Source organism: Labeo rohita, unplaced genomic scaffold (assembly GCF_022985175.1).
Source record: "Labeo rohita strain BAU-BD-2019 unplaced genomic scaffold, IGBB_LRoh.1.0 scaffold_66, whole genome shotgun sequence".
NCBI lineage: Eukaryota > Metazoa > Chordata > Actinopteri > Cypriniformes > Cyprinidae > Labeo > Labeo rohita.
The window spans coordinates 201597-273685 of record NW_026129590.1 but is presented as its reverse complement, the minus strand read 5'-3'; the positions used below and the strand labels follow the sequence as shown (position 1 = coordinate 273685).

At 40.6% G+C, this 72089-nt stretch overlaps 1 protein-coding gene across 1 annotated transcript; it reads left to right on the top strand.

Annotated features, from left to right (window-relative positions):
• The first annotated feature begins 17486 nt into the window (after positions 1-17486).
• LOC127161502 (tenascin) lies at positions 17487-62213 on the top strand. Its single transcript, XM_051104249.1, has 19 exons — positions 17487-17505; positions 29620-29707; positions 31852-32360; positions 33896-34894; positions 36255-36370; positions 44261-44414; positions 44519-44794; positions 46775-49123; positions 51256-51378; positions 57381-57524; positions 58820-58939; positions 59153-59308; positions 59588-59724; positions 59872-60004; positions 60196-60347; positions 60727-60823; positions 61099-61260; positions 61342-61505; positions 61619-62213. The coding sequence occupies exons 3-19, from the start codon at positions 31997-31999 to the stop codon at positions 61703-61705; spliced, it is 5733 nt and encodes a 1910-aa protein (XP_050960206.1). The 5' UTR covers positions 17487-17505; positions 29620-29707; positions 31852-31996; the 3' UTR covers positions 61706-62213.
• The last annotated feature ends 9876 nt before the right edge of the window (positions 62214-72089 follow it).

Below are 72089 nucleotides of genomic sequence, written 5' to 3'. Positions count from 1 at the left end.
GAGGAAGTAAAAATGCAGAAAGTTTTCTGTAAGGGTTAGGTTTAGGGGTAGGGTTAGGGTAAGGGGATAGAAAATACAGTGTGGACAGTATAAAAACCATTGCGCCTATGGAGAGTCCCCACAAAGATAATAAACCAGACGTGTGTGTGTGTGTGTGTGTGTGTGTACTTGTTCTGGCTACATTTGGTCCCCACAAGGATAGTAAAACCTGAAATTTTTGACATTGTATGTAAAAAAAAAAAAAAAAGAACAATAGTAAATGATGTTTATCTGAAAATGTAACGATGCAAACATGTTTTCTGTAAGGGTTAGGGTTGGGTTAGGGGATAAACATTATCGTTTGGTCAGTATAAAAACTATACCCACAATTCACAAAAACAAACATACATGTGTGCGTGTTTTGGCTCTTCTGGCTCTTCTGGCTCTTCACCTATGAGAGTGTGTTTCTGGAGTTTGAACAATGCTTTTGTGTGTGTAATCAGTGGATATGAAGACAGATGCTGAGCGCCTGTACAGTGATTAATGCTCGGCCTTTCATGTGACTCAGGAACTGAGATCACACACCTGCATCAGCTGCTGACATACAATAAGGATCTAATATGTGAACATTCAGATTCTATACCACAACTATTCCACATCTTTATCCGTATCTATCACGCAACGAACATTTCCAAAAGCTTCGAAAAGTCCAGAAGCTCAACCGTACTGACCCGACACAAGAACAGACCTCACTGGTCAAGCAGCACGGCTGAGCTTCTGCTGACCGTATCTGATGAGCTCTGTGTTTGCGTGTTTATCAGTGTTTATATGTGAATGAAACGCATTTAGAAAAGACTAAAATAAATGTTCATCATATAAACATCTGCATCTCTTCAGAAAACTTGACCAGAACTGTATTTGTTTTTCTTTGTGATGATGAGAATGTTAATAATACCTTCATTTGTGTTGAAGATGAATGAAAGTCTTGTATGTTTGGATCGAGTAAATGATGACGGGATTGTCATTGTCGGGAGAGTCCGTGTGCTGCTCGGAGTTTCATCACCTGTAGGAAAAGCGGAAGACTGATGTCCGATTGGCAGAGTTTACACAGGAACACAGACCGGAGTTTTTCTTTGGTCGCAGTGTGTGTTTGATCATATAACGTCTGCACAGGCGAGTACGAAGGGTCACGCTCACGGCGCTCTAGCGCGGTCTGGAGGTTAGTGGGTCGCTCCTGGAGGAACAGAAAGCTGCTTGGTTTGAAAGTTCATTTAGTGTGAGCTGTGCTTCATACCTCTACTCCACTGACTAAACAGTGAACCTCTTTTTGCCCATAATATTTATGTCACCGCTGTTTCAGATCTTATAGGTGTCCTTGGAGGAAATGTGGGAGAGAATGAGACATGAAGTCAGAAAAAAATGCTCATTCTTGCTGGTCCGTCCTTCACTCATTGCAGCCATCTGAAAGACATAGAGACGGGCTTCCACATCATCCAGCTCTTGGGAGTTTGTTTGTAAATTGTGAGGAAATTGGGCATTGATGATCCGTGTCAGGTGTGACTGATTTCCTGGCTCTGCTCTGCCACAGCAGCATGTTGTTTTCATTAACCGGTGAGACGCTGAAACACGTGCGGAGAGCTGACCATCAGAACAGCTAGCAGTACTGTGTGTGTGTGTGTGTGTGTGTGTGACCAAATGTCCCCACAAGGATGGTAAAACCTGAAATTGCGGTCCCCACAATGTTAAAAAATGTTTAAAAGTAGTAAATGATGTTTATCTGAAAGTGTAACGATACAAACATGTTTTCTGTGAGGGCTAGGTTTAGGGTTAGGGTTGGGTTAGGGGATACACAATATCGTTTGGTCAGTATAAAATCCATAGAAGTCTATGGAAAGTCCCCACATTCACAAAAACAAACGTGTGTGTGTTCATTGATGGGACGGGCAAAAAGAAATTTGCTCATCTAAAAAAAAAATAATGTCTTAAGCATAGTGACTTACAGTTTTTAAAACACTAAACCCCATTCTCTAAACCAAATTCTCAATAGCCTAAACCAATCTGTCAAAAAAATCACTCTTTCTGCAAAACCTTAAACAAGTTTGGGCAGTTTAGACACTCACATGATCTCATGCAATCTTTTTGCAAAACTCAGTCTAAACACATTCTCACTCACTAAGACACAGTTTGCTCTGTGATGAACTTGTGATGCAAAACCCTAAACACAACTGCAACACGGTCGTCATCGTTTACATACAATGATTCAAAATTCCTCACACTTGTTTCTAAATATTGAAATATACAAAATATAAGCTAGTTGAAAGTGCACAGAAGGCAGGCTGCATCTGTCAATCTGAGAGGTACGAAAGAGTGTGAATATGAGTATATATATATGTATGTATGTATGTGTATGTGTATGTTTTTGGTACATTCACCAAACTTGGATGTGATTTCTTTTGAGTGTGTGTATGTTTATCTTTTTTTATTGCTAAATAATTACTATATACAGTAAACATTATTATTCTTTTTTTTTTGTTTTTGTAGCTACATGCACTGGACACTGTGTTTTTTCCATTTTGATGTAGTGTCTAATGAATGATCTGCAGTGTGTATTGACGAATGTGTCTATGATTTGAAAGCTTTGTTTGATTTTGAGTACAGGTGAAATGGTTTTGAAGCAATGGTTTGAAGAGCCAGAAGAGTCAGGGGTTCTGTGAATTTAGTTTGAACATTTGGATTTGTGTTTAAGGTTTTGAGCAATGGTTTCAAAAAATGTGTTTTAGCATTTCAGAAAAACTGTAAAAGTTGTATTTCTTTCTTTTCCTTTTGTTTATGCAATGCTGCATAGAGTTTTCAGTAAAAGAAGAACACTTGAGCATACTTTCAAACAGATTTCTTATTACAGAAATAATAAATACATTAGAGCAAACTAAATGTAATGTTATAGGGTGCTTAACTACATGTTAAATAGCGTACATTTAGCGTAATTAGCTGAATTTAAGACTACGTTTTTGACACAATCCAGACTTAAGTACATGTGTAATGTAGTTTCTGAATTAATTCTGTTGTCATAAGAACTATATTGAAATATAAAGTGTACTGCTAAATGTACTGACAAGCATTTCTACTGAGAATACACACACACACATAAACAGTGTTAAGATTTGGAGTACATGACTGTATTGAATGTGCACTTGTAGTGTACTCCAAATCTTAACCGTTTTTCTCGAGGGTAGCTGTATTTTAGCATGTGTTGAACTTTCACACATGTGTTGAAAGTGCACCCGTGTGAGCGATTTACATGTGTGGAAGAGTAAGTGTAGTTTATGTAGCGTGTGCTGTGTGTGTGTGTGTGTGTGTGTGTGTGTGTGTGTGTGTGTGTGTGTGTGTGTGTGTGTGTGTGTGTGTGTGTGTGTGTGTGTGTGTGTGTGTGGGTCAGTTCGTATGCGTGTGTTGTACATCCAGTGTTTACAGCTGAAGGAAACATGACCTGGCAATCACATGCAGCATGTCTAAGAGTGTGAAAGGCCTGCTGTGTTCGTCTGTGTGTGTGTGTGTGTTCATGTCATAAAGAAAGGAATTACGTGAGCGAGCGGTGCTGTGCATGTGCAGGCAGTCTGAGCGCTAATGTCTGTTAAGGACTGCGCCTCCCTCACGCTCTTCCTCTTCAATTAGAGCAGTTTGAGACAGAAGCCCTCTAAAACAGACACTAAACATCTCCACATGTGCTCTCGGCCTGTGGAAAAACCTTGTGCACCTCACTGTTTCTGCGCTTTTAAACAAACATTTCAGCCACTTTTTTTCTCATATTGAAGTATGTAAAGTCAAACGAGTCAGTTGTGGTTTTGTGAGATAATTGAGAGCGCTGAATGGCCGTCAGCAGTCTAATCACGTCATGATTAAAAACCACAAACGAGCGGCTAATTCTTCTATTAAACCCAGGAGTCCTGTAATCACGCGCGTGGGAAACGCGTTAATGGAAAGTCGTATATTTTATCGTCGTCATTATCAGCGCTTACGGACAGCGAGAGAACGGAGCTTTTGTGTTCGCTGCTCTCAGTGATATCATTGTTTCTGCGTGAATTCTGTCGAGCTCGTGTGTGTCGTTTTCATCTGGAGTGAAACTCTTTCTCCAGGCTCAGGCTGATGATGGATGTCAGGTGTGTGTGTGTGTGTGTGTGTGTTTGCGCGCTGTTCTTCACTGTCAGATGAGAGGAGTGAATAAAGAACCATTGTCTCACATCTGACCATTTTAAAAGATCTGGCCTTTCTGACTGTCTTGCAGCGGTATATGGACTCCTTTCTCTGTCCAGATGCACTCAAACCGTCTGTCGGTCCGTTTCCGTATCCTCTTAATGGCGACGACAGCACATGTAACCATGGCAGTGCTGAGGAAAACAATCAGGGTTTTTCTCCCTTCCTTTTTTTTGGTTCATTTTTGGAACAGTTAGCAGTTACACTTTATTTGAGTGGTCCACTTTAGATATTCCACTAACTAATTAACAGTACATGTGTTTCAGTTACAGTTTCGCGCAAAACTTTTGCAATATTTCATAAATGCTGATAAAAAACTGTTTTGAAATGATGGCATTTCCGATGTTATGCGACTAAAACTTTCGCAATGGGTCATGACGATGGATGTTGGTAGGGTGTACGTATATCACTAGCCGTTAATTTTAAGCGAAGGAGGCGTAGGCATCTATCTTTACAGAAGCAGCGCGTGGAGAGGTGCTTCTGAACATAAACACGAGCGTTGACTGGAGTGGCCCCGATCAGTTCCGGTGGCCGTGTTGGAGCCATACTCACGTTGTACTCGTGTGCAGTGTAAATAAGGGGTAATGCAAGCTTTAATGGCAAGGAAACCCCCTTATTCAAGCATTGTGTAATCAATGCTTGTGTAAGCGGCCACATGAGGCGATTATTTATGAGGTGTTATAGTACGTAAAAGAATGATCATGTGACTTTTATGTACACACGGTGACGAAAAGCCCTTTCCATTGCAGCTTTGAGAGATATTACTTTTTTCAAATTGACTGAAAAACCACCTCATACGAGTGTAATAACTTTTTTTTGTGAAATATGGAAGTTTTCGCGAAAATTGCCGTTTCCATATTTTCAATTCACAATTTCGATTTACGCAATTTGAAGGGTCACGGAAACGCAGCTAGTGCTGGAGTAAAGCGTTACAAGTAATGCAAGTTATGTAATCAGATTACTTTTTTTTTAATAAGATTACATTGCAAATAACCCATGATTCACTCACCCTCAAAGCATCCTGGGTGTATTTTAGTTACTTTAAAAATGTTCTGGCTCTTCCAAGCTTTATAATGGCAATGGGCAGGTGTTTCTGCTCATCAGTCCAAAAGAAGTCCAATAAAGCACATCCATCCATTATAAAAAGTGCCTCACACGGCTCCGTGGGGGTGAATAAAGGCATCCTGTAGTGAATCGATGCGTTTTTGTAAGAGAATTTCCATATTTAAAACATTACTAACAGTTTTCTCTGGCTTGTGCTAACTGCTGTACACAGAAGCCGTTTTGGCCGGATAACATAGGATGTATGCGTACGGGACGTATTCGCGATTCCTTCTGAAAATGGTCTGGATTATCCTTCCAAACAGCCCAGATGAGAAAAAGTTATGCAAAAGTAATATAAGGCATTATTCTTCATAAAAGTAACGTAATTAGTTACTTTTCTAGTGAGTAATGCAGTATTGTAATGCATTACGTTTAAAAGTATCTTTCCCCAACACTGCTAATTAATATCTGCTAACACTTCTTTCATACATTCTGCTAAATGTAATTAACTTTACACGTGAACTAACTCTCATTAGAATATTAGTAGACTGTTAGGGAAATGGTTAGTAGAAGTTAACATGTACTGTAGTTGCAAAGTTACTTATAGTCAGTAGAATGTCTAAAGTGGACCACTGAAATAAAATTTAACACAATTAGCTTAAGTAGTTTTTCTAAAGGTAAGGTGAGTAGTGTTTGTCTGTGCTAAACTCACGGCTATGAAGCTAGCATGTGGATGCAGTTGCTAAGGTAATCAGTCGCCATTTCTCAGTATGTGTTTTCTGTTGTCATTAATGTCATCATCACCTGTCAAAGTTGAATTCCAGTACTCAGGTATTGGACACATGAAGTACCTGGATGTGTTCTTGATATAAAGGATGTACTGAACGTAGACTTAAACCATTAGAATTCCCAGAAGTCATTGTGAGTCGATAAAGTATGTGTATGTGTGTATATATATATATATATATATATATATATATATATATATATATATATATATATATATATATATATACATATATATTATATTATATTATTATTATTTTTTTTTTTTTTTTGTTGCATTTTCTACATAGGACAGTGAAGATACGACAGGAAGTGAATGGTCTACGAGGTGGGATTCGAACTCGGGACACCCTAAGTGCTACTGCGCCATATGACGGTGCTCTGTCCGCAAGGCTATCGGCACCAACAAGAATCCTGTAATCTTTAAAACTTTTCTCTCACGGCGTGATAATATGTGACAGCTCGTGAAAGTAAAGTCAAGTCAAGTCACCATTATTTATATACTGCTTTTAACAATACACAGTTGTGACAAAGAGGCTGTACAGTGTTAAATAGGAAATAGTGCATCAATAATGTAAAAGGGCAACAGTAAACACTCAATTTTCAGTTAAAGGCAGTTCATCATTGGATTCAACGATGCCATCATTCAACTCAGTTCAGTTCAAATAGTATACAATATTGTTTGAAGAAAAAGTGTCCCCAACTAAGCAAGCCAGAGGCGACAGCAGCAAGGAACCAAAACTCCATCGGTGACAGAATGGCCGTCTAGCTGACGAGGTCTTCACTGGGGATCCGTCTCTGGGGCTCATCTAGTCGACGTGGTCTCCGCTGACATTCAGGGCTGTAGAGGTCGTCTCTAGGTGCTGATCCTTTGCTCTCTGATCATTGAGAAACAGCACTAGATGAGCTGATCTGAACGCTTGCCAGGAGTGTTTGCTGGGGGTTCGGAGTGACGTTCTGTGGCTCGGCAATAGAAAACGCATGCGTCTTCGCTGCTGCAGTTTGCTTCTGTCTCTTTTTCTTGGCTTGGAGCGTCGCTTTCACCTCGAGTCTGACAGGGACGTGCTTCATCTGAGAGCCACAAAAACATCTCACGGCTACAAACCTGTCATAAACGGAACATCATGTCCACAGATCCTGACTTTTAGTCACCATGATTTCTGTGTGATGGAAAAGAGCTACGGGCACAAGAAGCCCAATAAACACTTTTACCATCAGAGATCGGAGAGACGAAAACAAAGCAACCTGAGCGTATGAGAGAAGACCGGTACTGGACCAGCGAAGACCAGTAGTGACGAAAAACACAAGTGGAACTGCATGTTCTCTGTTTGATTTATGATCGCTAAATGTTTGGCAGAAATGGATTGTGGGTGTCATCCTTGCTGGAAAAAATAGGGATTTCCAGGCTGGTTCATGCAGCTGGTCTGGTTGGTAGAGCAGTTCTTTTCGGTAGGCCCGGTCTTTCTGATGAAGTCGGCTGACCGGCACAAACCATCAGACGTAGAGTACCGGTGAAGCCGTGGGTTTTCACTGTTATGCCAGTGTTGTGCAAGGAAACCCATCCTGAGCAGCCAAACGTTACGCTCTCTTCCTCTGATGCTCATTAATGTGGACTGCAGAACGCATTAGAGGTGAGACCCCGGCTGGCTCTCAAACACTGATCCGTGAGCAGGCCCGTTTAACCAGACCTCGATCTCTGCCGCGCTGAAGACGTGGAAACTGATCCCAGATCTGGTCCTGAGTGGTTTGTCCAGATCATGTGAGCTTTAATGCTTCCATAACTCCGAGTCCCGGAAAGAGAGCTGATCTTTCCTCACCTCTTCGGACCGGGAGAGCTGAACTTCAGTCAGATGATCTGTGCGGCGCTGCTGCAAAGCATTAACGGCACCTCGCAACCACGGCTTGGTGTCTCACCCCGTGACCTCTGAGACCTCTTGAAGACCTGTAAAATAATGCGGTCCAGTCCCTGCACACACCAAGTTCAGCCTGATCTCGTGTTAATCATTTGTACAATCTTTGGCTAAATCCTTAGATATGGCCTCATATGAGATGTGTACAAACCGACACACGTATTCTCAGATCAGTGCAAACTGGCTCTCATATGGTCAGTGCATTACTACAAATAAAGAAGTCAAGGTCAAAGGTCAAAAGGGTAACAGGTAATAGAGGTCAAATGACCCTCTGAGGAATTCAAGTTCCTATTGTAGGTTGAAAATGCAAACACAGGAACAGTTCCCACCGTCTCCTCTGAATAAATCAATGCACTGTGTGAAAGATGAGTATGGATGTTGTGATGGATGAGTTGATCTAGTGCAGTTTGACTGCACCTGTCTTGACAACTACTTACAGTAGTTTGTATTTCATTTATATTTATATTTCCATTCATATTCCAGCTCTAGAGTTTGTTTGGGTTTGAATAAGAAAGTTGAAATTACAATTTCAATAGGTACGCTTGTCATTCTTCTTTGCTTTCTAACATTAAACCGTATAGCTTTTCTTCCGGTGTAAGACTGCAGAGGAACTTCTTTTTTGAAATGATTCTCTTTTGTTGCCAAAAGATTTATAAACAACGCTCTATATAAAATTTGAAAGATGTTTGGTGCATGTTGCATGTCGAATATGATTGGCTGACAGGAGTGCGATATTCTAGTGATATCAGAACTCCAAACGTTTCACAGTTTGTATCACTGAGTGTCATGGCTGATGCCCAAATCCAATATAATTTTATAAATAATACTGTTTTTGTGTCACAAAATGTAGTTTTAAGAGTTTTTAGGCAATAATGTCTTTGTTTAGGCTTCAAATGTGCGGTTTGTTAATAAAGATAAAGTCTGTTTGAAAATTTGCTTCGACGTATTCAGAGATGTGAGCTTCAGGGCGTCCCGCCCAAGAGCAGCCTCACTGTGGACAGATCTTCTGGAATTTACCGCTAGCTCTGACGTCTCTATAGTGGTTAAACATGCGATATAATTTGTTTTAGGTAAATCTGATGGGTAGTCTTTGGTCTCATTAGTCTATTATTTGTTTTGGCAAAATTTCATCAGGTTGTATTTTATGTATATTGAATGCTGTATAACCACCGGGTCGCGACCCGCTACCGGGCCACGGAAGAATCTCTACCGGGTCGCGAGAACGTTCTGGGGAAAATTTGTATAGATATGATGCTCTGTTAGGCCCTGTATAATTTATTAGGGCTTCAGCGGATCACGGTTGATCCGTGATAGTACGACCCAGGTCCAGACCCCACCGTTCGGCATGTGATTTGCAGATTAATTTGCCAATTTACACATTCAAGCTATTTAAAACCACAGAAAAAAAGCAAAACAGAACTCAATTCGTTACTCGCGCTCTGTTCTTCACAAACATAGAGACCTGTTTCAGACAGCGCGGCATACAGTACAGAGTCGATTCCTCTTTCACGTCTCCCCGCATTTAAGATACATACGCACGGGGGTTCGCGGTTACGTCGCAGTATTGGAAATATTTCTGTTTTAATCCACGAAGGCGAGTCAATGGATATCACACAAGAAACGTGAAAACTTTGCGCATTAGTTATGCCGGTGAACATCTTAACTTCAGTCAGTTCACTATACAGAAAGAAAAAGTAAAAAATACTTCTTCTTTTTTATACTGAAAGAGACTGAAACAAGGCTGTAAACAAGGAAGTTACTTTTACTGTAAACAACACCTTGTAAGATGCAGCCAACAAAAGCACTGAGCAGCGCTGTCATCCGAAATCATCCTTAACAGATGAAAGGATATTAACGGTACGACTATAGCCCTATTCGGTCGATAACTGTTTCTCATATGGACGTCTGTAAAAATAAATTAACATTTCACCTCAGTGATAAAATTCATGGATTCGGATGGTGATTTATTCCCAGTGGAGAAGTGAGTTCTACGTGCCCTTACGAACCCGGGAATGTGCTGCTCACGTGGCCAGTCGCATGTTTGTCTGCCATAAATAAAATTAATTTTACTTACAAATGTATTCTTATTATTATGTATTAAAAATACTTTTATTATGTAAGATGTATTGTTATTATTCCAAGCATGTTTTATAACATATAATCACACATATTATTAGATTTAAATCTCCTGTTTAAAAATAGGAAATAGATGTGTTACAGTGTAGTGCAGGGTGTACCCGCATACGGCGTATACCCACGTCTTTATCGGTCGGCTTTGCGTGTACCCCCTTCTAAATCCCCTCTGATGCGTATCATTCACTAGTGTCTTGCATTAGCCAAAATCATGACAGTCCACCACATGAGTAGCTTATCCAATTGCACGTGAATAAATGCAAGTATTCCCGAAAAACACCCAGTAAAGACACTGAGGCGGTAAGGACCGTGACGCCGGATTCCTTTGAAATATGCCTGCGCCCGCACCCGCTTCGTGCCGTGCCCCAGTCAGAGAGGATGCTGACAGTGAACGAAATGCCACCTATTCATGCGCAAGAGCATGTCAGGGGTGGTAAAATAATAATTACTTATTGATTAATAATTTGAATCAGTACATTATATAACCAGAACAATACCTTAAATAAATGAAGAGTATACCCACTTCTCCAGGCACCACTACACCACTGGATATAGTTATATAATACACATTTTATAATTGCATTGCATACCTGCTGCTGCCGTAATAAAGACCCATTTCCAGTGTTTACGTGCTTTTCTCTTCTTTCTCCTTCCACTCGCTGTGGTGGAGCAGTTTCTTTTAAACACACTGTAGCATTTCAGTAATAAATATGCACACAGTACGGTGTTGGCCAGTAGTCAGAAAGGTATTAAAAATTGAATTTTGAATCGATTTCATCTCATAAACTCAGAGATATGGATTCGAACTGCAATTAAATTACCCCACGACCTTGGTGTTTTTAGCTGTTAAAAAGGTTTTGAAGACTGTTGGTAATGATAAACAATATACAATTTGTAATGTGTATACTTTCTCATTTAACACAAAAATGGGTTTAAATAATCTTCACTGTACTGACAGCCCTAATATATATATATATATATATATATACATACAGCTGTCAGAAATTAGTAGGAGGTGTAGAAGCCCTTGCGTCACCGGTTTCTCACACTGCGCTGGTGTGATCTTAGTCCGCTGCTCTTCTACTCTCTTCCGTAGTTTAGTGACTGTAGTGGGTTTCTGAGCCATAACTTTGTCGCCAAGGATTTTCCAAAGATTTTCAGTTGGGTTTAGATCAGGACTCTGGACTGTCCATTTCATTATTTCGTATTTGTTTATATACAGTGTATGTATATGTGTATATGTATGCAACAAGCGCCAAACATTTCTGCTTCCTATGTTATGAACATATGCAGTTACCTAATGATAAAGTATTCTAAACTAATTTTACTGGCAGACGTTGTGGTTGTGAAGCACTGCTGGATCATGTCCACTGTTAATGTGTTGATGTACAGTCTCTATTTTTTAACTGAGGTGCATGAGAAGCATGATTTGATAGCAGACGACACTTGTTTTGAAACGCTGTATCTAATCTAATGCAACGACTTTCAGATATTGTCCATGTTGCGTGCCTCTGAGGTCTCATTGAAGCTTGGAGGACTCGCTTGACTCTTTGCCGCTCGGTTACCGTTGCTAGGTCTGACAAGCAACAGTGTGTTACAGAGCGTCCCAAAAGACTGAAATGGAGATTTCTGCGAACTCTATGATTTTTGCTAGACTGTGATCCAGAATTGAGGCAAATGCTGTACAGTCAACAGGGAAAACCTGTCATTTTATGAGGATTATGACTATAACAGAGAAAGTGAAGTGAGTTCTGTCCCACATATTCTTACAACTTACTTATGATACAGCAAACGCCTTCCTTACTGTCGCCTCTTCGGTAAGCTGAATCAGTATGTTAATGAATCATTAGCGTTCATTTACCCTTGTGCCTTTGTTTGGCCGCCCAGCGGAGGTAAAAGGTGCCGTCGAGTGTGAATGAGACGGCTGATGCCACTGCGCTGACAGGACGGAGCCAGAACGAGCGGCAGACGCCGTCCGTCCTCAGACAGAAGCACAGAGGAACACGATCGCCTGGAATCGGTTAACCTGACAGCTGTGTTTCAACGGGACGGGTCTGGGCTCGGTGTGCCGGCATGTGTCCCCTATAAAAGGGTTTCCCTCCAGGGCCAGATGTTGTGCAGTGATGGGTTTTACAGCTGCTGTGAAATATGCATTGCTAATCGAAGACAGGCAGACACCCACATCAGAGAGAAGTTAAACACACAACACGGAGCAAAACACACTCGAAGAACAACTTTGCCGTTCCATCGTTGTCCTGAAGCTGTCCGAGTATTATGGCGGCAACGCTGCTAGAGGTGTCCGGCAGAGGAATCGCTCGTTTTCAGATAAATAAAATGCACCCTTGTCTTTCTGTTGGATTCTCGTTATTTTCGAGAACTGCTCTGACTCCCCACCTGACATAGTTGTTTTGTTTTTTTGCCTCATAAATAAAAAAGGGTAACAAATTCGATCCCAGTCATTACTGTGGCGTTTGTGAGGGCAGTAACCTAGCAAAGCTTTTTTTGCAATATAATAAATAGGCGCATAGTGACGTTGCTTACAAAACACAACATCACAAATAAATCACGAATTGGCTTTTTACCGAAACAACGTATGTCTGACCACGTCTATTCTGTCCACACTCTAATCAACAAAAATCTAAAGTGCACGCAAGGAAAAATAATTAAATGGTTTTTGTCTAAAAAAAAAAAAAGCTTTCAACTCATAATGGTTCACTATAAAAATTATTCTAAATTGGCATTGGTGGAAAAACACTCCATGTTATACAATCGGTGTATAAAAGCAGTAAATGTGCGGTCAGACTGGGGAATCTCAGAGCTGTGTTCTTCCGGCAGGGTCGTGGAGTGAGGCAAGGATGCAGTCTGAGCCCAACCCTGTTTAACATCTATGAATGAGCTGACAGAAGTTCTGGATCGTCCCAGGCCTCACTCCACATGACTCTGAAGTAAAACGCCTGCCGTACGCAGACGAACTGGTTCTGCTGTCTGCCACAGCTGAGGGTCTTCAGCACGGCCGGGCCCCGCCGGAACAGTACAGTGAGGAATGGGCGCTGACAGTAAACCTGCACAAAACCAGAGTCATGGGAAACACTTACGGAGGAGAACTCCCAGAGCACAGCACTAGCTACACTCGCAAGGGCTTTGAGATCTCGGCATCAGTCTGGCTGTGAAGGTCTTGATTGAGAGGCCCTTTTATGTCATTAAATCACGGTTTGGCTAATCAAAACTACCAGTTTAAACATGGATGAAATTGTATCATGCAGTCATCAGTGAAATTGGTAGTGAAATTTGGGGACCAGTATCACAGTTTGAAAACTGGGATAAAAGAAAAAAAGAATAAATCAAAATTAAGTGTAAACAGAGGCACTTCTGACAATGGCTGTAGGGCTGAACTGGGCTTGTACTTCTTAAACACTGAAACTCCACAGAGTCTGATCCTCTAAATACACTCACACAGGGGCGCTTTCTTCATTAGAGCGACGCACCACCAAATTTTTTTTTTTTTTTCCTATCACATTCTACCACAGTGTCACTGTAACTTTCAATGTTCTAGTTTGTTCTGCCTCTGGAAATATATATTCCATATTTTAAAATTGTATTGTCCAATAATCGTCAAGTCACTAACGTGCTTTCGTCATCATGCGTAACCTTAACTTATGCAGCGATTGGTGGGAAAAAACATATCTCATAATAAGAATAATAAAGTCAGGACTAGTCTTTTTGGGCTGAATAAAGCAAACCAGTATCTTAGTGAAGGATTGATGGATGATGATTTTAATGGAGGTAAAGACGATTACAGTGACATACAGGAATTGTACATTATTAGACACGTGTGAGTCCGTTTTTTAGGGCTCTGCAAAAAATTGGATGCGACTGTCGTGCGCATCTCGTCAGTCATGCCGGTTCTGTGATTAGTCGTGAATCTCCATCACGTGCTGTCAGATGGAGCGGCATTTACACAGAACCGAATAATTGCAATTGCAATATCACGTTCATTAGAGGCAATACGTATCCGGCGATGAACTCAATATAGTGTAGCTTGTCCGTGAGCAACGGTGTAGTAAATGTGTAGTTCCTCCGTTTAATAATTCTGAATACAGATCTGTATATATTTATATAGAGTCAGGTTAAGGTTGGTATAGTGGTCTGTTGGCGTCTTCGTGTGAACATTCTTGGTATAGCAGGTTGTAGTTATTCATATATGAATAGAATTTTTTTGTTTTTGCCTTTGCACTGTATACATCAATTGTGAATTATTAATAAAATTTAAAAAAAAAATGTTTTCATTTTTCTTGAAAAAAGCTTGCAGAAAATTTAGTTTGTGGGAATCGTGAACTTGGTAAAACAATCATCTTTATTCAAAATATTTAAAATCCTAATACTTTTCTTTTTGTTATTCTGCTATAAATCATACTGGGATGTATGCTAAAACTGTGGGATGTGATCTGACTCCAACCACAACCCTAACATTCATAAAGAAATCAACAAAAACGGAGATAGTGTCTTTTAAATTTAAGGCAGGTTAATGCCTACAAAAACGGCTCGTAGGGACTGCAACAAGCTACTTTTTGGGTTGGTGACATCGTAAACCCAGATATTTACATAAACCCCGCCCCCGGGAACATGCAACAAAGAGGGCAAGAAGAGGAAGAGTTGTTGCCACTAGCGGTGCGCGAAATAAATTGTTCATATATAAATCACAATTCTGTCTTCTAACGATTCTAATGGATTCACAAGTTTCAAAATCAATGTTGTAAAGCAGGAGTTCTTAATGCACACGCTCTGCTCTGCATCTCTCTGTGTCTCTCTCTCCCTCTCTCTCTCGTACACCCCCGCTCGAGCCCTCCTGCCCCCTTGAGCTCTGACTAAACTGCCCTTTCGGTTTGGTCTAGGTGCCCCAGGTTCACGATTTCTGCCAAGGGGGATCCACGATTTTTCCCTCGTATTATACGCTTTATGTGTACAGACAGACAGATATTTTTCACACAGCTAAGTGAAGCGTTACACATGAACACACGCTGTTGCCGTGGTAGCGAGCGAAGGCGTGACGTTTCTGAACGCGCTCTAGCGGTTTAGCGAATCACAACACTCTGGGCCGGCTAACCATTGCGTATTTCTGAGGGAGGGGCTTCACAAAACCAGGAAATCATCAGCGTTGAATTCTTTACTCCAAATGACTCTAAATTTCGCTTTATATATGGGGAAGATGACGTGGCTGCAAAATATATGTACATTATACGCACCATATGAGATGGTTAATCTATTGTATTCATTTGCTTTATTGTACATATTGATCATTGTATATAAGTGTAATTGCTATAATTAATATCTGGATGGAGATACTGTCTGCTGTTCGCTTGATTGTTACTTTGGTGAGGAAAAAAATAAACTAGACCACATAAAAAATTAGATAAGTACGATTTTATTTTATATATTTTTTTTCTTTTGTGCACCGTGTTCAGTGTGTCTTCTACTCTACATGTGAATGTGTGTGTGTGTGTGTGTGTGTGTGTGTGTTCTCCTTAATTTAAGTGTACTGAACTAATTGTTTTTGAGTGTGAATTTGTGTAAGCGTACTAGACGTCATCATAAACTAATTTTAACTACACACAAAATAATTGAGTTGAAATTCCTCTGAAGTAAGTAGCAGCATGAACCTTAAAAAAATGCCTAAATGCAGATGATTTCAGTTTCAGTAAATGCAGGTGTGCATATGTTCACAGTCTCTTCCAAGTTCACCAGAAATATTGATGGCTCATCTTGCACTGCACAGATGTTTGTCTGTAGAATGAGAACATCCCTTTGTAATTCACAGCTGTGACGTAACTAATGCCTATTGCCTATTTCTATAAAGTGCAGTCCCTTCAACGTGTGTCTAAAGATCAGTAGGACATTTGCTAACACGGGAAGGAAAAATGTACTAATCAAGCAGTTCAAAAGTGTAGCTTGTTGCATATTAGGCCAGTGTCTGATATGGGCTAGGTTTAGAAAAAAATGAAATGGCCTGATTGACGTATGATGTGAATGAATGCAATCTCTGATACTGTGAGAAATCTCAGAATAAGGTCAGTTCTCTCTCAGAACGAATGGTTCCCCTCTGATGCAGATCTCAGGACAGGGTCTGGGTGGGTTTGGGGTTATTGGGTTTGAGCATCTTTACTAGAGCAATTGGAAGAAACTGCCCTGAACAACAGGCACTGTTTTTGACTCTGACTGGTTCATGTACAGTAGTACCCATCTTTCTGAAATGAGACAAGCATATTGTGCTTACCTTCAATAATTTCATTACTTATCATGATTATTGAGTTATTGTCTGGAATACTTGATTCCTTATTGGCCAGCGAACACATGGGCAGTTACATTTTTTAATGTAATGTTGCTAAACTGTGTTTGTGTTGCTTGTCCCTGAATCATAAAATCATCAGACTCAAATCAACGTCGTCCATGTGTTTTTGGTAATTGCGCATGTTCTAAACTTCTGTGTTCCTGATCACCCCACCAGAGTTTGTTTCGCAATAAAATCACATCATCCACTTACATATTTAACTTCGCTCCCATACAAAGAGCCCAAAGTATCATAAACTTCACACTTTTGAGGTTTCTGCATCTGCGGAGGTCCATTCTCTCACTCCCTCTATCAGCGTTGCTGGGATTTTTCCGTCTGTGTGTTATTTTCCTGAATGGTCAGCTTTGACGCATTTCTCAGACACAATGGTGGCCTTTTAGGTTCTGAATATTTCTCTGTGCTCGTATCTGACCGCACACAGCCCTACGCCAGTGTTTCTGACACGCTGTAGAGACAGAATATCCCCTCAGCCGTGTCAGCACGGTTTATTCTCAGCAAACCACATTTGTTTTCCTGTGACTCGGTTCCAATATGATACTATGAATCTACTGAGACACATTATACGATTAGCTTTTTGGTTTCAAATAAACAAGGTTACAGTGCAGAATGCTTATCTGCATGTTCTGACTCACTGTAACATCTCTTGCTTTTGATGAAATTAAAGGGGTGATATTATGCTTTTTCACTTTTTGAATTTGTCAGTGTGTGGTGTGTATCTTTGGGCATAAAAAAGATCTACAAATTACAAATCTCAAAGTCCGCTCCAAAAGGAGATATTTCGTTTCGATATTACGGCTCCTTTGGACTACAGCGTTTGTTTTCTGCATGCAATGATGTCACAACGCGGTCCATTAGAATATCATTAAATTAAATCCCGCCCACGGAAATATGAATTGTTGTAGGGAGGGTAGAGATGAGGTGGGGGAATAGCCTAACTTTAGCGATGCAGCGTGGAGAACCGCTTCAACGAGCCGCAGCACGGCGGGTATAAACGCAAGCATTGACTAGCGTGGCCGCTTCAGAGCAGTAACGCGCCGCAGACGTGTGCAGTGTGTGGTAAGAGATTTATTCATCATACAGTGTAGATAGCTTCACACATCACTTTTAAATAGGAGAATGAGATAATGAGATAAACAAGAGCTGTCATGGGTTATTGAAATATTTTCAAATGAAATGATCGATCCAGTGATTGACACACTAAACGATCGTGCAGAAGTTGCTTTGTAGCTTTTGTTGTTAATTCTGAGACACTGAATGATATGAGAACATCCGCTCTCCTCTCCGTTCAGAGGTCATGTTTTTCTTTTCAATCCAGGCCTCCCGTTTTCCACTAGTTTATTAGATGAGCACCACCATATGGTGTGCAAAAGAAACACTAAAGAAGAAAAATCATCGCTTGTCTTGTAAAGTCAGACTGTCGGCCTTTGTACACTTCATCTCTGTTCTGTCTGTTCTCCTGCTGTGCTCTCTCTCTCTCTCTCTCTCTCTCTCTCTCTCTCTCTCTCTCTCTCTCTCTCTCTCTCTGTCTCTCTCTGTCTTTCTGCTGATCTCTCTTTATCTCTCTCTCTCTCTCTCTCTCTCTCTCTCTCCCCCTGAGGAGTGATAGCCAGCAGTCTCAATTGTTTCTTGATGTTCTTCCAGTCTGTGCTTTGCCTTCTGAAAATGGACAAAGCAGAATTTTCCCTACAAACTGTCCTTTGATGTAACGTGCCGCTTTACGGCAGCCTCTGTTTGCTGGATAAACAGAACAGGTTGTATCTTTTCCCACCTTGAAAACCTTTCAGTTACTTTGTTCAGTCCTTTCAGAAAAACGAGTTGTACAGGGTTGTGCATCATTCAGAACTGAATTGAGAAAGTCTTTGTAATTCAGTTTTAACACTCATTCATTGTCTGGTCTTGTTGATACTAGAACTACAATATCATCTTTGATTTTACTGAATTTTATGTCTTAATAATGCTTTTATTGTTGGATGATTTTTGATTTGATCTTTGGTTGTGCAGCACCTTGGTTTCCACATATTGCTTTTAAGGTGCTGTATAAATAAACTTGACCTTGACCTTGCCTGCAACTGCTTATCAGCATTATTGCATACAGAAGGACTTACCCATGTACACACCTTGAATACTCACCTGTGCACAGCCTTCATCTTCTGTCCCAGTCCTCAGCCTGTTCATCAGCCACACCAGCCAGTACCTGAAACACATAAGAACTCGTTATCAGTTAAGTTCAGCATCATTCTATGAAGCACCTACTCACCTGCTTGAATATCAGCCGTCTTAAACTGCTTATCACTAAAGACTGTGTTACTCGCATAACCATCGTGCCATTATCTCACACTGTAAACCCTAATGCTGTCTTTACTTATACAATCAAGTAATGTTGACTAAACATTACTTAAAATTTTGCATTACTTAAAAATATGAGTTCATTTAACTTATTTACTATCAAAATGCATAAACTTAAGATTTCAAGTGTTGTGAGCTCAAAATCATGATTAATCATTTGAAAAAAAAATCATTTTAAAAAGTCATCTTGAATGTTGAATTTTCAATACAACTGAAATATTTGAGAGAACATCACATAAGCTGACTTCATAAATTAATGTTGATTTTCCTGAAAAGGTTTTTTTTTTTTTTTTTTTTTTTTTTAAATACTCACCATTATAGTGAATAGTGTTACTTTTGGTTGGGCACTTGGAACTTTGTTTATATTACTATAGTTTTCTTTCTGTTGTTGCAACAATGCAGCATGAAATCAGAGTTCTTTGATTTCAAAGAAAGAAAAGTAATAAATAGATTGCTTTTAGAAGGTGATCTATATTCTAATTAAATCATTAAGTTTTTTAGGTAATTAAATCATGAGTTTTTTTATGCTGATTAATGATTTTACAATTTTACTGATTTTCTTTTTTATAAACACTATAAGAAGCTTTTAACTGCGTTTATATAATCTTTTAATATTTGGGGTAAAGTGCGTGAGTCACACACAGACTTCAACATTCAGCATGTGAATCACAACAATGGTAACAACTCAATTTTATTTATTTTTATTAACTATCAATAACCATTTTATGAGCTTTTTTTGTTTGTTTTTTGTTGTGCTACTACTGACATGACTTGCAGTCAAATATAAGAACATTGTTTAACAGTTTTAAGTTACATTTTCATGTTGAGTTAACTTAAATATATAAGTACACTTAAAAAAATGAATACCAAGTGAACACAATCGTTTAAGTACATTAAATAAGTGCTAAGTTTGTTGAACTGAATGATTTAAGTACAGTCTACAAAACCGCCAAGTTAAATAAACTTAAATATGCAAGATTCCATTACTCAATTAATTTGAGGCAACGAGTTTACTCAATCAATTTAGTCCAATTAACTTATTAGGGTTTTCAGTGCATGTTAATTGTGACATTAGAAATAAAAAAAATTAAACCTACAAACAGGAAGTATCTTTAGAAGGAGTGGACAGCTGTCATGTTTACACCTGCTATTTGTTTCTGTCGATCCGATCCGAGGTGGACAACGCTAACTACAGGTAGTGAACGGGGTGTAAAATGTTTTGAGCTTGTCCGGTTTGACCAGTTCCAAAGGTAGCTGAAAAAAACACACAGTCACCAGATTACTCTCCTAGTGTGGACGCTCATGTGGTCGAAGGCGTTTTCGACTACCTCTGGAAGTGGTCGAAAGTGGACAAGCCACTAAAGACCACCTACTCTTCACAGACGGAGTTAATTGTTAAACATTACGATGTTTGTTTCCTATCCGTTAACTGACAAAATCAGAATGTTACGTTAGATTTAAACGTTTTTCTTTTCAGTGGTTTAGATTTGCGTGCGCATAAACACAAGGAGACAACAGAGAAACACAATAAAATTACATATGATAGGAATAAAATAAGTAAGCCCACAGGAAATATGTTTCAGTTAAATCATTCGCAAAGCGAAAGTGGAAAAAAGTCTGTATTTGTATGGCTGTACCACAAGTTTAAGGAAACAGAGACAGCAGAAAGCATATCCTGTTTGTGCTTTATTTTACAGTGGCACAGTTTTGTTCTTAATGTGAATATACATAAATAGAATAGCTGTGATGATTGCACCGGATGTTTGATGTTTATAGGCCTATGTTGTTTATAACGAATGTCATTATAATTTGGGTAACACTTTCTGTGAAGCCTGTATTTATAATACATTATAAGGGTATTTTTAAGGCATTATAATGAATGCATAATGCATTATAAAAAATCTTATAGCATGTTGTATCATCTCATGAGTATTCATAAGAACAGTTTTAATGTATTATAATTTTTACTTATTTGCGGTTATAGCTATTACGAGTATGATTACCTTCATAGTTAGAACATATTATAAGTCTCATATCTTGCCATGTTATGCATGTCACTTTGCTTAAAGCATACAAAGACCACTTATAAGTAATAATAATAATAATAATGTGTCTTAAAGAGCCATAAGAGTTAGGGTTAGGTTAGGGTTAGGGTTATTAAAAAATAAATGTAATATGATATAGTCCATTATAAATTAAGTAGATCATATGCTGTCCATTGTGTGTTAGGGTTAGGGTTAGGGTTAGGGTTAGGGTTAGGGTTACCAATCTCCTGATTGAGCCTCTCTGGCTGTCCATTAGCCCGTGGCTGATAGTCTGAGGTGAGACTGACATTAATATTTAGCTTTTTGTAAAATGCCAACTACCATACTCATGAAGTAAAGTGGGAACACGGTCTGACATAATGTCCTCTGGTATCCTGTAAACTCTGAAAATGTGATGAAACAAGGCTGTAGGGAGACCTTTAAGGGACTTGGAAAACTGTCTGTAATAACTAGAATAATTGTGAAACTGTTAGAGTTAGGGAAATCAGTAACAAAATCCACAGTTAGTTGGGTCCAGGGCCCTAAAAAGAATGGGAAGTGGAAGTTCTCTGTTTTGACTGCACACAGATGGTGCAAGACTTTACAAAGTTGGTAACATTATGAACTAAACTTGGCCACCAGAATGAATTATGAACTAGCGTGAATCTTGGGTCTCCGCTGCTCAGAAGCATATGAATCCACTGGGTAATGTCTGATCAGATGTGCTACATGTTGTTTACTAAGAGGGCATCCTGCTGGGGTTGGATCCGTATGTTGTTCAAGCTTCACAGCGTTGTGTCAGTTGGGTGCTGTATCGACTGAAGAGAATGAATGGTAGAATTGAGTCTTGGTGGGTAGGAGCATTTGAAGGGTAATACCTCCTGGAGAGGGTATCTGTTTTGCTGTTCTTACCGCCAAGTCGATATGTGATTTTGAACTGAGATCTTGTAAAGAATAATGACCATCATTCTTGCCAAAGGTCTGGATGTTTGGCACTCTTAGTATACTCTAAATTGTGATTTGTTATGACCTGAAATGGGTGAGCTGCTCCCTTTCAGCCAGTGTCTCCACTCCTTGTTGTCAACATCATATTTCTGCTCTGCAAGAAAAGAACGTTTTTTTGTCCCTGGTATGCCATGCCTCTGTGATAGAACAGTTTCTATTCCGCAGTCAGAAGCACCTATTTCTGTAACGAATGGGATATTAGAGTCAGGGTGTTTGAGAATGGGAGCTGTGGTGAACTTGGTTTTGAGTGCTGTTTTTGCCAGTCCTGTCCATTGCAAATTTGTTTTGTTTGTTCTATATATTCTCTTTAACTACCAGTTTGCAAAGTCCAGGAACCTTTGTAATTCTCTGATAGTCTGCGCATGGGGCATAACCGGCAGGGATATCCATGGATTGCTTATCCACCGGAATTTCAATAGAAGTGGCGTTCACAGGAATAATCAGTGGTTGTTTGGATGGTGGCTGCAGACGTTGTGGGAAACAGGTAGGGAAGCAGGTGAAGCCCCATCGCAGAATGTCTCCTGTGGTCCAGGATAATTCAGGTCGATGTTGTGTAAGACAAGGATGCCCTAGAATGAACGCGGTGGTGGATTCCTCCAGAACCAGGGGGGTGAATATTTCCTAATGCAGGCAGTCAACTCGCAGTGTCACAGACTTCACGTGGCCGTAGTGTGAGTCTTCTTGAGCTGGAATCGCTCGCAGAGGAGTCGAGGAACTGAAACTAAAAATGACAAAATTAGCGGTAATCGATGTCACAGTAGTAGACAGTGGTGATATAGTGAGATATTTACTGAAAACGGAACTTACCATGGGCTGTGGAGGACGAATGGGACAAGTGCCAATATAATAAACAGGTGTTTTGGGTCGGCCGGTGGTTTCTTTAAGTAATAGACAGTCAAGTATTATCCACTTGCGTAGATTCTGGTTCTGGAGTTTTTGGTGTCTCTGGCTAGAGATATTGAATGGAGGACAGCACGGTTGGATTCTCTTCAAAGCAGTTTTGCATGGGGCGAGCAACACAAATAAAGTTTTGGATGAACTCCTCAAATCCTATGGTGTCATCATAGATGGCGGGTTGTAAATGAAGCACTGGATTTAGCCCCTGACGATATGTGGTGAGAAGAGCTCGTTCATTCCGTCCACTTGCAGCGAGAGTTTGGAGAGTTTTATGGCGTAATCCATGATGGAAATGCTTCCGTCCTCCAGGTGGTAAAGTTGCTCACAGACAGAGGAATCTCCCACTGGATGCCTAAAAACCTTCTTAAAATGGGAAACTAAATTTTGATGTTTTTATTTATTCATTTATTTATTTATTTTATTTTATTTTTTATTTTATGACAACGCAACAGTACCTGCTTGATGCCACATAGTCTCAGCTCATTATAAAGCACAACCAAGTAAATGAGAAATGATAATGAATATTTTTCACCGTTCAGTGGGAAATTGATGAGGCTGCAATTCTAGTGCTAGAGAGCATTACAGAAGAAAGCCATTGCAGTCCTCCTTTAGACCAGAGTAAGGCTATGTAGACAAGTGAAGGAGTGGGTGCTGTGGAAGTGCTGGTAGTGAGAGATGCTGCCCTGTTACTTCCTGACGGATTATTTAACGTTGTCACTTTTCTAAAGCAGGAAAATGTATTTTTTTTAAAAAACGCTTTAGAATGACTCAAATCGTATAAGCAGCGGTATGATGTAGATGATTCAGCCCTTGCATGATTTACAGAAGACGAAGAGAACGGTGGAGCACACACCTCAGCAACTGGACCAGCAGGAAAGCACAACAGGTAAATATCTGGAGGAACGCTCACGGGGATGAGCGTTCATGCCGAGATCAGCTAAGAGAGTCTTTCCACGTTTAAGGCCGGGTGTGTGCTTAAATAGTGCGCCGATGAAAGTGTAATCGCTGACAGGTGGAGGTGGTTAATACTTGGCAGATTTGAGACATATCTTGAGACAAGAGTATGCTCTTCTGAGGTCTAATTTGTTGAAAATACGAGCTTCACACAGTTGTTCCAAGACAGATAGGACTAATGGCAGTGGGTATTTGTACATGACTGTAGCTGCATTGAGGCTACGGTATCCTGCTTCATCAGGGGATGCGGAAGGGCACACTCACATGAAGCCTTAAACTAATGCCTCCCAAACATAATTCTCCATAGCGTGAGTCTCAGGGAGTGATAGCTTGCTTTTAGGAGAATCTGCATTTGACAAAAGTTCAGTGGCGCAATCCCAAGGATGGTGAGGGGGAATTTGGGTTGCTTTGCAAAACAATTTGTTTCAAGATGGCCATTTATGTCTATTACTTTATGTCTCATTGACTTTACTGTAGCAACTTCAATTTCAATAATTTCATTAATTTCTTCAAGTTCCCCTGAGGTCAAAAATGTTATTCCTTAAAACTCATCTTTGATCATCAAAATGACATATTTGAATGTGTATTCTTGTGAAAATAATTTTCTCATGCCTTAATATAGCTTGAATGTAACTCTACACCCTTGCCTCATTGACTATACATGGATCTATGAATACACAAATTAGCTCCGCCTCCACTCACTCACTCAGCCAGAGCCTCCTGATCCACTGACTGAACTGTAGTAAACGTGATACAGTGGCAAGTGGAAATATTGGTTTAATTTAACCATATATGTTTGAACCAGAAACAGATTCAGAAGAAGAAGAGAGAAAAAAATTATACAGGGTCATTTACAAGTCGATGTATCAGAATGGTAATTCATTTTATTGCTCTGTAAGACACATCATGTACAATCCTCACATAAAGATCCATAAATTCTTATAAAAGCTACATTTATACTTACCAATGTACAGTGTCTAGTATATAGGTAGTTATTGCAGCCCACCCCAGCAAGCTGGTATGCTTAACGTAAGCAAGGAGACTTTTTTAAATGTTTTTATGCAAGGGGGATGAGAATAAATTGATACAAATTTTGATTCATTATTCATCATAATTTACAGATCAGCTGAGTGGAATCTTTCAGTTTGTATTCATAGTTTATTTCTATTTTCTGACATCCCTCAGATATAAACATATAGGTGTCACACGCGTCGTGTGCGGGAATGAGGAGCAGGGACGAGGAAATCAGGAACATAAAGTTTATTTATTTAATCCACACAAGCAACAGGAACAGCAGGGAATCCACACGCAACACAACTGAAAAGACGTTAAGACATGTAGTGAACTCAGGAATGACTTTAAACGACATTAAGAACCGACAAACAAACGGGGAACAGTGCCAAACTTAAATACACAGGCTAATCAGACGAGGACAGGTGTGATAGATTAGACAATGACATCATAATGGAAACGGAACAGGAAGGGCCAAATAAGGGCAGGGAAAAACCAAAGAAATAGTCCACAAGGGTGTGACAATAGGCCTAAATGAATGAATTTCTGAAGAGTATTTAACAGTACTTTACATTAAAGTCAGCCTTTTCAATCATTCTAACATTATCAGATTTACCTGGGTAGGGGCAAAAAGGCCTTGTTTTTTACCACTTTGTTTTTAATGTGTCATTGCTACACGTCGCATGTATTTAATATTGTTAATATTGTCAAGTCAAACAGAAAAAGGATTGCCTATATAAGGACTATAATGCCATAGTAGCTAGCTTGCTCAAGTACTGAGGAGCTAAACCATTTAGGGCTTTATAAGTAATTAACGAGATTTGAAAATGTATATGATGTTTAATAGGGAGCCAGTGCAGTGTTGACAGAACCGGGCCAATATGGTCATACTTCCTGGTTCTAGTAATCCCATTTCAGCTTTTAAAAATCTTTTAATAACTCTGCTCACCAAACTTGGACTTTTAGTTTGTAATTTTGTGTTTCTTTGTTGCCTTGTCCTCCTCCTGGTGCTCTGTTCCCCTTGTTTGTTTTTAGGGTGATTCATTGGACCTCCGTGTTCATTTCCGTGGTTGCTCATTAGTTCGTGGTTCTACTCTGCTTATATAGCCCTTGTGTTTCATCAGTCGTTAGATGTCACAGCGTCCTGTCCCCCGAACTTCCTGCGTCTGAGTTTGCAGTTTAGTTTCATTCAGTAAATTCCCAGCCTGCATCATTACACGCCTGTCACAATAACAGAAGAAGATGACGCACAGGTAACGTACAACTAGGTCTTTTTTTTCAGGAATGTCAGAAATCTAAGCGATGCAAGCAGGTGAGTAAACGAGTTCATAGAATGACTTGAGCGCTAAAGACAGAATGACGACAGATCAGTATTCCAAGGTGAGAGTCAGGGAAGTAGCTCTGCAGGGAACAACAAGGGTAGGCAAGGTGTGTGTTTCCAGATGAGGTGACGATCAGTGACAGGTGTGCTGATGGCTGACTGAGTGCAGGTGGGAGCTTAAACATTCACTACTTCAATGAAAGCAAGGATGAACTTCTGCCATTTATCTTTCATACACTGTGAACGACTGCTGTACCAAACTGGTAGAACTGTACACCATCTGATGGAGCTGGACATAATGGAGCACATTACAGCCAAACTCTAACTATTTATGAGCAACTATTCATGATTAAGGTGGCCTGGCTGTTTATATTCATAAAAACCAATGAAAACCAAAAACAAGTGGTGTTCAGTACATTTGTTTAAAGTAGTTTCACCCTGTGCAAACATGCACACCATTCAAATGTCCAAAATGAATACAAATGATTTTCTTTGGTTGGCATCACCAGGGACATGAGAGATTTTTGTTAATTGTAACAATTATGAGCTGTTGGCAATGTTTAGCTATTTGTTCATATCAAAACAATTGACCGATTCAGTCATTGTTTGCTCTACTATCGTACTGTGAGGGGGGGATTTACACTCAGTCTCTTCATGCGCAGTTTACAGTCTGCAAAATAAATCTGATCTTCAATTCCTTGTAGTAGGTCTCCCACAATCCACTGCAAACTCACATTCAGCTCAATCCTAACAGATAAACGCAATGCAGCACCCACGCAGCCTTTTTTTTTTTTTTTTTTTAGCTGAAAAACCCGTTTCAGTGGCATCCTCTCTGTTGGTCAGTGTCTGTGAAGCCGTTTGCAACATTAATGATGGATTGACTTCAACGCTGAAAACTCACACATAAGGTACAGTCATCAGAGCACTGGCTCTCTCTGAAACACTCCCACCTCAACTCTGTGACCAAACAGGGTTTGTCGGTCGCACTCAACAACACCTGCACCAAATATGAGAACCAGGGCGCTGACTGCTAGTTGAAGTTGCGCTAACGAGGCGAGTTGACGAAATGTTTAGCGGACGCCATCTGCGTGATGATGATGTATTAATTGAAAAAATGGTCTTCTCTGCAGACCTTGCAGAGCTGAAACTGGAAAACATCAGCGACACTTAGCTTTGTTTCAAAACAAACTATTGCAGGATGGTTCTCAAGCTTCACAAAGTCTACAGAGAGTTTAACTCTCCAAATTACTCCAAATCCACAGAAAAAAAAGATCTTTAGCGCATTCGAGTGATAAAATCCAACATGCACAATCAGATTTACTTCCAGGTTTTTGACGAATGAAAGTGTCAAGTCAAATTTGTTTTTGCGATCACTGTGCAGTACAGAACAGTACGTCCTGAAGCACATTTAACATAAAAGTATGACCGTTTACAGCTTTGGCCTGTGTACAAGTACTGTGCAAAAGATAAACAGGGAGTTATTTCCTTTAGTAAGACCACTTAGACAGAGCCATCACAGCGTTTCCACTCCTCGGGAACGTCACCTGCCGAGGGCTTCGTTACACAGCGATTCAGGAAAGTACTGTAAGATCTCGCGTCTGACCTCAGCTGCACCTCTGAACGCTGAGCATCTCAAGGCCACCATTGAAAAACTGACCTTTTCTGTCCATTAGTAGGTGGAAATGAGTACCGTCGCACTGACTGACGTCAGACCTAAATAAAAATGCTGCCGTTGACAAAACTGTCGATTGTGTGTTTTACGTGTGGGGCTTCTGTGGGAGTGAGTCTGGGTAAGTTGCTAATGATGCCTAAGTGAAGAACAGACATTGAGCTTTGATGGAAAGCTCAATAAACAGAGGACGATGAGAATGTGACTGCGTGATATAACTGGGTCCAAATGAGAAAGAAATAAAACAGAAAGAGCAGATCTCTGCTGAAGCCGCCACTTCAGATTCAGAGACTGCTTTGATGGTGTGTCGCTTGTAGCAAAAGCCACACCAGAGTGAATATGTGTTTCCCACAGCAAACATGCAGGGGTTGGGGGAGTTCTGACCTCCCTAACGAAGGCGTGATCCCCCCGATGGATAGAAAGTAGCCTACGAATAATGTGGAGATTTACTTGTAAATATTAGGATGCATTTCTATCGCTCTGACTGGTTTTAAACTTTCATTTTGGCAGCCCATGAAAGGGGTTGTACTGACATTACCCGAGCGGCTGAAGAATATTACAGCGCGTTTATTGCTTGGACGGAGCAAGAACGTCTTCTGAAATGCGTGTGCAGATTCAGTCGAGATTTACAGTTTACCCTCTTCAGCTGTTGAACTGAATTACGTATTTGCTAAAATAACCATAACATTAACAGCAACGCTGAAATACAAGTGCAGTTCTGTCAGTCAGATGAAAGTTGTAAAAGTTGCATGTGTTACTGTTACAAATACAGCGTGTTTTCTTTCAGAATCATCATTGGCTGCTAGAAGGAAAAAAAATAGTTTACATAAAAGTTCTTACTCAAAAATGAAGACTGACACAATGTCAGTAGTTTCGCCAACAAACTGTTGTTTGTTTCTGATCAACACACAGCGGTGTTTCTTTAGTGAATGAGTGGAATCCATGTTTTTAAAGGAATTGAGTGGGTTTTACTTCGTTTCAGCCCGTTTGAACGAATCGTTTGAATGAATGAATGACTTTTTTATTGAGACAGTGATTTGCCACCGCCTACTGCCGCTTTTAGTTTTATATTTAGGGTATCGTTTCACATAAAATCATTTCATATATCAGTATTTATTTGTATTCTTGTGTGTTGAATTAAAATATTTCTTTCTAAAGCTACTTTTTGTAATGTCTATTCAGTGCTTTTCTACTTGACCACAGTGACTTTAAAAGATCTTGTCCTTAAGACAAGATGTGTACACGTCGGCACACGATCGCCCTATTTGCAACATAAAAATCTGCACCCTCAGATATTCAAATAGTTGTATCCCGGCCAAATATTGTCCTTTCCTAACAAACCACACATCAACGGAAAGCTTATTTATTCAGCTTTGGGACTAAGTATAAATCTCAGTTGCGAAAAATTGACCCTTACGACTGCTTTTGTGCTCCGGGGTCACATTTGTGTAAATGTAAAAGTATTTGATATTAGCACAGCATAAAGTGTGTTTGAAAACCCCTTTTCAATCAACAGCTGCGATTTAAGAGGAACATCTAAATGTTGAAAGATGTTTCTGTCCTAAAGCGAAGTGAGATGTAATCAGGAACGTGTGTTCACGTGCGCCTCGCTGAAGACGCCTGGTAAATTCAATGCGCAAATCGCTATTAAAAAGGCAGAGCAACAGAGAAATGTCCAGAGATGAGTTCAAAGACATAAAACGTTCAAGCTGGTCATTCAAAATATCTAAAAAATCAGATGTTTTCCATCGAAATGATCCGCCCAGCCGGGACCTGTAAAGCACATAGAATTACATCAGAGAGAAGCTGAGGGGGAAGTGAGGAGAGGAGAGAGAGGAAAAATTCTTCAAGTATGAGGAAATTTTACTGCTCTCCTCCCTCTCTTTCTCTCTCTCTCTCTGTTTCTCTCTCTCTCTTCTGCCCCCTCGATCTTTCTTCCCCAGTCAATCAGGAGCGTTCAGAGCAGTGGAGGAGCAGCGAGCGACTGACAGGAGGAGAGGGAAGCAGCATCCAGCATCAGTGGCTCTGCAGGTAAGACTGACTCCTCTCTGCGTGATCAGTTCATGATCGCTTGATTTTAACCCCCTGATGTGTGAGTTCTTAAACCACAGACTTCAGAATCTTCAGCATCTTTTACTTTTTCAGAATGGGTTACAAGGGACATTCATGTCTGTCCATTGCAAAAAACACAGTAGCACATACTCAGAATTAGGTTAGTTAGAGTTGGAGTACTTTGACCAAACATGTTGAATTTATGCTCTGATTTAAAAAAAAAAAAAAAAAAAGTTGTTCTGAAGATCTGTTTACTGTCGCAGTAATCTTGTGCGTTGGGATGTGTCCTCTTGTGAAGTTTGGACTGAAGAGCTTCTGCTTACAGTCTCAGTGAAAGCGTGAGTTTTCATCTCGTCAGGGAACAGTGGGCACGTGATCGCTGGCTATAACATTTTTATTATCAGAATGTGCAGCGTATTACACTCGTCCGTCTGGCCTGTCAATTATTATTCATTCTAGGGCTTCTGAATTCTGAAAAGGACTGACACGGAAGCGATTCTGTGAGTTTAGACACGGCTCATTTGTGTGAGGGTAAACTGATGATGACATTTGTTAATAAAGAGAAATGATGAGATGGGAAGGAAAAATCATCAGGAGTGGGCTGAGGGATACAACAGCTGAAATATTCAAGTCACTTTTATGTGCAGTTCATAATCCATGTTGTTCCAAAGCAGCTTTACTGAAATGGAACCATAAAAACGTCCAGTAAACAGGCCAAAGGCAACTGTGGCAAAAAAAACTTTTTTTTTAATGGAATATTTTTATTTAATTTAATTGTGACTAAGCATCAAACACTAGAGCGTGGTGCTCGTGACACCATGGGTTTGATTTCCCGGCGCTGTATGTGTACCTTAAAGGCAATTTTACTCTGGATAAAAGCATATACAAAATTTCAAATAGCAAAAACAGTAAGAGTAATGGTACATTTTACAGATTTATGCTTATGAAAAATTCTGCTCAGATAAGAGCTGCTTTTATAGCTGGTCTGGAAACAGGCTCTTGTATGGGAACAGGTGAACTGCTGCTGCACCACAGCTCAAACCAGCACATTCATCTCTCTCGGTGGAGTTCTCTGTTAAATCTCATTTAAGCTGATGTAGTTTTGGCTTTAAGCACTAGAACTGTTGTTCTGTTTTTTTTTATGAGAAAGTAGCACCATTAGCAACCATTAACATGAATTCAGGCCGGACTGTCTGGACAGAGAGAGTTGTTCTGGTAGTCGTTGTACAGACACGCATTTCAGTATCAGCTCTGTCTCCGATGTTGAAGACGTCTCTGCGCTCATTCCTTTATTTCCACTTACCACATACTTCTAGAGAAAAGTAAAGTGATGCTTCCATGATATGTTGATGTGGGAACACTTATTCGCAATTAACTACGACTTTTCCCTCAATAAATTCCTAATTTGCTGCTTATTAATAGTTAGTAAGGTAGTTGTTAAGTTTAGGTATTGGGTATAAGTTAACATTAATATGTGCTTAATTAGTACTAATCAATGGTTAATATTTTTGTAATGCGCATGCTAATAAGCAACTAGTTAAGAGACGTAAAATAAAGGGTTATTGTTGATGTCGTACGACGCTAGTATCATGGTGCATGGCCAAAACACCACAGTATGAAAACATGACATCAAAGAGTCAAGTGAAGTAACTTAGAGCAGAATTGCTGTCTGTTCTCACCTGCCAGTGCTGACCGGAACTAAATGAATTTTATTAAATCTTAGTCTGAAAGGATGTTTGCACAGGTTGTGACTTTTGCTTTCTCCGGTTTGATCCGGCAGACAGACACTGGAGCTCTGTGTCGCAGCTTGCAGACGCTACTGACACGCTATTTAAAGTCAACACGAAATCGAAGCTGATCCCGTTTACACTCTTAATACGCTACTCCTGCTCTCATTACGTGTCGTTCATTAAAAAGAGCATCTCATTCAAATCTTTCTTCAGAATTAAACTGGCTCTGAAAGTACTTTCAACAGCCTCTCTTAGTTTTCATTCTGTCATTTCACACCTGCCTGTTCCACCCTGAACCTTGGGAGTAAAATGGCTTGCAAAAGCTGTTTTTATGTTGATCTAACCTCTGTGAATGGCTAATGTAAAATTAAAATTCTTATTTAATCGAAACAGGTGGGACAGACGTTCAAAGAGAAGAGGACACGGCAACATTTTACATCACCGCAAATTTGAGAGCCAACAGTATAAAAAAATCATACTTTCTCATTTACTAAACATAACAGCAACCATTCATTTGGGGTTGTTCCTCTCTTTGAACATGGCCTTAGTGTTGCCTTTCCTGCTTCTGCTTCTGCCAAGTCCGGCCCTCTCGAGCCGACATCTGCAGACAGGAACTCCACGCGTCTCCAGAGACATCAAATCCCAGCCTATTAAAGTTGTTATTTCGGACACATGTGCACGAGATGGGGCCAAAGAGAGAGAGCTAGACTTGGATCCGGATTCTCCTCTGGTCTTGACCCATCGGATCCGTCTGGTGCCAGGTTCAGGTTCAGCTTGTGGTCAGTGCGAGGTGGACTTTGCAGCCCTGCGTGATCGTATTGAAAGACTGGAGAAGGAGGTGTCTGACCTGAGGGAGAAATGCGGAGGTCCAGAAGGATGCTGCAACGCCCAGCAGAGCAAAGGTAAAGTCCTTCTACACTGTAAAAAAAAAAACAAAAAAGCCATAACATTTATGGTAAAAAAAAAAAAAAAAAAACGCAGCTGTGGTTGCCAGAATTTTACCGTAAAAAATATGGTAGCAACATTTTAGGTTTTGCGATTTTAACTTAAATTTACATTTAAATGCTGTAATTTCATTAACTGGTATAAAATTGCAATACCGACCTATTGAAGTACTGAAATGAAACTTGTAATACACTGATAACCAGCAAAATCAGGTGCTGATGAGAAAGTCACACGATGAACCAAAGCTTTTAAAAATGAACATATATAGAAGGTGCACAGTGTCATTCACACAAACACTAAACACCATCATGATAACACACATCTAATATCGAATTTGAAATGTAACGCATTTTTTTACAGTCACCCTCCAACCAGATGCAAGCTTATCAAAACTATAACTGTAGTTTAAAACATCCTAAATAATGTCTGGAATCTCTGTCCTGACCAGTCCTAAAGGATTTCCTTACAAGAACTATTCAGTTCTAATCAAAAAAGAACCTACTAAACATTACTATTATTATTATTACTATAAAATGATGATGATTATTATTATCCGTTTGCTTTTCAGAATAGGATTATAAATGTATGTAGTAATTATGTAATTCTCAGGGGTTTGATAGAGCATCCTTATTTATCCCATTTGAATCCTTTAGCATTTGTTCCGGATAATCAAAATTCCGTAAGCAATCCAGTGGATTCAGTTCCTCATGCACAATCCTGCTTATGTTCAGGATGTATCTTTCACATTAATACTGATACTACACTTCGACTACTACCACCACTACTAAAAACAACAATCAGAATAGAATAGAAAAAATTCAGTAATGAGAATACTGAGAATATTTGTCATCATACATCATATGTAGTTTTATGTGAACAGGCAGCTGTTTGGGGGGGAAAAAAACTCTAAGGGAAAGCAACATTTGTTGAATCTAACATTTCACACTTGTTTTCTAGTAAAAATGTTTCACTATCTTTTAATAAATAATTATTAGTCAATCGAGCAGAATAAAATTAAAATGTGTCTGTTGTGAAGTGTGATTGGCTGCAGCTGCTTTAGTAAACACAACTGTTTCAGATACAGTATAACCATTGCTTCTATGATTTGTTAAAATATACATATACATGCACTCAAAAGATAACTGTACCCTTTTTTTTGCTGAAAAATAAGGCTGGGGCTGAAGTACCATAAAATGAGTCTGTATGACTTGTAAACTATGTTCCAGTTTAACAGCTCCAACTGAGAAACATACTGAAAGCTCATAAATCTCAAAACAGCACTCTGGACAACCTTATTATCTGAATAATGGCAATGAGAAGCTTTTATAGGTTTGGAATTCTGTGTTTTTGATAGATCTATGAAGTGAAGTGGTCCTCCCGTCCAGTCATTTAAACTCTCACCTAAGCTTTGTTCTCGTTGAAAAGCCTTCGATACACAGTTAACGCGCTGGTGCGTGAAGTGACAGTGTAATGTGTTCTTATCGCTCCACAGGCGCGGTCTGTACCACCGTTCGTCCCACGACCGACGAGTGTCCGGATGACTGCAGCGATCAGGGTCGCTGTGTGGATGGGAAATGCGTGTGTTTCCCAGGATTCAGTGGGCCTGACTGCAGCGTGCCTGACTGCCCTGATGACTGCAGCAGCCGGGGCAGATGTGTGAACGGCCGGTGCGTGTGTGACCCGGGCTTTACCGGCCCAGACTGCTCCTCCAGCACGTGTCCTGAAAACTGCAACGACAGGGGCCGCTGCGTGAACGGCAGGTGCGTTTGCGACGCTGGCTTTACCGGGTCTGACTGCGGGACTCGGAGCTGTCCGGCTAATTGCAATAACAGAGGCCGCTGCGTGAACGGCAGGTGCGTGTGCGACGCTGGCTTTACCGGGTCTGACTGCGGGACTCGGAGCTGTCCGGGCAACTGTAACAAACGGGGCCGCTGTGCGAACGGAAAATGCGTGTGTGACGCAGGGTTCGCCGGTGAGGACTGCTCCGAGATGTCCTGCCCGGGGAACTGTAATGACAGGGGACGATGTGTGAACGGACAGTGCGTGTGCGATCCTGGCTTCTCTGGGCCGGACTGCTCTGCAAAAACATGTCCAGAGAACTGCAACAATCGTGGACGGTGTGTAAACGGGAAGTGCGTCTGCGAGAGCGGCTTTACGGGTCCGGACTGCTCGTCCAGATCTTGTCCTGGAAACTGCAGTAACCACGGCAGATGCGTCGACGGCCTGTGCGTGTGTGACGGCGGTTTCACTGGACCGGACTGTTCGTCCAAGACTTGTCCCAGCGACTGCAATAACAAAGGCAGATGCGTGAATGGGAAGTGTGTCTGTGACGTGGGCTTCTCCGGCCAGGACTGCTCCACCAAAACCTGCCCCAACAACTGCAGCAACAAGGGCCGCTGCATGAGGGGCCGCTGCGTGTGTCGTCGTGGTTTCACGGGGCCGGACTGCAGCGAATGTCAGTCTGGGTTCACGGGTGAAAACTGTGACACTGGTGAGTGAGGACTTTGCTGTATTATTGTATTGTTTTCCCCTTCGTATTAATAATTGTAATCACCCTCTAGTAATTGTCCCATGGCCACAGAGCCATACATGGGAAAGCACACAGACAGAGGACAGTTTGAGCATTAAGCACAACAGAGTTTGACTCTCGATCTCAAACCTTCTGCCCAGCTGTCCGAATTTGTGCTCGTTTATGCTAATACTTTAATTCATGTTTATACTTTAATATTTTGTCTGTCAACAAAGATTTATGGACTTCCAACTGATTAGTCAAGCTGTTCTTAAATAACACACTAATTAACAAAGAGCATGCAAGGCTTGCTGTGTAACTTGAATGTGCAAGGCTTCTGGTGTCATCCGCTGCCAGTTAGTTAAGCTGTAAAAAAAAAACACACACACACACATTTTATGGTGCTTCATATCTGGAATGAATTTGATGCGGCATGTTGAGTGAAACTTTAATATCGGCCAATTTGGGTGTCAGTTTTTGTTGTTTTAAATTTTGGTGTAAAATGATACGTATAGGCCAATCATTACAGAAACTTAAAGGAACTCAAACTGTTTCAAGACAGCAAAACTGTAATGAAATTGCAATTGAAAAAAGTTTTGCTTACTGCCATTAGACTGGTCTTGATGGATTCCTTGGACCCTGCAGAGAACAGCGATAACATGTATGCCATTTTTTAGCTGAACTTGCTGTCCAACATTTCGAAATGTTTTGAAAACTTGCTTTTTAGAACTTAACTGTTTGTCTAATTTTCAGCAAATTCAATTTGAATCACCTTCAGACCCTGCTTACTGATTTCATAGTGACTGACCAAACCGTTATCAATGAATTTGGTGGCACATAGGGTGAATGACACAGATACTTGCTGCTTGTAGCTACTGTACATTTATAATTATTTTCATCTTCATTTATATACATACATTATGATAACATTTCAAAAATATTTACTTTTAGTCATGACCCTTTAATAGTTTTGAGCCATATTTTGGAAGCTATTCATGGAAAGTGACAAATCTATATCCGATTTTTACCACTTCTGACCATGTCCACTTTTTCCACTGGGTAGGATCAGACGGTGTAACAGTTTTACAGACACAGACACTTTAAACGGCTCCTTTATATTCGATTGGGAGGTGTTTAAATAATCTACACATATGGTAACACTCCAGCATTATATTTTGCATTGCCCTGAGCGTTCACAGTGTCTTTACAAGCGCTCTTGGTGAGTGAATACAGCAGCGGGTCAGCAGTAATCAGACATACAGCACTGCAGTTATTGTTTCAAGTGGAAGCAGGTGGGTTTGAACAGGAGAGCGCAATTCAATCTGTCTCGTCTTCTGTCCAGCGCTGGCGGCCGTCTCGCGTCTCAGCACCAGAGACGTCACGGAGTCTTCTGTCACTCTGTTCTGGACTCCGCCTTCCGTGCAGTACGACACCTACCACATCACCTTCACCAGCAGGGCAAGTACAGCCAGTCGCACGCACATCCTCTCATATACAAGTTCATTATGATACACTGCATGATAAGCATAATAAGCACTGACTTCATTGTCAGCTCTGCGAAACGACAAATGGGTGAATAATAGTAGTAGGTGTTCAAGCCAGGGAAAAAAAAAAAAAAACATGAGGTCACTCCATGCTGCCCTGCCAGGACAATGACTTATCCTAATTTTGAGTAAATCTCATGAAAGCTGTCAGGAACATATTACAACAACAAATGAACAAATGAACAAGTATAATTATACTTCGTATAAAGAAAATGAACCATATTTTTGATAATCATTACTGCACATTAACACTGATTTCTGCCTTCGTCGGAACAGGACAGCGTAGAGAATTGAGAGGAAGCAAAGTACAAGAGAAAGAGAGATGAGAGACAGGATTGAGAAAGAACATGAAACATGTCAGAGACTCTCAGCTCCTGCCTTTGCTTTCTTATTAGCAGCGGCAGCAGCTCAGACCCTTCAAACACTTCAGGCAAGGAGCGAAACTCAATAAAACCCTTATGCATTTAACAAAGAAAATATACAATGGCAATATACAGCTCAAAATAATGGTGAATGTGAAAATGATAGATTATTTAAAATGTAGTATTATTTAAACTAATTATTAAATTTATAAGGATATAAGGATTTATTCATCATCATAACGTTTGTTGAACTGCCTTTAGTTTATTAAAAAAAAAATCAATAAATAAACTTTTTCCCCTCTTCTGATATCAGATACAGAAAAGCATTCAACAACTCCCTCAGCAGGACAAATTCAAATCTGGCTGAGTGTGTTTTCCAAAGGAAAACAAATTAATTTTTACACAGACATAAAATGAGCCCAATCTGGCAGTGGAAAAACAAGCCATTTGCTCTGGATAGAAGCCTTGTTTTGATTTACAGCCCTCTGAATGTTTAGGGCCCATCTCTACCTCAGCAACCATCTCAACATTAGCGAAACCATACACGACGCCCATCGCCACGACTGATTACAGACTTGATTATGGAGCCACAGAAGATGACATTTTAATTCTGAACCAGGAAGCTTTTGTAGAAGAGCTGAGGGAGCTAGTCTGAGATGAGGCCAATTATTATAGCGTTTATGCTGCGGCATACGTTTGATTCACGAGTGCAGACAGTGAGTGCCAGGGCATTAAGAGCATTGGAAAGACATTGGTTGTTATAGTTTTACATTTAAAAAAAAAAAAAAAAATTCATAGTAGTTTTATTAACTTTCAGTTCAGTTTTTATTTCAAAGAGATATTTGGATAGCCTTTGGTCAGGTTTTGGGTTGGGCTTAGATGCTACGTCATTTTCACACATTATAGGGCAAGTTCATGAAACGTGCAAGAAGGAAGGTAGAAATATTGCCACAGGCACATTTTTATCAGTGTGTCTAAGTTGACCATTTTAGAGACCTGCAAACAGCGCAGAATTGACTATAGTTATGTTACTAAAAAAAGAAAGTTCAACCTCCATCCAACACAATGCATGCCTAAATTGACCAAATTGTGTTGTAAATGTCCCTTCATATTAAACTAGTACCGGATCTGAATTGCAACAGCCTGTTTCCTATGAAAGCCCCTACTTATAATTGTAATGGAATTACCATACAGGTTTCCTTAACTTAGGAGTTTGTTGCAAGCTGCTGCTGGACTCCAGTTTCTGTCAGCAATTGTTCATTAAGAAACATATGCTATCAATCTGCTGTGGGGAGGGTGATGTAAACTCTATGAATGAGAGACTGCAGCAGGCTCATCAGATGCTTCAGGAATGAAATGTGATGATGCTGTAATCTCTGAAATATCCCAACATGCTGAAACTCTTATTTTCGCATGCAACAGTATATGAAGCACTTCAGTCTAATCCACAGGTCTCTGACAGCTTCCTACAACGATTAAAAGCCCAAAAAGAGCACAAGAGGAGAAGTCGTGTAAAGTCAAGTTATCTTATTTCTATAGCGGTTCAAAGTTAAGTTTTATCAAATGTTTAGCATAATGAACGTCCTTTTTAAAGTCACGGTTTGGTCCCAGCTGGTTCTCGTGTGATGTGTTCATAGCTGGCTATAGGAATCTGTGCTGAAGACTTGTTTGGATGTCAAGGTCTTTGCTGAGGATCTGTCTCAAGGACTAGCATAATTGTCATGACCTTCACATTAAGGACTGGGTACAGATCCAAAATCTGGTCTGGATACAAGCTGGAATCAGGTGACTACGGTAATGTTGGTATAAGAGTGAGACAAGGGTAACTAAGGAAACTAACAAGACAGCAACTGAACAGAAGTAGTTCACATAAAAAAAGAACACAAAAAACAAAAGGAACAAAAATTACAATTACAAAACAAGTGTGCTTAAGCACAAAACAGGAACACAAGACGGGACTGTAACACGTGCATGACTACTGCCGTGACTATATTCACAATATAGCATACCTCTCATACTTTGCTGAGAAGTGAACGAGACACTGCTTCATGAAGTCCTCCAGCGTTACCAGTGTCTGATGCATGTGTGCAAACACACTAACTCAATTGGCTGAAAGCAGTCACGTGACAGAGCATGATGTGGAAAGCAATGCCATAAAAGGATACCTATGCCATGGAATCCACAGATTCTAAGTCTCTGAAAGAAGATGCACAAACATGCCCAAAATATGGTAATGAGTGGCAGCACCTTGTTCCTCTCTCAGGGAACTGAGGTTACATGCTTAAATTTAGAGGTTTCCTTTTGAGGAAACAAGGCTGCATCATGATGTTGACATTATGGGAATGTTAATACCCATTGTGCCATACTGACCAAATGCCTGCCCATCCATGTTGTGAAGCTCAACATAGAGTTAGTCAGTCAAGAGAGATCTAGGTCTTTCAATTCTAGGTACTGGTCAGGGACCCTCTCAGTCTTGACTGGATGATGGCAGTAACAGTATGCCACAGCCATATCACCCTGCAGCCCAAGATTGGTTGCCCACTGAAGCTAAGCAGGGTTGAGCCTGGTCAGTACCTGGGTGGTAGACCTCCTGGGAAAATTAGGTTGCTGTTGGAAGAGGTGTTAGTGAGGCCAGCTGGGGGTGCTCACCCTGTGGTCTATGTGGGTCCTAATACCCCAGTATAGTGACGGGGACACTAAGCTGTAATAAGCACCGTCCTTCGGATGAGACGTTAAACCGAGGTCCTGACTCTCTATGATCATTAAGAATCCCATGGCACTTCTCGTAAAGAGTAGGGGTCTATCCCCGGTGTCCTGGCCAGATTATCTCCTCTGGCTCTTGTCAATCATGGCTTCTAATAATCCCCATTCACTGAATTTGGTGTACGGCAATACAAGAGAACATGAACTTTAGTGCCTAGAGTGATGGAACATTCTGCAGCTCAGATGCCCATAAACAGCCTGGTCATAAGACCAAAAGACCTGTAGGAGAACAGCTAATTAGGGAGGCCACAGCTACAGCCGTAACCACCACCAACTCCCTGGAGAACAGCAAGCTACTGCAAATTATTCCACAGTTCAGATTATCCTAAACAGCCTGGTCCTAAGAACAAAATCTCCATAGGAGCTGAGCTAACTAGTGAGGACTGGAAGAGGGCAGGCTACACCACTGCAGTGAAACTCTACAAACAGTGGCTGCACCACTACCTGGCCATCCCCAGGTTCATTAAAGCCCTTAAAAGCAACCAAACTGAGGGGAGCATATAAACAAGCATCCAGTCTTCAGAACTCTATGGGCTACAGGAGAAAGCAAGTCTCTCTCAACAGCCTGCTCAACCCTCAGCTCTCCTCGGAGGACAAAGCAAGAGCACTTCAGGACCACTCCCGGAAGGGCAGCTAATGAGAGAAAGGAGTACCACATTCTCTTTTTACTCATTGCCCTTCCCTGCTGAAGGCTCTTACCACAGATCCCTGAAGGCACCACTATACTGTATATCTCATTTTCTGGAACCACAGACAAATGGTGGAGGTGGCGTGTTCAGTCCACAAGGCAATTGAGAAGTCACCTTGATCAGCTGACGGTTGCTGTATGTTTTGTATTCTGTATGCTGGACAGGGTAGGACAAAAATAGGACACTTAATATTGGCCTTTAGATGTGTTCAGGCCAGGACATCGAATGGGTGAAGTTTGGGGCAGATCAGACATTGTGTGGCTTTTACATGGTGAAACATGGAACTTTGTCAGGCCACCACGGAAACGCCCTTCAACGAAGACTCAAGATCCTCACCATTTAACATCGCAAAGGCCTTTCGATTTCACTGACCAAATTTGGTGTTGGTCTGTTTAAATCTCTAGGAGTTCATTTAAATACAATGCCTGAAGATGCCAAAAACGGCACAAAACTTGCAGAGAAAATTAAAAATAACAGACTTCCTGTTGGGTTTCGAACTTCGTACCGGGGTACTTTTTTTGTAGGTATTGGTGTGTTACATGTGTCTACCGAATTTCGTACATGTATGTGAAACATAGCTCAAGGGGCACTTTGTTGAAATTGTATAGGTGGCGCTATCGAGCCATTTTGCCATACCGACTTTTGTAATCATATCAAATGTAATGTCCAGACTTCCCTCTCTCCAGACACTTCCTCCAGCTCCTCCGGGAGAATTTCAAGGCATTGCCAGGCAAGCTGAGAGATATAGTCCCTCCAGCATGTTCTGGGTCCTCCTCCCAGCCCGGGACCTCCTCCCAGTGGGACAAGCCTATGATAGGTGTCCAGAAAGCATCTGAAACAGATGTCCGAGCTACCTTAACTGGTTTCTCTCTATGTGGTGGAGCAGCGGCTCTACTCCAAGCCCCTCCTGTGTGATAGAGCTCCTCACTCTATCTCTAAGGGTGTGCCCTGCCACCCTGTGAAAGAAGCCGTCATTTCAGCCGCTTGTATCCGAGATCTTGTCCTTTCGGTCCCCAAGACCCAAAGCTCATGACCATAGGTGAGAGTAGGAATATAAATTGACCGGTAAATCGAGAGCATCGCCTTTTGGCCCAGCTCCTTCTTCACCACAACAGGTACATTGACTGCATTGCTGCTGCCGCTGCACCAATCCGTCTTTCGTGAACAAGACCCCAAGATGCTTAAACTCCTCCATCTGGGGCAAGAACTCTCCTCCAACCTAGAGAGGGCAAGACGCCCTTTTCCATTCGAGCACCATGGCCTCGAACTTGGAGGTGCTGATTTTCATCCCCGCCACGTCACACTCAACTGCCGACTGTCCCAGTGCATGCTGAAGGTCTAGGCCCGATGAAGCCAACAGGACAACATCATCCGCAAATAGCAGAGATGAAATCTTGTGGTCCCCAAACCAGACCCCGTTTGCCTAGAAAATCTGTCCACAAAAATAACGAACAGAACCAGTGACAGAAGGCAGCCCTTCAGGAGTCCAACATGCACCGGGAACAAGTCTGACTTACTGGCCACAATGCAAACCAAGCTCCTGCTCCAGTTGTACAGAGATCGGACAGCCCTGAACAGAGCGCCTTGGACCTCAGAGCACCCCCCACAGAATGCCACAAGGGACACGATCGAACGCCTTCTCCAGGTCCACAAAGCACATGTGGACTGTTTCAGTTCTGCTGTCAATAAATAATAGGGGGGGACATGGCAAGAAATCCTAAAATTCATGTAAATTTTTTAAATCAAATGAACACTAAGACCATGTAGAACATAATTTTTATTAAATAATGAAATGCTAAATTATTTTAATTAATGGTCCCATTGTACTCTCCATATATAAAGCTCGGTGTGTGTGTATGTGCACCTGATTTTGTTTTTGTTTTTTCCAATAAAATATTTTTTTTTACTTACTTTGTTTTGGAGCTTTGATTCCCACAGCAGGACTGTGAGAAACTTCCACATCCTTGACCAAACAAAGATCAGTGACCACACCTACAACACTAAAACAGTTTTTTTTTTTTTGGTAAGACTTTGGTCACTGGTCTCATGTTCACATATTGTAACATACCAGACAGAAAGCAAAGGGAAATGCTGTAAAAACAGATGTTTCAGCACTGTACAGATGTTTGAAAATTAAATTAATGGCAGTTACACTGAAAAAGACACAGTGGAGCCACTGAGACAATGAAAAGGGCACATTTTTTTCACACAAAACATGAATGAGTGGGTGTAGAAAAGATGGACAGAACAAGAAGGAAAGTAGGCAGAAACAACATTCAAGAGCGTAACAGATGAATCAAAGAATTAAAGAGGAAGAGTATGACAATGGGCAGAGAAAGTTCAATGAGATTACTGGAGACGGGTGAGAAAATGCAGTGAAAGACAGAAATCCATCAGCAGCTACAGAGAAAGGGAGCCGTAGCGAGAAAGAGAGACAGATGTGGGATGCTTGTTGCTAGGAAAGGCGTAAACATGGTCAAAAACACACGGCAGCCAGAGAGATGACATCACAGAACAGCTGCTGCGACACACGCTGGAGACAGCAAGAGGACAACAACGATAACACGAGATATGCAATTGGTCCTCTTCGTCGATAAAGAACTAAAACAGGTAGAAAGACGTCAATAAAGTGCACAGTTGTGATGTTTTCTTTAGATAAGTTGTAGAAAGATTGGCCCTCAGCTGGACCCAATTAAAATTTATTATAAGAAACAAACTCAAGAAGACTGGAGAACACCGCCCAATTGGCATAGTGAATTCAGGGCTAATAAAGTGTTGGAGAGTGGCTTTTTTCAATATATGAGATAAATGGGCCTCTAGTTTTCATTATGTTATGTGTAAAATATTGGCTGTCTGCTAATGAATGTATTACTGAAGCAGAAGTCAGGAATTACCACCAGGAAACTCATTACTCTCTTTAAGCCATGTCTTTCTGATATGAGCTTGTGTCAATTACAGGTGGAATCATCATTGTTCAAGAATGTGTCGTTGTTCATAAGATGTTGTAATTGTGAATGTTGGCTGTACAGTTTAGTTCAGAGATTTTTTTGGATAGTGCTGATACAGAACAGCAGTAAAGCCAGAAAACGCTGCTCATTTAGTTGATTTTAAAGACTTCACCTGCAACAAAACCATCACTTAACAATTCCCTAGCAACCATCCACAACACTATAATGGCCTGGCAACCACTCATAACAGCCTAACAGCAAACAAGTTCTGAACTGGTAAGAACCAACCACATTTTATTCAGAAAGTCAATTTGCAGTCAGTCTAGTGATGCTCATGTGTGTAGATTTAAACAGAAGACAGTATTTGGAAGGGATGATATTGAACTTTTATTGACTTAGCATCAAAGTGTCAATGCTGTATAAACCATACACACTTTAGCTAACCATTACACTTTGTTTTGATAGACCACTTTTGACATTCCACTGACTATAAGTAACTTTGCCACTGTCAACTAGCAGTCATTAGAGTATTAGTGGACTGTTGATTAATATCTGCTAACACTTTACTTTGATCGTCCTGCAACACGTATTCTACTAAGTAAATTCGTGCCAACTTAATGTACTAACCCTAAACCTAACCCAACAGTCTCCTAATACTCTAATGAAAGTTAACTTGTAGTTTCAAATGTACTTATAGTTAGTACAATGTCCAAAGTGGACGCTCAAAATAAATTTGGCAAATCCACATGAACTCATACAATCTCATTCATATGCTTTTGAGGGTTAGGTTCTACCTGCAGATGGTTTTCATACAACTCAGATCATACAAATTCATATAAAATTGCAAACTCATGCAACACAAACACATTTTCGTGATTAAGGTTGAAACAGAATATAAATTAAGTGCTTCTAATAACTTTTTAATCACAGCGGAAAATAAACAGAAACAGAATGAAATGTGTGTCTACTCTAGATATCCACTTTATATAATAAACACACATGAATTTTGGCTGCACTGATTTTTATAATATTCTCTCCACAGAAAGAAACAGATCAGAAAATAAGCTCCAAAATCAACGGCCGAATGAACACTTACACTCAGATTGGACTGGCCGCCGGACAGGAGTATACGGTCAGCATCACCGGAGAGAAAGACGGCACGATGGGAACAGAGAGCACAGCAGAATTCACCACATGTGAGTCTAAGCCAACAGGACCATAAGGACCAGTAGCTTTGCGTTTTGTAGATTTCTAGTATGCTTTTAACATGTGATGCATTTCTGGATTCATTTTTGCACAGTGATCTCTGGCCCAAACGACTTGCAAGTTGTGAAGACGACCACCACATCAGTCATTGTCCAATGGGAGAGAGCACAGGGGGAGATTGACAGGTACGTCCTCTCCGTTGCACCCAATCAGACAGATGGATCAAGCAGACTTCCAGAGATTAACCTGCCGCCGGAGAGAGATTCAGCCCAGATCGACGGCTTGGAGCCGGGCCGCTTGTATGACGTCGCAGTAGTGGCGGAGAAAGATAGCATCCGGAGCCTGCCAGCAACCGTACAGGCAACTCCTGGTGAGTTCTCAAGAAGATGAAATACAGCATGCAACCAAACAGAAATTCTGTGGAACATGGCTTTAAATTTGTTACGGTTCAAAGCAAAATGTTTTCAAGCGATTTTTATAGTCATCTTTGGATTGTCAAAACATCTGCTGTCACACAGACTGTGGTAATACCAGAACAAGGCCTGTCTTCCTCTGAGAAGACCATAGTCATTAGGGTCGTTACCTTTTCTCAGCCTTGATATTAAAAAAAAAAGCAACATTGAAATCCCTTAAGGAGGTCGTTTAGTAGAAATGCAAACGGATAACGAGTTTCTGCGAAGTACTTTTGGTGTCAGGGAACAATAAAATGGAAAGGATCGGGACATCTCATTTCAGTGTTTAGTTTGCACAGTCACCAGTGTTATGAATAATTTGCAGATCAACAAGGCGTTGCGACCGATACTGATCATACAAATTCAGCTTTCCTGCAGTGTATGATGGCGTCACTAATCAGTGATGGACACAGTATTCTGTCACCTATATAGCTACAGGCCTAGATGTAGCTACAAGTATGATTTCTAATGTAGCATGTAATAAAAATAAATATCAATATCTCAAATTAAATTTATACTCCCTCCCTTACAGAACAAAAAAACATGATTTTCACATGTTCAATTCATGTGGATTGTCTGTAAGAAAGAGAGACAGAGTACAAATTTTATTTGAGAGTTCATACTACATGAGAAATTTGAAATCCGCTTTCAGCTCTTCAATTATCATGTTGTAAACCACTGGTTTGTCTCATCCACGTTCACCTGTACACAATTAACAGTCCTTGCAATAGGCGTCTAAAACTCCTGATCGATCGCTTTGTTACTGGATGTTCCTGCGTTCACAGTGACACTTTGGATAGACTTCCCTTGTACTGGCCTCTGGCTTATCGCCTAGGCTGACATAGCAAACACTCACATTAGACACACAATGGATTTGTGCGCATCAGTTATCGTGCGTTCTCTTTTTTGGAGTTCAACTGATAATTGGTGATGCAAGTGCATTGTGAAGCTCACAAGAGAAAAGGCGGTCCCCTGTGGACAAGCTTCATTTGCTTACTTCACTCTTCACAACTCTTCGCAAAAAATCTTCATCTGCATTCATCTGAAGAAATAAAGCCATAAATATCTGGAGGTAAGAAAAGATGAGAGAATTATATGCAGAAAATGATATACACTGATAGCAAAAAAGCAAGTTGAAACCTCCAAAAACATACTTTGTCAAATCTACACCTGCTTTATGTTAAGATTTTCGTAGTCTGGCAGTTTTTTCAGGCATTGGGAATTCTTTGCAATCAAAAAACTGGTATTTACAGACCCGTTGATATTAGGTAGGATCTGAATCCAGGCCCCTTTGCAAGTTAAGCATAAAAGCGTACAGCATACAGCAAGACTGACACATCTGGATGCATTAGCTAATGAGAGGACAAGGAAAAGTCATCATAGTAAGTCAATTAACGTATTTACAGCCACCAGATGATGTGAATTTAGGTGAGGCTCATGCTGATTGTGAATAGCCCAGTCAATCTGTCATATTTACAATCCAGTGACCTCACTGCTGAACTGTACAGACTACTGTGGTTGAGTTTTACATGTGGCGAGGCAAAGAGTGTTGTTAAAAAGGGAAGAGTTTCATTTAAATGTGCATATTGCATCATTTTCTCTTCTGTTTTTGTGAAGAATAAAACACAGTATGATCACTCTAACCAGCAATGCCACATTTTCCACTTCTTCAGGAAAATTTTACCTTTCTTTTTTCTTGCAGAAAATGTAAACCTCTCCAGTTTCCTTACTGATGTCACAAGGATAGCGGCCACCCCAATGCCAGAATTGTTTGGATAACTTATTTTCTACCTGTTGCATTAACGCTACCTTTTTTTAACAGGATTTCCTTCTCCAGCTGAACTGTTAGTGAGAAGTTCATTTTGAATCCAAATGTTAAACTTCATTCGTGCCTTTAGGGAACGCCTCGGTGCCTGCGACCAGGCTGACCACGGAGATAGACGTGGAGGCTGGCGACAACAAAGAAAAGACACCAAGGTTCACAAACACAACACTGTTCCTGCAAAAGCAAGGACCGAGCAAAGGGGGCCAAGTGACAAAAGGAAATGTTAAAAATCTAAAAAGAGCAGGAAACATAAGCCGACTCAAAACAGATATACTTGTTAGACCTGGACAAAAAAAAACACCTGGGATGCTTCCCAAACCCGGTACACAAACCATGAGAAGACCTTATAGTCCAGAAATCAAACATTTCAATTCTTCCCAGATAGGAGCAAAAGGGGGAATTGTTGTGCCTTCTGCAAAGAAGTCAAGAACATGGCATCCTCTGAGACCAAGAAACCCTAATACATATCCTGTCTCTGGTGGTAAACCATTGGCGCTGACAATGAAAGAGACAAGTTCTCAGGAGGGAAACACTGAAACTGATTTTAGAAGAGAGTCTGTCGAGACACCCGGACATGCCAACCCAAGCTCCACCGTCCAGAAACACATACCCACCCCATCTGCCACCCCACTGCCTTTCAGCAACGTCACTGACTCGACCGAAGAGCCAACAATTACAACGGAAAAAAACATTACAGCCTATATAAATGGGACCAAATGTGTTCGAAAGGTTTTGGTCGGGTACAGAAAGATACATGCAAACATGTCAGATGGCAATGTGCTGACAAAAAACCTAACAGTTATAGTTGGCCATTTGAATGGAACTGATCTCTTACACAAACTTCTAACAGACAGATCTACAGTCAATCAAATGGGGGTTACAGGGCTGGATGAGGCTCGGCCTGAAGCTGAGACTTCTGAAGCCAGAAGGAGTGTGGAAGAGCAAGAAGGAGAAGAAGAACCTGATGAAGACACAGCGGGAAAGAATACAATTGTAATGAATGCCGCTCCCTTTTCAACGAGACAGCCTGAGACAACTCTTTACCAGCCTCTCACCACCACATCTCCTCCTCCGTACCTAAACGGTCCACAGCGCCCTGCACCACAATCTTTGGCACAACCTGAGAGGGTGAATCAACGTGCAGCAGGAAATCGGTCAACAGCAGAAAGAGCACCTAGAAAAAACAGCCTCCAGGCATCGCCATTATCCATCCCCAGACAAGCAACTAGACCAAAACCCCCAAGTTTAGCTTCTCCACCAGTAGTAGGTAGATCACCGCTTAAGTCGACGTCCTCTTCTTCCTCATCTTTAGAGACGCCAAAAAACAAGCGTCCATCTTGGCCTAGTCCCATCGCCTCTCCTTTAGCAAAAGAGCCGCTTGTTGAGGAAGAAGTTCTAAACTCAATTCCAGCCACAAGACAATTCCAAGATTCAACTTCTGAAGCTGCTCACAAGTCCAGCACCGAGACAGCTTCATTGCCAGTCCAACTCCCTATGAAAAAAGACACCGCATTAAAAATCACAGGCGTTGAAGCACCCGGTCGGCGCACGCCGTTTAGGGGGTCTTATCCTCGTCGTCCCGGTTCTTTTCAGATGCGTACGAGGCCAATTCTAGAGTCGCCTCAGCACCCCAACCAGGGACCCGTAAGACGACCCACTGTCAGAAACAACAGGCCCGTCAACCAAGGCACTCCTATCCAACCAGAAAAGGCTGCTTTAACCCCTGCAAAAGAAAATGGCACTAGTATTAAGATTAGACAGAATGTAATTCTCAACAGGACCAATGGATCAGCCAATAGACAGGGAGCCAGGAGACATTCCCAAATAAGACATGGTGGTACCACTCAAATGGGCCCAAACATTAGTCAGTATGGAAAAGGATACTCTCACAGTCCTTTTTCCACAGACCGTCCCATGAAAAATGATAATAGTACTCAGGAATATGTGTTGAGTGAAGCAGACAGCTCCATTGAGCATGTGGGGGTCAACAATGTGACATCAACAGGCCTCGTACTAATATGGGGTGCACCGAAAGGAAAGTTCAAGCACTTCATAATCACTCAAACTGAGCTGGGACCAGACAACATAGACAAGGACGAGAAGAGTGAAGAAAAAGATGAAGAGCCTGATGAAAGGAAAAGCGAGAAAGAAGTTGATGACGGGAAGAGACTTAAGGCAACAGCAGCAAAGAAAAGTAGTTTGAGCAAGGGCAAAAGTGTAGTCAGTCAACTCGTACCTAATGTACAGAGTACAAAGATGAACAAGAGTGGAGAAAACATTACAAGCTTGTCTACAGTTCTCCCTGGAACTGCCCGCTCACACCAAATGGCGAATCTCGCGCCACAGACCAGGTACTCTGTGTCCATCTTTGGGAAGGGACCAACGTTTCGCTCCAAAACTCACAACCTCATCGTACATACAGGTACCCAAAACCAAAAGTCAGTGTTGCTAATGCTTAATCTATATCGATACAGCTCTGTTATCAGGAAATGTCTTTGAATATCTTGAGTTTTACTGCTTAGCTTGTCAGCACTGCTGCTTTCCATGCTGTTCAGTTTACAGCGAACCCTTGACTAGCAAGGGCTTTTTAATCAAAGCAAAGTCATCTTCTTTGAAGCTTTGATTAAAATCGATGCAATGTGCAGTGTGTAGATGTCAATAAATGTATAAATGTATAACACCTTTGTTCTCAGTTCTAACCTTGTGCCTTTGGTCATTGTGGACAATGTGTGGCCTACATACTGAGCAGCAAATTAGGAAGCTAGCATGCTCGAAAATGAAAATTAACTGGGAACGTTCTGAGAGCTACAACTCATTTTGTTCAGTTAATTGATTTAAAGTGAATCAGTCTGAATGTTTTTGATACATTACACTAAATTGCTAATGCAATCAATTTGAATGCAAAAATCCACACCCCTGCCTATCAGCAAAAACTGTGCCTGCCAGTATGTCTGTCCACACAGACTCATCATCTTGAAAATCAACAGAAAAAAAAAGTGTTTAATTGTTTCAGCTTAACATTGTCTCCATTCATATGGTAATAACTAACTGCCCATAACTAATATTAACATCGGATTATACAAATACATTTTTACTTTAATGGCCACTACTCAGTACATGTGTAGTGTATTTTTTTTTTTTAAATCAGTTTAGCTTACTAAATTTAACATAACTTTTTTTTTTTTTTGGATATGGGAGTTACCACTGATACAACAATTAATTTTGTTCATTTATTCTTGGTTAAAAGCAACATCTGTGGCATGCTGTTGATTAACACAGAAAATTATTTCAGCTTGTCCTTTTGTGTGTAAACATTAAGAAAAATCAAATGAAATGAATTACATTTTGTAATAGTAATAAAAAATCATTGTAAACATAACATTATAAACATGAAAAGTCTAATTTGAGCCAACATATTTTATTCTGAACAGGCTTTGAATTGTTTTGTTTTTTTCAGGTCAACTGTTGGGCACTGGAACCACACTCAGACTGCTAACTGGCTTTTTTTTTTTTTTTTTTTTTTTTTTTTGATAACATAACTACAAGCTCCACATTCCTGTTTTTAAACCACGGGAAATGCTTCCAGTGTCAGTGCATTACTGTAAATATGTTTTTGTTTTTCTTTGCAAAGTGAGGGATCAGTCAAAGCGCTTTTGTGTGGTAATCAACAACATGCTACCGATGCCGACAGTTCTACGGGGTTTTACTTGTCCCCTTCTGGGAATATTAACCTAAGAATAATCCTTTTGATAACTACTCAGGAGATACTAATGAAGAACAAAATAGAGTATACTGGTACAAACAGTAAGATATATTCATGCTCATCACCATTTATCGCTGCTTTGATCTTCTCTCATCCAGGGTAAGATTACAGTCAGCCACCTTCATGTCTCCCCTCATCACTCACCCTCAGTCCAGGGTAAGACCACGGTCGGCCCCTTGATTTCAAACAAACAGCAGTGGTTGAATCTCATGTAAAATAACTTGTTCCATGTTGGCCAACAAAACACACACTGTGCTGTTTTTTAATGAAACGACTTAACGGCCGTTCACGACGTTTCCTCCTCAGTGTCTTCACTTCCTCACTCATCTCGTCTTTGCATTTTTCTTCTCCTCTCCAGGTTCAAAAGAGCAGCATCAGCATCATAATATCATGCTTGTGTTTTCTTGCTCCTCTGCAGGATTTCATGTCAGTCATTAACAGTGACGTTTCTGTGGGGCTCTGTATAGGCGGTGGCCTATATACTGTATATATGTTTCGACTGCACATATATACACTCCTGTTTTCACCCAAATAACCAATAGCCAGCCTTATTTCTGAGACACGTATGTCAGGGTCGTCACAGAGATGAGAGACTTGTGAATGCAAGTAAACAAGTACTGCTTAACAATGTTTTATTCTGGTTTTGTATTCACCCTTACTTCTTTTTTTACATCAAATTTCTTCTGACTCTGACTTGTTGTTTATCTGTCGGCTTATTTCTTCTTCTGCCTTTCTCTTTTGTGTCTCTTTTGTGTCTCTTTCTTGACCTGTATTTAATGTTCTGTACCCAGGCCCTGAGCCTCCGTCCAATCTTGCCTTCAGCGATGTGACCGACAGCTCTGTCACGGTGTCCTGGACCAAACCGAAGAGCAAGGTGTCTGGATTCAAGATCACGTACACTCACGTGCAAGAAGGTAACGTAAAACTCAGGAAAAAAACAAAACAAAAAAAAACAGTAAAATCCTTCGGGAAACTAGCCCACAGTAATAGGAAACAAGTCTACAAATAGGGTACACAATTACTTCTTTAACCCACTTATTGTTGCATTCTTAATTCGACTAAGTTAAAGTAGTGTGTTCATTACATGAATGAACTAGAATGAATGAAGGTTACTCCAAAGTCTGCGTGAAATAAAAATTGACACTCTTTACTTTGTTAGCACACGTTGCTAGTCTTCAGGTGAACACTTAATCCATGCACGTTAATCCACTGGGGGAAAGAAAAAGAAAACAACAAAAAAAAAAGATTTGTCTTGGTAATCTTTAATTAAAATCTGAAAATTTGCTCTGGAATGCCATTCCTTCCCTGATAACGTCAGTTTGATGGCTTGGGCAGAATATCCTTAACCAACCGTTAGTTTGCCGGGAGCAAGAGATGGAAAGGAGGAGCACGTCATATTAGGGAAGTAAAGTAGGAAGCAACTTCCAGTTCTTGCAGACTTCAGGGGTTTGATACGGGAAGTGATGCTGACCCTTGAATGTTTTCGTATGTTTTCATCAGTTCAGTGATGTGAAAGAATTTGAGGAGAACTGTAAAAAGTAAATTAAGCTCTAATGTGAGTCATCTTTACTGACAGAACAATTGGCAATGAGGATGTCAAATGATTCTCCCATACTGTTGTTATCTCCGCCAAGACCCTTTTTGCCCCATCCTGGTGAGCCTGCAGTCCAGAGATGGCAAAAGTACACACACCCTTCATTCATACTCATGTTTAAAATACTGTGGTAAAAGTAGTACTGATTCCACTTTTTTACTTAAGTTAAAGTAAAGAAGTATGGGCTCAGACATGTACTTTAGTCAAAAGTGCCCATTACCACTACCTGTTTTAGTGTCACGCTGGTAACTGGACCTCACGTCATACTGACACATTAATACAAAAAAACTTACATTTCAAATTTGTCAACTAATGAATATCAAGGCTAAACAACCACCATGTAGAACAGGGCCAGACTGGGACAAAATTTCAAGCTGGGAAATCTCACACTCATCCAGGCTGTCCCATACACCCATTTTTGTATGGCCATCACATTTAAATAAATGTTTAAAACTTTAGGCTGGGGCCGCATCTCACTTTGTGTGTGTTTGCTTTCTTCACTAATTTTCTTGTAGCTGTCCCTTTCCCCATCAGCCATTTACTGTTATGAGCAGAACTGTCTCCTCCTTCTTGCAAAACAACCACCTCATTATATTCTGTTTGCACTAACAATTTTATTTAAGTACAATTTAAAGTATCACATTATGACCAGGTGTTGTTGTTTTTATCTTAAAATGGCTTAAATACTACAGATTTAACAAAACTGTATTTTCTAAATTGCCTAAATGTCAAAATTGGTACAATAATGGTTACATCATGACAATATCTTTACAAAAAAATCCTAATACTGAACATGTTATTGCATTATCATGAGTCATATTTTCTCTTCCCAAAATTAACCATGGTTTATTACAGTAAAAGTATAGTAACCATGTTTTTTTTGGCAGATTGATTACAGTCTGTTTTAATTTACAACCATAGATTTACTACACATCTCATGGTTAGACTATGGTTAGTGTAGCAAAACCATGGTTCATTTGTGGTTACCATGGTTTAATTATAGTAACCATGGATTTTAGTTTTAATTTTCATAAGGGCTGTGTTGTTATCTGCCCTAGCTCCCTCTGAACGTATTACAAAACAATGTTCTATAACATGTGTTTGCTAAATTACTACTGTAACTTTACAGTAGATAATAATGATGCCCTGCAGCAAAGAGTAGTTTGAGTGATGATCGTAATTTAGTTTAGTTTGGTTTATAGTACTGCTGCTGTAGTTTTGTCTTTGTTTACTTAGCAGTAAACTGCTAGCAACTCTTAGCAGCCTGTTTACAGATGAAACTGACCTGCACTTGAAGTCCTGAATAGGTCAGTAGTTTTGCCTCTCTGATCCACCCGGCGCTTCCACTCCATTCTCGAGTCACCTGCAATGATTACTCCGTTTGGCGGAGACGCGGAGCGCACACGAGCCGAATCACGTTGCCAGTCAAAGACTAACCGATCCATGATTTATTAGAGATTTGTTATCGAATGGTGGTCAGCCAAATGCTGATTAAAACTAAAGTAACGAGCCTGGTTTGAAAATGTAAGAAGTAGAAAGTATAGATATTTGTGTAAAAATGTAAGGAATTAAAGTAAAAATAGTCAGAAAAATAAATAGTTAAGTACTGATACCAGAAAAATCTACTTAAGTACAGTAACAAAGTATTTGTACTTCGTTACTTCCCATCTTTGCTACAGTCCCATGGGAGCAATGCAAAATGTCCTTTGAAACATAGCTGTTAAGAATAGGCCTCGATGCTGTTCCAACGGAGTGGAAAATGGCCATACTCCTTCACTGTCTTGGTGGCGACGGGCAGCGTGTATTTCACACGCTCACAAAAAAACAGCATTTCCTGCTGAGACGTCTGGGGTTCCAGCAGCGCAGAAAGTGCACCAATGAGTCGATTGCTCAATATGTTGCTTACTTAAGAGGGCTGGCAAAACCGTGCCGTTTTAGTTCTTTATCAGACGAGATGATACAAGATAAGTTAATTGAGAAAACAAACAACACACTTGTTCAGGAGCAGCTGCTATTGGAAGATGATCATCTCACTTTAGGGAAAGCTGTAATTCTGGCCTCTCAAATCAAGTCTGAATTAAGCACAGCACATAAATTAAGTGTAAGCAGTGGAGACAAGAATGCACTCAAGTTGACGGGGCAGAGGCAGAAATATCTTTAAGGGTGGACATGCATTATGCACACCCTCAAGTTCAGTACTGATGTTGAAATTGTGGCTCTACTAGACACTCATCTCGTGCTCTTGACTGTACAGCACGGGGACAAACATGCTGACGCTGTCAAAAGCTGAACCACTTTGCAAAATGCTGCCGTCTGCTCCAGTTCAAGCTCCTACACAATGAAATCCACATGCCAACATTACAACCCCTGCTATACTCCATTCAGTCAACACCAGTTCAGTAGGTTTTTTGACATGCGCTGTTAATATAGCGGACACTTGCATTCCCCTGCTACTGGACACAGGGTCTAAAGTCTCAATACTTAAAATGGCTACTTATGAACATTTCCGGCCATATGTGCCCCTCCAGCTGCCCTCTGTTCGAAACAAGGCTCTGTTCGACTTCCCATTTCATGTTACACACATGGCAGCAATATCAGTCTGTGTACCTACGGACAATTTGTTTACTCCTATTTGTCTTCGAAACGGAAAAACAATGAAACTGTTTGTTTATCGCTTTCTTCTGTGCATATATTCAGCATCCTGCATGACAATATTAGTTTATCTCATAAATGTTAATTTATTTCACATCTGCACCCACAACTACAACCACAACTACATAGTGAAGTGCAGACAGTATCGATTTAGGTGTAAATTTGCATAACTTTTATTTTCGACAATACAGTGAGTTTTGGACGAAGAATGAAGTGGAAGAATGGAGGGCAGTAAATGCATTTATGTAGCAATTACAATTATGAGATCAATGCTTTAAACATAATATTTTGAATAGAGAAATAGAAAATCAATGAAAAATTTAAATGATACTTGGATTATGAAGGTAATATAGCAAGTAGTTGGTGGCAAGTTTTTGTGTTAATGAATGAGTCATTTACTCAACAGATTTGTTTAAAAAAATGATTCACTTATAAAAATCAAGTGACTCATTGAATCACTCACTTAATCTATTCATTCAAAGCCTCAGAAAGAAAACATTACATTGTGCGCCAATGCTGGGGAGTCTGTAACACAACGGTTCTATGACTTTGCTTTGGAAGTTTAGCTGGAAGAGAAACTAAAACATGCCATTTTGTGTGACATCAATTAATACTCAAGATTAATTAAATAAAATCAGCTTGTTGTCTAAAAACAAAAGTTATGACTCCTTCGAATTTTCCCTTAAATCGATACTGGCTTCAAGAAGTGGACTAATGGGTAATGTGTGTGCAGATGCAAAGTACATTTATATTTCTGAAATAAATACCAGCGATACCCTACTTCTCTCTACTATGTCTACACAGACATAAGCCTTGTCTAGGGCTCTAGACGCAGTATGGTTCGCGTCAATCCATTCGTTAGTCTGGTTGTTTGATGAGAAAAAGATGAAATGCAGTTGCAAAAAACGTGTTAAGAATCCGTACAACTATGCAGCGGATAAGTGTAATTCTGCTGCGTGGAACAGAGGAACATTGATGTTTGACAGTCGGCAGAAAGGGACGTTTCATTCCATCCCACATTTGAATGAATATTCAAGCTGTTTATCCACTTTGCTTTTATTGTATATCCATTTGGTGCAAATTGTGATGAAAACAAAAATCAAAATATGAAAACAACAAAATAGTTTTTCCATTTTGAAGACAAAAACAAGTGAACCAATTATACGAAGGTAACGAAGAGTTTGGCCTGAGAGTTTGTGTGGTCTGTCAGCAAAACAGTAATCCCAGATCGCTACCCTCTGGCAACAATCGAAGAGCTCACTACATACTTTTATGGCTCAACAATTTTTCCAAACTTGACCAACGTCAAGATTATCTCCAGGTTCCCCTCCATCCACACAGTAGAAATCATCTGCATTCGTTACACATGTTAGCATATTCCATTACACGAGTATGCCTTTTGAACTCAGTTCAGCCCTTAGCTGTTTCCAGAAAATCATGTCCACCATCCTGGCTGGTGTCCCTGGCATTGCTATCTGCCTTGATGATGTGGGGGCAATCGCAATACCTTGACTGAGGTGAAGCCCTTGAGCAAGACACCGAACCCCCAGCAGTTCCCGCGCTCCGGGTGTGTGTTCACAGTGTGTGAGTGTGTGTGTGTGTGTGTGTGTGTGTGTGTGTTCAGTTCTCACTGCTCTGTGTGTGCACTTGGATGGGTGAAATGCAGAACACAAATTTCAAGTATCGTTCACCATACATGGCCACACATCCCATAATTTCCTTCCTTTCCTTTTCCTTTCCTTGTCCTTGCCCTGAATGCAGTGATTCATGAACAGCACTTAAGGGCAGCATAATCTGACACTTAAAATGGAAAAATGCTTATTTGTGGCACCAGAGTTTGACTTTGTTGGCTTTCATGTTTCAGCCAATGACTTTTCACTATTCACTATTTTACTCCAGTATAGTCAATACATCAAGAGCCAGAGCCTTACACAGACTTGGCCTTCCTTTTCTTTCGTTGTCAACCCTGTGGTGAAAGCCAGGGTGCACAGACCACAGCTCAAAGCACAGGGCAGATACCATGAAAAGAAAAAGGCCCGGATTTCTTAGAAAATCTTCCTGCTGGCCGGGTGTGGGTTCAGTTGTCACACAAGAAAAACAAGCTTCACACTTTTTCATCACAGCCACAGTAGCCACAAAAGCTGTTAGGTCCAGTTACATTCCAGCTATATAATGCTTCCCGTTGGCTTAGGAAAGTACTGTGCCCTTCTGATGTGGGTCAGACATGGGACACTGTGCTCCCCTGCTCTCTGTGGAGTTCTTCGGGCCCCAGCACAGCAACCGCTGACAATCCAGCCACCACCTGCAATGCATCATCAATAGGTATCAGCAGAGTAAAATTTCCAACTCTCTTTCCTTGTTCAAATGTAGACTTCTTGGTCTTTGCGCTTTTGCTCTGTGCCTTTTTGGGCTGTAGTTTGTTATGTCAGTTACATCTCTTGCCTGTTTAGAGTGTATTTTGTCTTTCTAAAAGTGTGTGTCCCACAGTCCTTTATTACATGATTTGGGGCTGAAAAAATTGTACATGTCATTAAAGAAAGAAAGAAAAAAAGAAAGACAGGGACATTTTCAAGCATTTGAGACCCTAATTAGTTTTGAGTTGATTGAAAGTGCCAAATGTGTCTTCTTTTTCTTGTGTTGCATATATGTTTCTTGTTCGTGTAATGGCAGGTGAGCCGATCTCTGTTAGCGTGGACTCAGAAACGGTCCGTCTGGCACTCTCGCCGATGTCTCCTGGCTCTACCTATGAGGTCCGTGTGATGTCTGTACTTGGACAAGACGAAAGTAATTCCATTCAGGATACTGTAACCACTTGTAAGTTACCCGTCATTCTAGAAAATTCTAGCAAGAGTAATATAGGAAACTAGTGGTTAAAGATCAAGGCTGATAACTAAAGGCTGTGCAGGGTTGATTGATTCATGAATCAATCTCAAAAAGGCATTTAACCTCAGGATATTCCAGAAGAAATTAATTTGTCGCAGGACTTGTGTCTACTACTAGTTTAATGAATTTCAGCTTGATTTTCATAATTAATTAGTAAAATCAATGTAGTTGAGTAAAGTTCAGTCATTGTTGTCACTTACTAATCTAATCTTACTTAAAGAAGTCCACTTCCAAAACAAAGATTCACATATAATGTCACCCAAGATGTTCATGTCTTTCTTTCGTCAGTCGTAAAGAAATTACGTTTTTTGAGGAAAATATTTCAGCATTTTTCTCCATATAATGGACTGATATGGTGCCCCGAGTTTGAACTTCCAAAATGTAGTTTAAATGCAGCTTCAAATGATCCCAAATGCGGTTGTAAACGATCTCAGCTGAGGAAGAAGGGTCTTATCTAGCGAAACCATCAGTTATTTTCATTAAAAAAATACAATTTAAATACTTTTTAATCTCAAACGCTCGTCTTGTCTTTCTCTCCCTGAACTCTGTGTATTCTGACTCAAGACAGTTAGTGTATGTCGAAAAACTCCAATCATATTTTCTCCCTTGACTTCAAAAATCATTTCAAAATCATTCTACATCGCTGCAGAAGCACCGACACAGTGTTTACAAAGTGAACATGCAAAGAAGATCAAACACCCTTAACAAAAAAGGTAAAACAGCGATATAGGACGATTTTGAAGTTGAGGGTGAACATGAGATGGGAGTTTTTCAACATACACTAACTGACATGAACCAGAACAAAAACCAGGGTCCAGGGAGAGTAAGACAAGATGAGCGTTTGACATTAAAAAGTATATAAATTGTATTATTTGTATTAAAATAACCGATCGTTTCGCTAGATAAGACCCTTCTTCCTCGGCTGGGATCATTTACAACAGCGATTTTGATCGTTTGAAGCCGCATTTAAACTGCGTTTTGAAAGTTCAAAATCGGGGCACCATATCAGTCCATTATATGGAGAAAAATGCTGAAACGTTTTCCTCAAAAACATAATTTCTTTACGACTGAAAAAAAGAAAGTCATGAACATCTTGTCATAACAACACTGCTGTAGCTGTTTGCCAGTGTCAGACAAACAATGACAGAGGGTTCAAAAAGAATGTTTGCTGTGTCATTTAAAGGCTATAGCTGTGCAGTAATTTTGATCGATCGTGTATCTCTCAGCCCCCGACCCACCAACAGACCTGAGGGCCATAAACGTCACAGACAGTAAAGCGCTGTTGCTGTGGAGACCCGCCTTGGCAGCTGTCGACCATTATGTGATTGTGTATAGTTCTGATACAGGTAAGCCAAGTCTGCAACTATTGCTATGTAATAGAATTTAAATGGTCCGTCTTAAATAGGCTACCCTGAGTTTTGTGGTTGTACAGACAATTTAAGATGAAGCATTTACTCAGTGATACTACAATGTGCTTTATTCTTTGTCAGAAAGGAAAGGACTGACACACTTCTCAATATTCCTGAAAAATGACACTCCTGTGTTTTTCCTCTCATAAGCACCTGGATCTGGAATAACCATCAAAGTATCTGGCAACGCTGCAGAAGGGCAGCTGCAGTCGCTGCAATCCTCCACACGGTACAGCGTGAGCGTTCACAGCCAGCTGGGAGACCTGAGCAGCTCCAGAGCAACCACAGCCTTCACAACATCCGGCGGTAAGCATCGCTGTCTCCTGTTTGCTTAGCAATTATCAGGTCAGCTGCCAGAGGTCTTCATTTTTCTGAGCCATTTTTTTCTCAATGACTGGTAATCAGCTTCAGTGATTTTTAGCGGATGCGTGAAGTCAGTTCTCAAGTTCCCACAGGTATAGTTCATCACATGAAAATGTTGGTTTTTAAAACCTCACAAACCTCATCTGTGAAAGGTTGCTCAAGAAGCATGCTTGTGCTAACTTTTAATAGCCCAGGCAGAAGTCTTTCTTTTGTATGTTGCAGGTAAAAAAGTGGATGGTCCTCGTGATCTCAAAGCCAGTCAGGTTACGCCTCGTACCGCGGTGCTGTCTTGGAAACCACCTGCGTCAGCCGTCAGCAGCTACAAGCTCAGCTATTACACGGATGGCCAGGACATAAAGGTCAGACTTTCACATCAGCTGAACACGGTATCATGCCGGTTTGTCCCCATGAAAGCGCCTCTTTTACCCACCACTGTCGTCCCGTTGAGCAGTAACTGTGTGAACTGAGTGTCTATGTAGCTCTAAATATTAGTTTCTTCTACACAGGAAGTGATTCTTGACCCCACGGTCAAGGAGTTCAAGCTGACCAGATTGTACCCAACGTCAACATACACAGCTCAACTACAGGCCGAGCAGGACGGTCTGTACGGGAGCGCCGTCTCTACAGACTTCACCACCGGTACTGATGACTGTCCTCTGACGCCTCGCCTTGAATTTAAAAACATTGTCGTTGTTTTTTAACATGTTATAGAGAATTTACTATGAATTACTACTGGGCGTATTTTTATTTTTACTTTACCTGTGATCTTGAAGTGAGGTGTGACCTGGACATGTTTTCATAAGGTTCACCGCTGTCTCTTTGTCTGTCAGGGAATCTCCGGTTCCCGTTTCCCACTGACTGTTCGCAGGAGAAGCAGAACGGAGTGCTGCAGTCTGGCATCACGGAGGTGTTTCCACAGGGCCGGGAGGGAAAGCCGCTGATGGTTTACTGTGACATGGAGACTGATGGAGGAGGCTGGACGGTATGAATCAATGAGTCACGTCACATCTTTACTAGGGATCAGGAGGAGCTGAATTTGCGGTGAATGGGATTAGGCGGTACATAAAATAGGTGGGAAACATTGTACATGCATAGTCATCATAAACTGCATTCAGCATAAAAGATTTCTCTTTTCCTACTCACTGATGTCCAAAATAACCACATCTGATTTGAAGCATCACTCACGTGTAGCAAAAATGACACGTGGGACGAGTTGCTCGACAGCAGTTTGTTCAGATCTCTAAACGTCAGTATGAGCAACAGTAATGGTGGTGTTTGCTTAAACGTTAGTAACAGCTACAAATGTTTCATAATATTCCATGTTTCCTGTTGAAGTGGCGTCATCTCCTTTGTGTGTCCAGGTCTTTCAGCGAAGAAAGGATGGCAAGACGGACTTCTTCAGGAGCTGGCGTGAATACAGCAATGGATTTGGAGCGCTGGATGGGGAATTCTGGCTCGGTGAGAAATGCTGTTCTTACACTGAATTAATTTCCTCTGTGAAGTGCCTACGTCGTCGTGCAGGACCACACTCCTGCTGGGAGTGCGTCATTTCTCTGAAACGGCACAATTACGGGAAAAGGAACGGACACTCTATTATTACAATCTGGTCGTTTTCCACTCTTTTAGAAACATTTGTGAAACAGGCACCTGTTACACAGTCAAGTGTGAAACAACAGTCAAGAAGGTTGTCGGTGCCCTCTAGAGGCTGACGTGCTGTCTTCTCCCTCCTTTAGGAAATGAGCAGCTTCATAACTTCACCAAGATGAGTCCGATGACCCTGAGAGTCGACCTCAGTGCAGGAGACGAGTCCGTTTACGCACACTATTCCACGTTCTCTGTCGACAACATGAAAAAACACTACACCATCAGAGTGTCTGGCTATTCTGGCACAGCCGGTGAGTCCATCGTGAACTCGACAGCTCCACGTGCGTGTATGTAGGATGAGGCCGTAAAACTCTGCCCGTATTCTTATTCAGGTGACTCGCTGACATACCATAACGGACGGCCGTTCTCCACGCGGGACAGGGATCCTCAGCCGTTCATCACGCGCTGCGCCATGTCCTACAGAGGCGGCTGGTGGTATAAGAACTGCCATGAGGCCAATCTCAACGGCCTCTATAACACAAAAACCAACCACCAGGTAAAGCAGCTGACTTCACCCAATACATGCAGCCATATATTGTATATATAATTATATGCGTAGATACAATTCGTATGCACCAGTTGTAAGGTCTTGTGTTTGGTTTCTCGCAGGGAGTGATCTGGACCGAGTGGAAAGGCAAAGATTTCTCTATTCCCTTTACTGAGATGAAATTCCGCCCAGCCTCATTCAGGCCCTGAACGCGAGGATAAACGCATTAGTGCAGGAGAGCCGGGACGCCCTCCCGATATGGACATAAACCGAAACACACCACCACTGAAAAGCAAGTATCATTACTGCACGCATAACCACACAATCGAACTACATAACTACATCTACACACGTACTCCAATATGTCAAGGCCTAAAAGGCTGTTTATCTGTAGTCAATATGTAGTATTGTACAGTGTTTGGATTCTCTGTGGTCTGTGCATTGTGACACCCCGCAGCAGCTGGAGGAAATATTATGCACTGCCTTCTTCTCTACGATGAAGCTCCGGACTCGGTGTCACGTATATCAGCTTGAACTATCAAGAGTCTGATGTTTGTATTCATATTGCTTTGTATGTACCATATTTCAGTGTCTTTCAGAGAGATTTCATAAAAAAAAGAAGCTGTAAGTTGGTATATGGTAGTGCTTTTAACATTCTATGGTTCTATAAATATATATATATATATATATATATATATATATTTGATATTAAAAAAAACTGGCTAACAATCATTTTGCACTTTTTATTTTTGTAGGCAATAAAATACTGTTGCAAAGCAAAAAGTATTGCAAAAGTGTTCAGACACACAGTGTAATTTTGTACTACGTTGTTATGTATTAACAGGGAAGATACTGACAAGTGGCATTTGCATCCTTTACTTGAACAGTGTAAAATGAACAGCACACGAGACTCCATCACACCTGCTGTAATCACTTAAATAAGGCCACCATTATACAGAAGCCCAGAGGTACCAAATACAATGCACAACTTCATCAATCCACCACATTACCTCCCCCATTTCGCTTGACCCCCCCAGATTCAGTAACCCGATTTGTCCCCCTCACTGTCCATATGAAAGGCGACAAACATCGGTAAAACCGAGGATGAATCAGGGTTTCCGCTATGTACATAATTAGCCTAAGTAGTGGCAGGCTGACCCACCGCTCCTTAAATATTGCGGTCCCTGCTTCAGAATCGGGTCGGGGCAGACGCAGGCTGACCAGGGCTCTAGACTCATTCTTTGCACAGGTCGCTTATTTGTGACTTTCTCAGTTGGCCACAGGAGCATAAAAATTTGCACATTTGGCTACAACTTCAATCAATGCATGCTGATGAACCTTTATTTTTGGTATAAGCTGGGCTTCAGGCGCTTTCACTTTAACTTTCGAATTTGTCACATTTTACAAAAAAAGTCTGTTTTGCTTGCATTATCCACCTTATTTTTCAATGCGGAAGTAAGCTGTTTTCTGGTAATGTGTTTGACGTCCGGATCATAATCCACCATAGGAAAATAACGAGGAGAATATCGAAGTGCCGTAAACGGTAAAACAGTTTGCACTACTAACCAACGTGTTCATAATTAAGATAATACATTAAAATAATATGGTAAGACACACCAGTTTGCAATATCAGGCAGCAAAACGAGCTTTTTGTGCAGCTAAAAATAGCTGGAAGTGGATGAGACCGGAAGCCAGACACAAAAAATGTCCAAATGGCTGCACCCGCTCTTATGGGAAAAATAAGGTGGATACACCTTACACGTTTTAAAACTAAAACAAAAGATGGATTCCTTGGTAGCTTATTAGTTATTATAAGCACAACAACAATAAAACAGGCTACAGTGACAACAACGTTTATTAACAAAAAACGAATAAGATGAAACATGGCATACACCACATGCTGTATTAGCCTATATACCGACTTATAAATTACAGAACGTTTAGCAAACACTGAGAAATCAAATAAAAAGTATAAAGCATAAAAGTGTAAACCAGGCACTGAATGCGGCTCTCCTCACGTGATCGGTGAATTCTGACTCCTGCTGCAAGGCGCGCTTTATAGAGCAGGCGCTTTGGAGCAGCGCAGACCATGCACACGCACAAAATTTGAACTGAATCAAACATATTTTGCAGAAGGCATTAAGTTTTGGTGGGTGATTGGCATACTAGACAAATATCATGCATTGCTAGCGTTGATCAGGTAGGCCTTTGTTTACTTTTGTTCATTGTTGTTTATCAGTGATTTCAAATAAGAATCCCCCAATGGCTTTTTAGTGCAAACCATTAGACCAAATTACGCAAAGTAACTACTTGAGCATTTTTTTAAGCCCAAATTATGCAAAATAACTAATGGAGTTGAAATCATTTGCTGACAGCTTGGTCCCCCCCAGGTAAAAAAAAAAAAAAACATCTGAGCCCCTGGGTTCATCCATTTGAATGATCTCCCTGTTGCTCAGCGACTCATTACAGCCTTTTTGCAGATACTGCTTCCTGCGAACAGTCTCTTGAATGTTAGATTTAAGGAAGTCTAGTCTGGTACGAATGTGCCTCTTCAAGAATAAATCAGCTGGTGACTGGCCTGTGGTGCTATTAGGTGTTATACGATAGCGCAGCAAAAATAAGGAAATTTTATCATCAGTAGATCTATTTCATTAACCAGTTTTTCTTGCTGATTTTAAAGGTCTGGACATACCTCTCAGCCAATCCATTTGTTGCTGGATGTCTGGGTGCACTTGTGTGCAGGAGGATAACATTTTTCTTCACAAAATTCTGAAATTCCTCTGATGTAAACATGGTTGCATGATTTGCTCAGTGTTGAGTGGTAATTTGTCACATACAAAAGACTTCTAGCTATTTTGAACGGGCATCCACCAGTATCATAAACATATTATTAAGAAATGGCCCTAAAAAAAACTTTACACAAATTTATTGAATACTCACATCACAAACAAGTCAGTCTTTGGCCAGCACACATATTTGCAAGCTAAGGCTTTCATTTTAACAGTACTAAGAAGACCAGTTTGATTGGAACAATTTATTTATATAGCGCTTTTAACAATACAGCTTTACGGTATTAAGTAGGAAAACAGTGTGTCGATAATGCAAAAGGGCAACAGTAAACAATCAGTTTTCAGTTAAATTCAGTGATGTCATCATCCAGCTCAGTTCAGTTCAAACAGTACACGATATCGCTGGAAATAAAGTGTCCCCAACCAAGCAAGCTGGAGGCGAAACTCCACTGGTGACAGAAATGGAGAAAAAAACCTTTGTTCAGTTGGGGGGCCAGTTTGACCACCTGTCTTCTAACAATCTGTACAGTGGGGCAAACACAGTGCATTGGTGGGGTATAATAGTTAAGCCATAATAGTTAACTAAGCCAAGGAAAACTCAAAGCTCTTTCACATTTGAAGGTGGCTCTGACTTTGTCTTCTGTGGGATACACTCTCTTTCCGTCTGTCACATGACCCAGGTCCTCAATTTATGTTTGCTCTTACTTACCCTTTGACTTGTTCACTTTCTTGGAGGTGCTGCAAAACCTTGGAAAGATTTGCAAGATGTTCCTGCTCATCTCTGCCCATGAATAGCAGATCATCCAAATATACAAGCACCTTCATATCATTAATTACATTTTCCATGATCTGCTGGAAACTGAGGGAGCTGGACTAATTCCAAAAGCCAAACACACAAATGTACACATAAATGACCCTGGACCACAAAAGCAGTCATCAGGGTCAACTTTTGAGCCAAATTTACCTGTCTGTTCGGACCTTGACTTGACACTAAGCACTTTTCCATGTCAAAGGCAGTTTTTACATTTATGAGCGTTGGTGTGGATTTAAGCGCATGCATCTCTAAGATCAAATCTGTGCGTACGCAGACTTTATAAATGAGGCCCCTAGGCAAATCAATCTGTTGGATCAGTTTCCAATTCAAGTTGATATTCTGTGGCCAGTTTCTACCACAAACCTTCATCTTCATACACTACCATAGCTACAAACTACTTTAAAACTGGAATATCTCCCCGAGTTTAATTCGCCCTCTAATGGCAGATGAGAGAATGACTATATAATTCTTGAGAAATAATGCATACAGCAGCTCCTGTGCCATTTTCCATTGTTATATCTTGCAGGTCCTTTTTAAAATTAACTTGAAGAATATTTCTAATTCTGGTTCTTCAACCTTCATAAGTACTTTGTCTTTATATTTGTTCAGTTGTTTGGGGAAAGTTACTTTTAAAAGTAATCCATTACAATTTTGCGTTACTCCCTGAAACAGTAACTAATTACGTTACTTAGTTACTTTTTATGGAACGCAATGCGTTACGCTACTTTTTAAATCTGGGCAGGGCTTGCTTCTTTGTATTTAATATAAAGCAATTCTGATGTAAAAGCCCTCTTACACCAAAAGTAAAATGAATTCACCTCAGGCTGAAAGAAAAGTACATTTATGCAGGAGATCACTCTTCAGATATAAAAAATGAAGCACAAATGTTAGTTTATCCAAAGTAATTTTTGCTTATTAGTATGGTTGAATTGGATCATCGAAGGTCAGCAGCAAAGACACGGGTTAATAAAATGGGATTAAATACATAAAGGATATTTGTTTTATTTCACATACTTAATTATTGCAGGGTTGCGTCATATTTTGAGTTTTTATTCATTTTGAGGAATACTGAATCTGTTTTTTGTGAGTGAGATGAATGTATGTAATGCATGTTCACATTTAGTCTAGAATACAGTAATATCATGTTTACTCCCCATTTCCTGACAGGAGACTTGTCAACCAATAAATGGGGAAAAAAGTAACTGGCGTTACTTATTTGAAAAAGTAACTCAAATTCAAAATGAATGTGTTACTTCACTAGTTACTCGAAAAAAAGTTATATTATTATGTAACTCGTGTTTTACCCCCGACACTGAACATCGGTATTTAACTGTGTCCTCTAACTCTGCATTCAATGAGTTTTACCTTACAACGGCAACGGTTTCTGTTGAGGAAAACCTTTCTTTTTTACCTTATGCGCAATCGCTGCTGAATCATCTGTCTCGCTCATCTGCTGGGTGTCGCGATCAGTTGTTTCCATACTGAAGAAATTTAAAATGCTTGTGTGAATGTGAGTCTGTCATCCAAAAGCAATCTTCACTGTCAAGCTTCACTTTGAATTCTGCAGTTCAGTAAGACTAACAGAAAGCTCAACCACATCAGGCTGGGAAACATTTAAGCAGATTTGGCCTGAGAAAAACCTTACGTCTGCTGAAAGAGAACACAAATCACTGACCGAAGCTTGAGGGAGTTACTTCCCAGCGGCTCAAAAGGCTGTTGAGACGACGCCTCCAGCACCATGGAGAGGTCCCGTTCTGGAACTGCTTTTCTAGTGACTGGAAAAGAGCGGTCTTTATGATGCCGCCAAACCCAACATGACATGCAGCAACGGCCTCCAGTCAGACCTTAATAGTAGGTTGGCCAATTGTCTTCATATGTCATGATCATTAGACCCGCTATTCTGGACAGAGCCAAGCCCGTCTCCGCACACAGAAAAAACAGCAAGAGCCTGAAAGGTAGAACTGAGAATTCGTAGCGGCTCAAAAGGTTGTTGAGACACACCTTGGTAGGCAAAACAAAGGAATTTCCTGTGCAAAGGATAAAAGCTTATGTGGAAAATAGCATCTTTCAGATTAGCCGGTCAAACCTTTTTTACAGATCGTAGAAGAGAGTCTTGTGTTAACATTCTGAAACTTTGTTTCTATTTCTTTTATTTATAATTGTATTTTTACATTTGTTCAACACTCTCAGATCCAGGATAGATGAAGAGATCCTTCCTTCTTCAAGAGCTAAGAAATAATGAGAATCCCATTTGAATGCAGGAATACCACTTGAACTGCCCCCTTCTCGAGAAGCCAGGAGATTTCATGATGACCCCACCGACACATAGCTTTGAATGGGGGAATATGAAGGGCAGAACTGGTGTCAGGAGGACTGGCCATCCGTGAACAAGGACCTAAAGAGGGAACAGGGTTTGGTGGTTTCTTGGCTGTGGCTGTGGTGAAGGGTCTGTCAAAGGAAATCTTTCCAAGGCTTTGTAAGAAGCCTGATAAATGAACGCAGAGAAACAATCCATTTTACCTGGTAGAACAGGCTTGGGAGCTGTGAGCAGCCCGTCTTGAGAGGGGTTAAAGTGTCTTTACCAGAGAGGACAAGACGACGCTGATTTCTAGGACCAGCTTGAACATTTATGTGTTTGGTAAGGGGGCCGTCCTTTACCTGACAATGGGCACGTGCTTCTGTCTGGGAAGCCAGACTTGTACAGATTCCCATAGGCGGAGCTCGAACATGAGATGATGATTGAAAACTCCCTTTTGTAGCACATTGTTTAGGCTCCACCACATACTGAGATACGATCTCACAGGCTTTTTGAACACAGTGTTGAAATCAAAACTAGTCGCCAATTACCAAAGGTTTCGTGTGAGCCCTCAGAATAGTTGTATTCTGTTCAAACGTTTTATGTTTAGGCCAGCGTTGCCAAGTCTGCAGTTTTCCCACAAAATTGGGCTACTCTAACACTGTTGCCGTGGGTTGTTTTTGATGTCTGCGGGTTAAAGCGACCCCAATTACATCAAAAAAAAAAAAAAAAAAAAAAAAAAAAAAACTTTGTTTTTTACCTACAGTTTTGAGTAGCAATTGGGCAGGTTTTGTTGTGAAAACCTGACAACCCCGCTTTAGGCTTACCAGATTCTGCAACAATCCATATGCTCCTGCTTAGCTAGGACAATGCTAATAGCTAGCAAAGAAGCTCAGTAATGAGCAGAGAATCCACAACACATTCTTTCTTTTTGACCGTACCGCGTTCGGCAACGTGAACCTTGACAGTATGTTTTTGAACTGAAAGCAGCGCAGCCTAGGTGCTGAAGGAAAGTCTTCATGGGGAAGAGAACAAGAATGCTGTTTTTGGGGATCACAGCTGTATATATAGCTAGAGGGCTGGGCTCCTTGTACGAGCTGTCCTTCGGACAGACGTAATTGGTGCTTCCTGGGGGAGTTCCCTTAGTGAGATACCCAGCAATTGTTTGAAAGAGAACCAGAGCTGATAGGTTCAATTATGAGAATTAAACTGCCAAGAGATAATGTGTAATAATTTGTAGTTACATGGATAACTTTCTATGCAACATTTTATAAAACATAAAACTTTTCTGGAAATGGGGTTGTAGCGTTGCATACCATGACCAAACTGATAGCAAATATCTCAGTTTAGAGACTTTTTGTGGATAACCTCAAACATGGACCAACCTTCTTGTAGCGTGGTAGAAGACTAGTTAAGTACGCAGGAGCTAAACGGTTAAGGGCCTTATTTTGTAACTGATGCAGAACCTAATTGGTAGCTAGTGCAGAGACTGTAAAGCTGGGTTATATGACCATATTTTCTTGACCTGGTAAGGACTCTAGCAGCTGCATTTTGGACTATCTGTAGCTTGTTTATTGAAGATGCAGGACAAACACCTAGTAGTGCATTACAATAGTCCAGACTAGAGCTCATGAATGCATGAACTAGCTTTTCTGCATCAGAAACAGGTAACTGTTTCGCAGCTTGGCAATGTTTCTAAGATGGAAGAATGCTGTTTTTGTAACATGAGAAATATGATTTTCAAAAGACAAGTTGCTGTCTAATATAACACCCAGGCTTTTGACTGTAGTGGAAGTAACAGTACATCCGTCTAGTTGTAGATTGTAAGTCAAGAGATTCTGTGTATTGTTTTTAGGTCCAATAAGTAAAATCTCTGTCTTATCTGAATTTAACAGCAGAAAATTATTAGTCATCCAATCTTTTACATTTTTAACACACTCTGTGAACTTAGATAATTTAGAAGTTTCATCTGGTCTTGTTGAGATATATAGTTGAGTATCATCAGCATAACAATGGAAACTAATCTGGTGTTTTCTAATAATATTACCAAGGGGCGGCATGTATATTGAAAATAGCAGAGGACCTAGAACAGATCCTTGTGGCACTCCATACTTTACTGGTGATAACTGAGATGATTCCCCATTTAAATAAACAAAGTGGTAGCGATCAGACAGGTAGGATCTAAAGCATCTTAAAGCCTGCGCTTGGATACCCGCATAGTTTTGTAGTCGATCTAATAGTATGTCATGATCTGTAGTGTCGAACGCAGCACTAACATCAAGTAAAACTAGCAGTGAGATGCAGCCTTGGTCTGACGCAAGAAGAAAGTCATTAGTGATTTTAACAAGTGCAGTTTCTGTGCTGTGATGGGGCCTGAAACCTGACTGAAATTCTTCATAGATATCATTTTTTTGCAAGAATGAGCACAGTTGAGCAGATACAACTTTCTCTAAAATTTTAGACATAAACGGAAGATTAGAAATGGGTCTATAATTTGCCAGTTCACTAGGATCTAGTTGTGGTTTCTTAATAAGAGGCTTCATAACCGCCAACTTGAATAGTTTTGGGACGTGACCTAACAATAATAATGAGTTGATAATATTGAGAAATGGTTCTTCTGCTACAGGTAACAATTCTTTCAGTAATTTAGTGGGTACAGGATCTAATAGGCATGTTGTTGCTTTAGACACAGCGATGAGTTTATTTAACTCTTCCTGTCCTATAGCGGTAAAGTACAGCAGTTTTTCTTTGGGTGCGACGAAAGAAGTCGACATTAGACGCAGTAGAATCTACACTGGTTATTGTATTTCTGATGTTATCTATTTCATCAGTGAAGAAATTCATCAAGTCATTACTATTAAACTGTAAGGGAATATTTAGATTGGGTGGCGTCTGGTTAATTGTTAATCTAGCCACTGTGCTAAATAAAAACCTTGGGTTGTTTTGGTTATTTTCTATGAGTTTATGGATATGCTCGTCCCTGGCAGCTTTTAAAGCCTGTCTGTATCTGGACATACCGTTTTTCCATGCAATTCTTAAAACTTCCAAGTTAGTTTTTCTCCATTTGCGCTCAAGATTTCGAGTTTCTTTCTTGAGAGAATGGGTGATACTGTTGTACCATGGCGCAGTACGTTTTTCTCTAACTTTTTTCGATTTGATGGGGGCAACAGCTTCTAACGTATTGGAGAAGATGGTGTCCATATTGCTAGTCATTTTGTCTAGAACCTGTGTATTAATGGGTACACAGAGCAGTTGAGAAATCAGGCAGGTTATTTGTGAATCTATCTTTGGTGGCTGGAACAATAGTTCTGTCAAGACGATAACGTGGAGCCATATAGTTAATATCAGTGATACGCAGCATGCACGATACAAGGAAATGGTCAGAAACATCATCGCTTTGAGGTACGATATAACGGTAAGCGCAATTCCATGCGATTATAATTAAATCTAGCGTATGATTAAAACGATGAGTGGGTCCAGTGACATTTTGCTTGACTCCAAAAGAGTTTATTAGGTCAGTAAACGCAAGTCCTAACGCATCATTTGTGTTATCAACGTGAATGTTAAAATCTCCGACAATTAGCGCTTTATCAAAATTAACCAATAGTTCTGAAAGGAATTCTGCAAATTCTTTTAGGAAATCTGTATATGGCCCTGGCGGTCTATACACAGTAGCTAAAACAAGAGATAGGAGAGATTTCTTTTGCATATCTGACAGAGTAACATTAAGCAAAAGTATTTCAAATGAATTAAACCTGTATCCTGTTTTCTGAGTAACACTCAGAACACTCTCCTCGCTCCTCCGTCCTCCATCCTATGACCTGGAAAACGATCGAGCTCAGCCATCTTGTAGGACATCTCAATTCTCTAAATGCACCTTGAGGAGGTGAGGATCGAGGAGGCTTCCTGAGGAGTCATGAGTGAGGATACTCAGGTGTATCCTATGCAGAAGCCTTTTTGGTGAAAAAACTGACACATATAAATTCTCCTCCCCCTTCACATCTGTCGTAATAATTTACATTTATATTTTACCTTCACAGTTTAAATAAACCATACATGTCATATTTCAACAGGGCATGTTGCTTTATTAATATTTATGAATTCCTTAAATAACGAACTTTAACAACATAAAGTCAGATCCCTTCAGCGCAGGTGATGACGCTTTGAAGTGACACTTGAGTGGTCAAGAATATCCCAGTGTTCACCTTTTCATTCCTCCATCCCTATTTCCTTCCCTCATATCCTAAGAGATCGTACCACCACGATCTTCTGACACCTGAAGAACTCTGGTCTGCAAAAACAGCATCTGATGACACCAAGCTGCCAAAATGTCTCGTTTTCTACTTCCTGCACATTGTGAGGTTACACTTTATTTTGATGGCCTCCTTTAATCCCTTCCACTAGTATCTTTTCAACTACGTCAACTAATTCTCCTTAAAGTAGTAGTTTTAGGTTTTAGGCTTAATAGAATTAGATGACACACTTGCAAAGTTACAACTTTTTCTTCCCGTAAGAGCGGGTGCAGCCATTTGTAAGTTGTATGGGTCTGGCTTCCAGCCTCATCCACATCCAGCTATTTTTAGCTGTACAAAACTGTATAGCTGTATAGCAAACTCAAAATAAAGTGTTACCAATTACAATGTCACACTCAGTGTTGGGTAAAGTTACTTTTAAAAGTAAAAAAAATTGCATTA

What these genes read in the sequence shown, in the direction of transcription:
- LOC127161502 (XM_051104249.1), top strand. Translation starts at nt 31,997, where the DNA reads ATGGCCTTAGTGTTGCCTTTCCTGCTTCTGCTTCTGCCAAGTCCGGCC. An exon ending in TCAGGATACTGTAACCACTT is followed by an intron (nt 57,525 to 58,819) that starts GTAAGTTACCCG and finishes TGTATCTCTCAG; the next exon opens with CCCCCGACCCACCAACAGAC. An exon ending in TGTGTATAGTTCTGATACAG is followed by an intron (nt 58,940 to 59,152) that starts GTAAGCCAAGTC and finishes TCCTCTCATAAG; the next exon opens with CACCTGGATCTGGAATAACC.